We start from the raw sequence: 60,948 nt of genomic DNA on the forward strand, positions 1-60,948 counted from the left end.
TTTTAACACTTTTTATGTGTTCAAACTGGCATTTCAGCGGCAGATATGTTGGTATAAACTGAAGTGCATATGGCAGAGGTTGATTTAACTGGGAAAGTTAAAAAAAAGCCACACACACACACACACACACACACACACACACACACACACACACACAGAAATACACACTTGGACACACAGAGGTGACAGTGGATTTGTTTACAGACTCCCCCACACTGAGCAGGCTCCAGAGGTCTTACAGGAGACTGGGACCCATGACTGACCCGCTAAAGGAACTTAAATTGTGTTTTCTCACAAATCACAGCTCAAGGAAAATGTGGGGTAAAGAAATCACAAAAGGTCTACTGGAAAGTGCCACACAAGTGACCTCAAATTGACATTTTGGACCAGGGCATAAAAGCACACACAGCACATCTTTAGAATATTTAAGGTTTTCTGGAAGTAATCTGACTTTTTTCCCTTATGTGTTCACTGTTCAACTGTGTGATGAGGTAAGTTGACATATTGAAAATATTCAAGACTTTTCACCACATGATGTCTGGAAGATGCTGGGGGTGGGGGGGAGGGGGGAATAGAAGCATACATATAAAGCCTACATTGAAAACACAGAAAGGCCCTGATTAGGAACCAGACCTTTTATACTGCTTGCTAGCAACAAAAAGGCAGTAAAAGCAGGAAAGAAGGGGCAAACAAATACTTCTAGCACATCCCCTCATGCAGCGGTTACGCAGCCCCTCTGTGCCCAGAGTAGGAATGGGAGGAACGCTGTCAAAGTCCTACAAGCCAACCGCCAACAGACTACTGGTGTACATGTTTCTGACAAAAGTGTCAGAAACAGACAGCCTGCAGGCCTAATTGTGCGGGAATTTCGAGTTGCCGCTTTAAATTTCAAAGAATTTGGATTAGCCTGTGCTTTAAATGGTCTTTTCAAGCGATGCTAAATACAGCTCTCACCAATAGTGATTTTGGTGCCAGCAACCTATAGAAAGTCCATCCGATGATATGTGCATTATATGGTTGTGGAGTCGTTGTGTGTAATTGCAGAGCTGGCAGTTTTATGTTTTAAATATTTTGTTGTCGAAGGTCCTTGTCATTGAAGTCTTTCACACTGAATTATGTGCATGACTCCTAGTAATGTCAGGCAGATTTAAGACTTTTTGAAGGATTTTTTAATGTCTTTATCCACCACCTCTGAGAAAACCAAAGGGAAAAACAAATCTAGTGTATAGTGTTTCCCTTCTTGACCATCACAGTGGATGTTCATCATTTTCTGTCTGAATGAGTCAATGTTTTCTAAGAAAGCTGAGGCTTCTCCGGCTGCCTCAGCTGTTTGATAACATCCTTTATGGATCTCTACAGGCCTCTGTAATCTAGACCACCTCCAGCTGAGGGGAGGAATGCTTTAAACCATGATCAGAGCTGCTGCTGGGGGAGGCAGGAAGCAGGTCACTGGGCCAATGGAGCCTCACTACCTGCCGGTGTGGACAAAAGCACAGTGTACTGGCCTGAGTGCAGTCAGGACCAAAAACCAGCCTGTATGATGATCCAAACCCCCTAAAACAGATATTCTAAAAGAAAAAAACAAACAGATCCTGGCATATTTGTGTTGCGGTCAGGGTTTTTCACGATGTGCGTCCATGAATATGAATCTTTTACAGAGTGTGTGAGGGCTGGGCACAGAGCAACGCATATAGAGCTCCATATGAGAGAGAGCAATTCATAGCCACCTAAAAGAAGACTATGTGCACTGTGGCAAACACTGTGGATGTGTGTTTCACATGGGCTACAGGGAACACATAAACCGGACCGATGCTCACTCTATACAGTATGAATGCAGCGTCAGCTTAAGGGGCCCCCTTGTGGAGGAAATGCGTGATGACCTGTTGATCCAAAGGAGCAGCAAACCTGTAAGGTGATTATCCTGCAACATTTAACAGAATGCATCAGGAAATAATCGTGCCTACAAACTCATTGTTATATTGATCTGGAATTATTGTCTTTTCATAATGGGTTTACTGGAGAATAATGGAATTAGCTTCTCAAAGGGGTAATTTAATATTAATGTTTTTCTCCTGATTGAGTTAATTTTCTTGATGGACAAATGTATTTTTCATATATTCTGCTCATTATTCAGGGATAGAGGAAGGACAAATGTAAATGTCAGCATCTCTTCTAGCAGTCGTGCAAACACTGTGTTTGGCTCAGACATTCAGCTTGTTCCTCCTCCCCTTCATGGATTAGCTCAGCAAGCTCTAATCATCCGGTGGCAGAAATCCAGCAAATAACTTCGGAACGGGGTTGAATGGCTTCTCTGTTCACCTGCAGCCAGTCAGACAGCCTCGGTCCAGTAAGTGGCATGAAAAATGTCTCGATGACTAGATGAAAGTGAGAGCTTCTGCAGGATGACCAGGATGGTTTAGCCGGTTCACGGATCAGGAATCTGGGGGCCAAATGGGTGCATTTCATCAAAATTGTTCAGCATCACAAACCTGTGGAAAATAAAACATAATAGCCCAACAGTTGTGGAGTTGTCTACTAGCTGGAGAACAACAATATTATATCACTGATTATATCCATGAACACGAAATGCAAAAATAGAAAGTAAACAAAAACCAAAACAAAATTAAAGCAATGGGAAGCAATGAGGTTAAATGTTTGATCCTGATGCTGGAAATCTTTAAAGCAACTTACTAAATAGTACATCAGTGTTCATGTCAATGAAGTTCTAGAATAAAGGTCATATTGTTACATCCTGCTTCTTTTCTTATTCATTAGCATTGTGTGCATTATGTGGTACAAATATCACATCACTAATTAACTGATTCGAGCTACTGGTGTCGTGTTGGTGTAGCATTAGCACCAGCTACCGGGTGGCCACACACTTCCAGTAGAATAACAGGCGGGTTTGTTGGTGAGGAGATTTGATTATTTAGATTTTCTCCATGCTTTTCTAATACGAATGGTGCTGCAGCCTCGATTCAGTGAGTGAGGCCATTTTCGCGTGTCCTCAGTAGCTGAGCTGATGAGCGACACTAAAATCCTCCTGTTTTGGCTCCAAACAGTAAAAAAGAAGCTGGTAGTGTTTTTTTGTCTTTTTTCTTTTTGTCTGCAGTTTTTGAACTCAGAAGTTCAGACCATCAAATATTTGGCCAAACTGGCAAAGCAAGGCAGACCTGTACAAATAATAAATAATATATGTCAAATAATATTTAAGCACAAGTATTTTTGGTTGTCATTATTGACCAAATTTGTGGATGAATTATTTGAATTATGTCCAACTGAATCTGTGTGACACTGTCTGGGCAGCAATTTAAGAGTGTTTCATTTGGAGAAAAACCTTGTTCCAGATCAACACCCATAGACCACTGGAACATTTCCAAAAATTAATCAAGTGTTTGAAACTCTGCGTCCTCACAGAGGCTCAGCCAAAACAAAACTCCCTTGTTTTATTTGAGTGAGGCAACACACTCGCTTTTCTGCTGCCTCGCTGCTGTTTTTCAAACAAATTCGAACACTGTTCAATGGAAAGGGAACCAGACTTATGACATGAATCACAAAAGTGGGGCTCAGAGCATCGAGTCAATGACTAAGCAGACTGTGTTTCCTGCCCAGCAATAATACAACATCAGTCAATGTGGTTCCACAAATCTTCAGCTCACGTTTGTTCTAATAAGATCAAATATATCATGATATAAGTGCGATACACAAAGAGTTATGCACTGTGTGGCTTAGTGCTGCTGGTCATTATTTGGTCCAAACTGGGCAATTATTTGCTCCTCGAGATTCATTCCCAGTACATAATATATTATTTAACTATTACTGTATTTTTCTGTACAGGTGCAAATAATAATACCCTGCAACAGTCTTTGTGGATGCTGGTGATACATTTAGCATTGGTGGATGTGTTCCTGAAACTAGTAATAGCTGATATTTGGACTTGCTTTTATATTTTTTGAACCAATAAAAGCAGGAGACATGTGTTGCCTGGAATATTTTGATGTTTTGATACAGGGAAATTATGCCCATTTAAATTTGATTTGATATTTCAGTTGTGTGAATGCGGTTGGAGACGTTTATTGCTCTGTTAGAGTTCTAGCATGTTGCAGTTTGTTCTGACACCTGAGTGTTTGTTCTGTAAGAAGCAATATTTAAACCTACAAAATGCTGCAAAAGGTGACGGGTTACAAATGTGAAAAGAAGACAGAACAAAAGTCTGACTACGTGGATCCGTCAGCTTTCACTTTACATCATATCAGCAAATCTTTCACGCTGGGAAAACTGGATGAAACACGGGATGCAAAGCAAACTGAAGCTTGTCTAAATTTGCCTTCTTTGAGGAGTTTGGGGAGACTGAAACACAATAAACAAAAGCCCCCTCTAAAGGTCTACAATGAAAGCAAACAGGGCCGGCCCGGCTATAGATTTATTAGTAGTCAGCTGGTTCCCGTTAGAAAGGCTTTGTGAACTGGTATCGCCTCTCAAGAATCCCAAACAAACTGACCGTCGGCTGTTTGTCTACCTCAAACTTCTTTCTGCATCCATCGTGCTTCTCCAAGTGATGACCCTGGACGACCGGCGGCCATCCCACAAACACAGGTCTGACAACGTGACCTCTGTGACCACGGACGTCATTGCAAAGCATCTTGGGTGTAGCTGGCGCTGAAGGATTGGTGAGACATTTGTTTACATAGGCAAATATGTGTTTGCAGAAAATTTGATTCTTACGGAATGCATGCTTTGTGTTTTTCACACATTTCACACCATTTTGATGCAGCATAGCAAACAGAGTGAATGAACTGTAAGTTTATTATTTGGAAATGTGCAGTGTGGATGCAAACAGCTGAGAAATTGTCCTCTACTCCTCCAACGCACCACAGATCTGTGAACAGTGACTGAATCATGCTCAAAACACACGAACGCAGCGCTGCCGCCTGCCTTGAGTCGTGTTGGTTCCAGTTGATATTGCAAAATCTGGTTACTTTACCTCCGTTTACAAGCTGAAAAAGTGTGAAACAGAACAACAATCAGTACAATGTTAGAAATAATAATCTCAAGGCCTGTTTGTTTCTGGGATTTATTATTTTTAGATTTCGGTGATAAAGTCGGTTTTAGCTTTAAATAAACTTTAGGACTTTAACCTCATACCAGTATTCCCATCCATCCATCCATCCATCCATCCATCCATCCATCCATCCATCCATCCATCCATCCTCCATCCATCCATCCATCCATCCATCCATCCATCCATCCATCCATCCATCCATCCATCCATCCATCCATCCATCCATCCATCCATCCATCCAAAGCTGAAATATGGAAGAACATAGATTCTTTTCCATTTCCTGATTAAATAATTTTGCTCAGGCAGTACTGAGCAGCCTTTGTTGAACGTAGCTCCTGGGTCTCACTAAAAACGTCAGAGGCATCTTAACTTCCTGTGATCAAAACCCACCAGAGATGGAGAGAGAGTGTTGGGTAAGAAGATTTTAATCTGTTTGCAACTATTGTTTTTACCCCTGAAGGAAACTTGGTAGGAGAGCCTATGTAGCGGCTGCTCTGCCACCATGGAGAGAAACCAACAAAGCGGCCATTCACATTCTTTTCCAGTCATGGAAAATGTTTCCCCTGACACTGAAAATGGAGTAAGGGGCCAATCTGCAAAGGCAACAGAGAGGGTGAGGTCCCTGATGCTATGGATTAGGATCTGCTTTCTGCAAGCCACATCAGATCTCCAGTTGGGTCAAAGGAAGCAGGTTTCTGCACCGCCGAGTGCAGAGGGGGGAAATTAAAGGCCCACTCCTATTCCTGCTTCAGGGACACAGAGACCTGGTCTGGATCCTGCAGATGCTTAAACTCCTGCTGGGGTGATCAAGTAGCTGCTTTTCTTCACCATCACCTCCTGATCAATGTTCCATTTCACCCAAATCATCCAGCACCAATCCTGATCTTCAGTGAGGAGGCTGGAAGAGCAACTGTGAATAACTGTCCTTTAATCTGCAAACAGCCATCTTTATTCCTTTTTAGTTTCTCCGAGTTGAAATGTATAGGTTTTTATCCACAGCGTTCTTCATCGCCTTATGTGAAAATATACAACACACTTTGTTTTCCACGCAAAGTCTGATTACAAGATGGAGCGCAGGATGTTTGAATTGCACATCAAAGTGAAGTCCTTCTCTTCCCTTGGTAGAGAGCATGTTTAACTTGGAAGAAACCCCACTTCTGAAACTATATATATGCGGGATGATTAAAAGGTTCAGACAGTTTTGGGTGGCCTCTGAGCTTCCGATTGGCCACATTGTGCTTGGGAGGAAACTTTATTTTGTTTTGGGATTTAAATGTGCCGAGGGTACTGAGTGGAGACATCCTGTTTCCTGAGGGGAAGATGTTTCTCACTTTTCCCATCTGTCCTGGGCTTCTGCCTCCAGCACAGAAGCCACTCAGTGGCCATCGCAGTGGTTGTGTTTGTTCATCTTTTCCTGAGAAACGGTGTGTTTATGATGATTTACTATAACATGAAGTTGCACAGTGTGAAATGGTCTCACCTTCTGAAATCAGAGAGTAAGGTTGCTATGGTAACTGCTTCTATAGATGCTTTACAGTAAAATTAACACTGCAGCTAGTATGGAAGTGTATTTTTATACACCATAGAGGTCTATTCTGAACCTGACCGGTGATTTCCAGGTTGTTTGTGCTGGCTTTGTTGTACGAAATTACAGAAACTGTTTGGGACCAAATGGCCTAAGATGACTCTTTATAGAGTAACTGGAGCTCCCTGGAGTCCCTTGTGATTTGTTTCACTTATTTTCAATTCTGCACATGAATGAAAGATTTAAGAGCTCTACATAAGTTCTATTATTAGTATTTTCCTGCTGGAATGTTCCATTTAAATGCATTTATTATTAAAGAAAGTAATTACAATTATAAAAGTTAATGGTGTGTAAGGGCAACGTGGGTTTAAACTTCATTTCCGTGTTAGAACAGACTCCAGCTCCTGTTCCATACATACCTTTAAAATGCTTCTACACTCAGGGAGCAACCTTTTTCTACAATTTTAGACACCAACATGCAGGTAAAAATGAAAGGAATGTGGTCATTTGGGTTGTCAGCATGTGTGTGTGTGTGTGTGTGTGTGTGTGTGTGTGTGTGTGTGTGTGTGTGTGTGTGTGTGTGTGTGGTGTGTGTGTGTGTGTGTGTGCGTGCAATGGGGACAGAGGGAGAGATGTCTCTGACATCTGATTATCTGGCGCTGACCGACATTTAAGGAATATCCACAATTGTACGTGTGAACTGTCAGTTGTCAATGTCAATACATCAGTAAATGCATGTTAATGTTAAAAAGAAAAGAAAAGAAAATGACCATAAATCCTATTGCATTTATGAGCCCGGGAGCGTGACAGTGGGGCCCTGATATCCAGATTTTAAGCATTTGAAGAAAGATTTGTGCAACATTTTCTCAGAACTGGGCTCATTTGTGTAATTGCCTGAAACTTGTCTGACAGGGGCTGTCTGTCATCACTTCCCTCCCGCAGCAGCTTCATTAGCGCCTGTCATTGTGTGGTTGACAGGTAGAGACACACCCAACCTCTACTCCCACCAAGGGTTGCCTTGGAAACAGGGATGACCATTTCATTTAATATCAGGCTGTCATGTTTGGCAATAAAGATGAGAAGTCCAGTCCTTGGCCCGTTTCTGCTCCAATCACGGTTACAAGTCTGGAAAGAGTAGAAACTGTTTTATGTTTTGTGTTCTTTAATAGCATCTCATCGGCTCTATCCAGCTGTACTTAAACACTGGGTACTTTGTGTCTTTGGACTTAATGTTTCATGTGAGATGCTATCTTTACCTCTTTTATACAATGAACTCTCAGATTGGGGGTGATGTACATTAAGAGGAGAGCGCCACCTAGAGGTGCTGAGAGAGTTTAGCAACCCATCGTAACAGGAGCAGTGGGTGCCTCTAGTTTCCAAACAACAATAAAGATGAACAAGTTCAGGTTTTAAGCTAAATTGTCATGGAATATATAAATCCTCCCTGTATATGAAAGGAAACACAGATTACTTTTATAGATAGACACATCAAGTTTATTTCTGTGACAGGCTGCACTTGAACTGAGAAAGCCAAGCGTTGATAGTTGGCAGAAACATGTAGTGAGGGGGGAGAGAGAGCAAGCTATGTTCCATTTTTAAAGGAATCTGTCAGAAAGGAGGCCGCACATGCCTTGCAGCTCTTTTTGCCACCACTGTTTGACAACCTGCTCCTCTTCCCTGCCTTTCACTTTTCACATTCCACTCTTCTGCCTCCAGTGAGCCCCAGTCACCTTTCTTGATCTCTCGTTCTCCTCTTGGGTCGCTCCATCTCCTGACCGTTACCGCTAATGACGAGCGAGCCCTTCAGTTACTACAGAATACAATCAGAAAAGACTGACCTGTTTCCGGAGACTGGCTGTGAGCAATCTGCATTCTTTTCCCAGAGAGTCTGACAGTTGTTGGGAACATTGTTAATATGATTAAAGAAAATGAGTCAATTAGCAAAACACAAAAGAGACAACGGAGATCTGAAGTTCTGCTTGGGCAGCGTTATCTTAATAATAAATCTCTGAACAGAGACTTAATGAGTGGAAGATCAAATTCAACAAAAACAAGCGTGCCACTGGAAGACATTAGTCCATTTATTTAGGTCTGTCTTATCTTTAAAGGGCAGCGTGAAGTGACACACCCCAGTTAAATGAGGTCTGACCAAGCAAAACATCAGTGTGGGATAGAATAAACCTGAGCTTTAAAAAGTGCTTCATCTTGAATGCCATTTCCGTCCTGTCACATGAGTGGATTTATAAATCTGCCCCCCTGCCGGCACAGCCTGTATCTGCATACTGCTGCTCCAGGTCTTTTATGGTTTGAAGTGTCCCTCCACCCGCTATAGTATGGGGGCAGGTCTGATGTTAACCCACTCCTGTAATTAAGGAAAAAAAAACAGTTTAAGGTCACGGCTCATTTCACTGCTGCTTTTCCTTATGGCTGCAGGGTCTTTGCTTTCTCTTTCTTCTTCAGTCACACCATGCTGGTACGCTGCTTTACACCCATTACTGTTTGATGTGAAACCCCGCAGAGAAAAGTCTACAGACTGATGCTGACTGACTGCTGAAACACTGACACTCAGTGAAAAAGAATTTAAGATAATTTGTTAAAACATTTTGACTTTGATTTTCAGTTTTAATGGCCTTGTTGAGTCCACAGCCTATCTCCTAATAAACATTGAAAGCTGCATTAAAGTTAAATGGCATGCTTACGTTTACGCCCTTTTTTAACGACTCACTTTTTTGCTTGTTGACATCTGTCAATAAAGTGCTTGTTTGTAACAAAAATAGACACACTTGTGTTATAATACTATATTTATATATAATATAATATATAATATTATAATATCATATATGAAATATATAATATTTCATGTATGAGAAACATGACATCACCCTTGATACAGGAAGTGTCATGTGATACATTGTGAATAAGACCGTGAAGTGTGTGACACTAATACACGTGGTGGATGTTATTGGCAGAAACTCAGCAAAGAAGAAAAAAGCCTGTGATGTTCATATATAAACTAGGTGAAATTGGGAAGAAATAATCATTCATGTTTGATTGAACATGTATGCAAGTATCGCCACTCAACCGTGAGGCCTTTTAGCAGCAGACATCAGAGTTACTCAGATAATCTAACAACTACGCTGCCGCCTGCCAGTGATATTTAACTCATCGCTGCTTGGGGCTTTTATATGAGACAATCTTCTGTGCCTCAACATGCCAACCAGGAATGCTGCCTCCAAACCATTTAGATGCTTAATTACACGGTGTGCAGGATGCCAGATAGCTGCAGGGGACACGTTGGGGTTGAGTTCTGTTCTTCAAAGAGATATTTTGATATTTCAAGAGACTGAAGGCTGAAAGTTTGATGCTCTGAAGAAGTTACATACTGTGTAGGTGATAGCATATATCAGCCAGGATCTCTGAGTTACATAAATAATGTAATTTTAAATTATTATCATGTAGCACTATTGATTTGCGACAATAAAAGCTAACATTAGCAGCAAAACATATAAATCTGATATTGATGGCAAATGATCCTGTTTAGTTCGTTTTTCTTCTTGCAAAATGAAATAAAAATCCAAACACAAACACTTGTAATATACTGCAAAAAGTAGTGGGATGTAAATGGTTGAATAAGTGTCATATATATGTAGCTTTGCATTTCGCCAACTCCAGTCTAATGTTCTCCGCATCTACCTCCGGCTGTATGATCCGTAATCTTTAACATGTGTAATTTATCTGATCAACATACATGTAACATCGATAACAGCTGTTAAAGTTTCCTCATCCATCATAAATAGACACTATGTTCTTTATATTTACGCATATTTACTCTCATCTTGTGCCAGGCTCTCAGCAGATTAAGCCATCCCACACTGCACTGCTGGAAGATGAGTGATGGAATAATTACACTATAAATCACATGTACTGAACATCTGCTTTACAACTGTCTCTTCAGATGGAAGCTGAAACCTCAACAAGAACAAGATTCAACAAAATCCAAAATAGAGCCACGTCTAGTGTGTAAATACAACAGTTTGTAAAGGTTTAGTGTTGAAATGGCCTCTACATTGAAATAATGTTAACAATAAAAAGATAACGAAATTGTTCAGTCAAAAGTAATTAAATAACTTATGAAAATGGTCTTGCATAACTGATGTCTTGGTATTGTCCAAGTGTTACCGAGGTTGTCTATCGTGCAGGACAGCAAGTCTTCCAGAATAAGCCAGTGAGCAGACATGCAGCTTCTTTGGGTCGAAGCCCTTTTCAGACGTTGACATCCTGGGTTTTAGTTGATTAGTGCTGCCGCCTTGTGGTGAAGTGTGGGAATTTCCTGTACAGCTTAAAAAAAATCCTGGTGTCAAGTTTGTCCAAGTGTTATTTTTAGATTTTGGAGATTCTCATTACGTCATATTTGTTTTATATGAAATCGTAATTAAATAGCTTTTTATTTTTTTTAAAAAATGGGTGTTTTTGTTTTAGAATATTGGTCTTATCAGGTGTTTTTGTTTAAACACTTTCCTATTATTAATGTGGAGGTTGACTCAGTAGTGCTTTGCCTCATGGCTCCACCTCCACGGCCTCAGTCCCATGTGATCTGCTGTCAGAGTGAGACTCTGGGTGCACTTGTGTCTGACGACTCGACGACTTTGCGACATCCGGAGGCCAGGGCTTGAACGGAGGGAAAGGTTCGGCGTTTCTGCAACCATGGATTACCAGCAGAAGTTGGCCGAGAAGCTGGTCATCCTCAATGAGAGGGGAAAGGGGGTTCTGGTCCGCATGAACTACATTAAGAAGGTGAGAGATAGCGAGTGAGTGAGCGACAGAGACAAGAAAAAGGAACTTCACTTCAGCCACCAAGAAACGAATCAAAATGTATCCTTTATGTAGTAAAAAATACAACCTATTGATATTGTTTGAATACACTTATACACCTGTAGAGGATATGTACTATATAAAATAATACACATTATTTAATGGTACATATTGCATTCAGGCTCTTGAGGATACAAACCACCATTAATAACACCTGAAAAACAATAAAAGCTCAAAGTGTGAGAGTTAGATGATATGATGAGAAATGGGGGAACGTGAAACTGAACCCTGTTTATAAATGTGCACGCTGACACAATCAGCAGCCTTCAAGCTGCAACTCAACTTTTTTTTTTACTGCAAAAAGGAAGTGCAAGCAGGAAGTTGGTCAGAGCTGTCAGAGCAGCCTCCCCAAATTTCAGTTATTTTCTCCTGCAGTGAGACTTCGGGTATCACGATTCAGGTCTGCCAAGTAAGCATCACAGGCCCAAAAATGAGCCCAGCAAACTTTGGTGATTCCCAAAAAATAAAGTTGTTGGATAAGATTCGTTCTTGCACACAGGAATTAATGAATCGCTTCTGGTGAGAAAATAACTGCTGGCCCAGTTTAAATTGCAAACACGCTGAGCCTTTACGTTTCACATTGGCGACCAGCGGTTCTGATGGTTGACCCAAGGTCAACTGGAAGGTCGCCGCAGAAGGCATTAATGAAAGCAACGCTGATCTGAGATAATGCAACGTTCAGTAAAACGCGGTTGTGGCCTCTTCTGTCGCAGACGTGTGCCGACCCAAAGACGCGTCTTCCCCTGCTGACAGAAAAGGGCATGGAGACGGCCATCAAGTACATCAACAAGAAATTCCCCAACATTGACTTCAGAGGGAACATTGTAAGTGGGAATGATTTTGCCTCTTTAGCCTCCTCAACACTTTTCTTTATCCATTTTGCTTTGTGATATAAGCTTTAAAAAATGGTTTTTAATATTGTTAGTGTGAGGTTTTATTGTCACACTGCATTAATATCGTCATGAAATGAGGGAGGTTTAAATCAAACAGAAATGCAGCGGAGTACCTCCCGTGTCAGAGGCCAGAGGAAGAACTGCTTTCAGGAGTATCACAACGTCTCTTTGTTGTTTGTTGCAGCAAAATCTGATCAGCATCCAGCGACAGAAGTCGGAAGTGTTGGCAGCCACAAGCAGCTACTACGACTCTTTCCTGGACGTGATAGAGTTCAGGGTGCCCGTCTCAGACATAATGTTCAAAATCAGTAACAGGCTTCTGGCCTCACGCCTTTCAAACCAACGCGCAGCTCTGCCTGTTGTCATCTCTCTCTCCTTCATGTAGGACCATGTTTACGAGCTGCTCAACACCATCGACGCCTGTCAGTGCTTCTTTAATATCGTAAGCATCAGCAACGCCATCACATTTGACAAATGAAATCGTTTCTGCTGCTCTGGTTCCATAATGGTCGGGACACAAATGGAAGCAGTCTTTGGTCCGCTGAGAGGGGTCGCTCATTTTGATTTCAGGCCGTCAACTTCGACTTCACCAAAAACTACCTGGATCTGATCACCGTCTACGCCTCTGTGATCATTATGCTGTCTCGCATCGATGACAAGAAAGTGTTGGTGGGGATGTTCAACTGCGCCCATGAGATGACCAATGGCGCCAGGTGAGAAGCATTGAATGTTTAAACGCATCCTCCACGCATGAGAGAACTTTTCCAGGATCCAGGGAAGTGTTATCACATTATTACCACGACTTTGTGGCGCTCCTTTAATCACACATGTTGAAATAAATCCTGCAGCGACCCCTCCTACCCACGACTGGGCCAGATGTTTCTGGAATATGAGCATCCCTGGAAAAAGCTGACAGAAGAGTTTGGCCCTCACACAAAGGTTGGTTCAAGCTGTACTTCATAAAGAGAAACTTGAACAATACAACAAATCAATGTCTGGCTTTAAAAGTCCTATGTTACAAGGAAATTTGTTGGAACTGACTAAACTTATGAATCTTATTTGAAAGTGTGGAATAATATTTAAATTAAAAACACTTAAAATGTGTTTTGCAATGTTTCATTCAGTTTTTATTCTCTTGGTTTCATTTTTTCTACCCAAAAACTTGTGGACACATCAACAACTCTTCTCTGTAGTCTGTGACGGCAGCGTTGCTGTCTCTGAGGATGGTCTACCCACGCAGGAACCTACCAGCAGAGCAGTGGCGGAACGCTCAGCTCCTCAGCCTGCTCAGCCTCCCGGCTGCCATGCTGGACCCTGCCCACTGTGATACCGTGAGTCACCTTTGACAGCATTTCTGCTAAAGCAAGCGAAGAGGAGAGGGCCTAACTGAATCTAAAGTTCTTTTTTCTCCTCAAAGACATATTCCGTGTCCTATTCAATCAATCATAAAAAAACGGTTTAATCAGAATCTCTTTTTTTCTATCTTCTGTTCAGTCTGGTGTCTTCAAAAGGACCATTACCCACTTTTGATGAAATAATATGATCCTTCCCCTTCCCAATGAGGTCCTAGCTGAGCTCACCAGCAGCCTTTTGTATGATTAGATCTATATTTAGATATGACAGACAATTACAGTCCTTGTTTTAAAGTCTGTATAGGAGACTCAATGGATCTCTGGAGTATTCAAAACCTTCAAGGAGACTGGTTTTCCGGGAAGGAATATTACTCTTCTGTAAACTGTCTCAGACTGTTCTCAGAGGTCATGAGATCGAGATGTAAGCGTGTGCTCAGTTGGTGATACTTTGCTTGTTGTTTAACACAGATGGCCTGTGAATATCTGTCTATGGAGGTGATGGAACGGTGGATCACCAGTGAGTCCTGAGCATTAACATCAATAAACATCAAATGGGGGTTCCTGAGGAGATTCTGGGGCAGCTTATGCACCAGACGTCCTGCTAATGGATGAACCTTTCAGTGGTGTCTGGTTTTATTTAGATTTCGTTGTTGACTTGAGCAATAATCTTTGGATGTGTTTGAAAAAAAAAGTTGCACCCATTGTGCTCGTTCCAGTTGGCTTCCTGTTGTGCCACACCAGCCTGAATACAAACCAGGCCTCCCAGGAGCTGTGGAAAATGGGTCTACGCAGCGGCTTCTACCTCACCCTCACCAGAGATGAGTTTCTCAACATACACAAAGTCTCCGAGGACCTCTTTGACACCATGAAAGGGTCAGAAATCCGCACGACTCAGCATTTTTGCACACCCAAACAATTTGCAAGATAACTTCTTTCTTTCACTCACCTTTTTGTTGTTCATTAAAAGAATTTAAAGAATCCTATACACAAAGTCCTTCAAGGGGCATTTGTTTAAATATTTAAATATTATTATTAATTTCTGAAATTAGATACAGCAAGCGTGTTGCAGACATCAAGGAGTGCAAAGATTATGCAATCGTCAATAGGTGAGTTGCAGAAATAGGAAATACAATTTTTTTTTAATGAATATTGTTTTTGAAATGAGTTAATTAGCTCTGAGAAGCAAACAAACATCTTCATTTTCTGCATCCACTCCAGCGGAGCTATCCACCGAGAGAGGAGGCACTTTCTCAGAGGGGCGCTGAAGGAACTTCTTAATGTACTGGAAGACGAGCCGGGACTTCTGGGACCGAAGGTAAAAGTTAGGGCTACAACAGTAATGCTGAGAGTTTGGGCCACATAATTAGTAGAATAAGATAAGTAGTAAACAAACAACGAAGTAGGCAAATTCCGGCAAAGTTGGTCCACCCTTCCTTGCATGTTGAAAATCTATGTTTTAGTTCAACTTCTCTCCTTGTTCCCCATTCTCTGACCTGTTTAAGGCCCTGTTCATCTTCATGGCACTCTCCTTCTCCCGTGATGAGGTCCTCTGGCTCGTCAGACACTCAGAAACTATTCCAAAGATCAAGACACCTGAAGATTACATTGACAAGTAGGTTTGGCATTAATATGACACGCTTATTCATTGGTTTCAACACTCTGTAGACTTAGGGAGTTATAAATTGTGTTTGCATTGGTACCCCAGTGAATGCTGGGAAAGACGGTGCACCCTCTGACCCTAATTAGTGTTGAGACATTACCAACGAATGGATGGATGGATGGATGGATGGATGGGTGGGTGGGTGGATGGATGGATGGATGGATGGATGATGGGTGGATGGATGGATGGATGGATGGATGGATGGATGGATGGATGATGGGTGGATGGATGGATGAGTGGGTGGGTGGATAGATGGATGGACGGACGGACGGACGGGCGGACGGATGGGCGGACGGGCGGGCGGGCGGATGGATGGATGAATGATGGATGGATGGAACAACACCATTTTTTTCGTGAGTTCTTGTGTCATGCATATGGTAATTGTGTTATCCATTTCAATATTTGTTTAAGTGAGATGGCAGAGCTGCTGTTCCACATGGAGAAGTTAAAAAGACTGGTGAAGAAGTACAAGTACATAGTTCAGCGCTACCATGTCCAGTATCTGGCCCAGTTTGATGCTCTGGTCCTCAATGACACCATACAAGTATGAAACAGTAATAATGACCATCAGTTGTGATTCATGGACTGAATTAATAAGCTGTCCTTAAGACAGTTTCTATCTCCTTGTTTAGTGGATTTAGGGCCTTTGTTCTTCTCTACAGAACATGTGTGTTTGTCCAGAAGAGGAGTCAGTTCTGATGAGTTCATTTGTCTCTACTCTGTCTGGTCTCTCCATTAAACAAGGTGATTATAAAATGATCACTTATTCCCCCCCCCAGAACTTTAAACTTTATGCAAGACAAAGAATTTGATTTTGATGGTTCCATCTGTAGTGGAAGATAGGGAGGAATTTGACTTCAGAGGACTGAGACTGGACTGGTTAAGACTGCAGGCAAGTGTGGCGCTCTTCCCTTTTATCAAATAAACTCAAAATTCCAGACAAGTTTCATTGTTTATCTTCTATTTTTAGGCCTACACCAGTGTGAACAAAGCCCCGCTCCCAATTAAGGACTATACTGATTTAGCAAAAGTGATGAACATGGTTCAGTTTCACACCAAGATGGTGGACAATGTAGAAGAGCTTCTGCATGAGACATCTGAGGTGTCCATCCTCAGGTCAGTCTCCTCTCCTCTCCTCTCCTCTCCTCTCCTCTTCCTCTCCTCTCCTCTCCTCTCCTCTCCTCTCCTCTCCTCTCCTCTCCTCTCCTCTCCTCTCCTCTCCTCTTCTCTTTCATGATTTTCCCTCCCTCTCCAGCTTCTACCCTCGTGTCTTTGAGAAGATGTTCTCCCAGAGCAGTGAGAAAGTGAGCATGAAGCGGTACCTCATGGCCTTCCCGGCCGTCTGCTGTCACTTCAGCCAGTGTGGTCACCCTCTTTGCCCAGAAGAGGTCAGTGTTCAGTTGTCTGATCACGTTCTTGTCCAGCCACAGATTAAGTCTGCAACACCTGAATGTTTGTGCAGATGGAGACGTTGGAGAAGAAAAGCCTGAATCTGTGTGTCACCTTCCTGGAGCAGATTGCCAAGATGACCAGCAATGTGGTGCTAGAAATATGCGCCGAGCAGTGCAACCTCAATGATAAAGTAAGAAAACGCGAGTTCCTGTTGGGAAACTAAAACTCAAATCGAGGTGAATGGAACTTTTTTCACGCTTCTATTTTTGGATCCCACTTGTGTCTCCTGGATCAGCTGCAGCCCAAACACTGTGCTGACACCATCAGCGCAGCACGACGCAGGAAACTAAAGAAGCAGATGCCGAAGAAAGGAGAAGTCCAGAAAGAGAAACCAGGTGCCGAAAGCCTGAGGAAGGACCGGACTGTTGCCACCACGTCAGTTTTCATTTTTCTCTCACTGATTATTACCATCAGTCTCTTAAAGTCTCATTCAGCCTCATTCTTTTGGACACACACACAAAAAAATCAGCGTGTCATTATGAAGCCACGCATAGAAAGGTCAATATCGTATTAAACCAATGTCATACTATTGCTAACCGTCTCCTCTCTTCCTCTGTGTCTCTCTGCCTAGTGTGGACAAAATGCATCTGATGCTGACAGAGCTCTGCTGCTGCTACGGCCTCTGTGCTGAATTTGTCGTCTTCAATCACGCCATCACCCCCACAGAGTTTCTTCTTTCCCACCTGGAGATCTGCCTCTCTGAGTAGGCTGCGTTGGGGGATGAGGCCATGATCCGATTTGCCTTATTTGTGTAATAAGTCCTGAGGGTGCACTAAAGTGACACAGGTTTTCTTCTCTTAAATAGCTGGTCTCAACATCAGTTCTGTCAAGTGGCCCGAAAGAGACGCCATAAAATATATGTATAAACCGTCATCATCTGGAGAAAAAAGAAAAAAGAAACTTTATTGGCTCTAAATCTTTGAAGCTTGGCCAGAGTGTAATACCTCCTCAATGACTGCCATCAACTTTCCTTTTATATTCAGATTCTTCTGTGTCAGGCTGCGTTGCGTCCACTTAAAAATCAGAGGAGGGAGCCAGCGTGTCACTAACTCGCCCTGCGTCGTTTAACTGCTAACTGTTATTTGGATTTGTGATTGGTACCAGGGCAACATAATGTTTCTGGAAGCTCTGCTTAGTCTCTCAGTCACGACTGATGATTATCTCCTCTGTCACCCAAAAAGGATCCACCACTCAAATGCGCTAAATTGTAAATACTGCTTGGTTAGCGGGGTAGCACAACAGATGCAGGGCCCTCACTAAATAAATAAGTAAATAAATAGACCTGCAATAAATGTGCTGATCACTGTATCGTACGCACCACGCCACCATGGCTCGTTTAGCCAGTTCTTAAGTTCCATATGAGTCCCCTCTGGTTAGGCTTAGTGACGTTGGTTGAATGTTTCTCCAGGGTCATCGTGAGAATGGCCAATTACAACCAGACCACCCAGGAGATTGCCCGTCCCTCGGAGCTGCTGGTGGGAATAACAGCCTATACTACCAGCCTTCAGAGCCTCTCCAGCTACATCAATATAGACGTCACCCGGCTAGTGAGGAGCGTCCGGCTGCAGCAAACACGGCCACAGGATGCGCGTGGAGTGCAGACCATTACGACCCTTTACACAAACTGGTGTGCATGTCATATACTGTACTTCAGATCCTGTTAGCACATATGTCAATTAAGTCAGCTGTCTTTGCACAAGCAAATCAAGTTGTTCATGCAAGCACTGTTTATCTTTTTCTGCTGCCTTCTGTTCTATCTTCGTCAGCCTTTTAGAGTTACTTTTTTGTCTGTAAATCATACTGCACTCACATTGTGTTTGGCTTTTGTCTCTTCAGGTTTCTGGAGAGCCTGTTGCGTCAGGCCAGCAACGCCCTCATCATCCAATGCCCCACTCTGCACTGCTTTGTCAACCAGAGCACAGACACCGAGCCAAGTTTTAGAGCAGACGAGTTTTCAGATGTGGCAGGTCAGACCCAGAGTTCCTTACGTCTCACTTATTCTCACTATTTCTTCCCAGATCAAGAAGTACCTTTAAATATATAAATGGTATAAATCTATAGCCTGTCAGTAAATTCTGGCCTTATTTGAAAGAAGGAGTTATTCACACACGGTAGAAAGGTCAACAGGTTCCAGGGTTCTCTTGTTCTGAAGTTTTAATGACCTCAGTTCTGCAGATAGGAGCATGAAATTCTTTTTAAAGGCACAATTTCCAGCTGCCGCTCACTCCTGTTACCAAACAGAGAGCTGAAACTCACTCCAGATGAGTTGCAGCCTGTGACTGTGTGAGCCTGCAGCATTTTCCTTCACACCGCCTGACGTGCACTTGACACCACCTGGCTAATGTAGCGCATCTCTTGTCACTGCAGCACACAATCATTCTCCGTGACTCCTCATTTACTCGTAGCTCAGTTTCTTTGGGGGTCCCTGAGATTATTTTCACCTGCACCCCTGTAATGAAATTCAAAATCTGCCTGCACACACTCTACCTTCGGAGGCCACTACACATCACAGAACTCCTCCTCAGAACATCATTGTAGTCTATATTTACTCTATAGTGAGGCAGCCTGCCTCGTGATGACTCACTTCCAATCCATTAACCACCTCCAATTTTAACCACACATGTCCTTATCCGTCCACGTTCTGGCGCAGATATTGAGCTGCACTGGAGTCTCTCATCGCTTCACTTGTTTTTCTCCCTCTGATTCAGCCACAATCAAATTTAGGTTTATCACAAGTCTGTTGCATTTGTTCCTGCAGAAGGTTTAACCTTTATGTGAGCACATTTGTGTAATTTGTAATGCGCATTTAGTCGCTTGCCAACATCAGTTAGCCTCTCCTTCCCTCCTCCGTGATCTCAATAATTCATATTGCCTTCTGAGCAGAGATGCGGGCCCTGGCGGAGCTGCTCGGTCCATATGGCCTGAATTTCCTGAACGAGAACCTGATGTGGCACATCACCTCTCAAGTCAGCGAGCTAAAGGTACAAAATTATGCAAGAGTTCTGTGGATTACGTGAGAACATTAGATACCAGCTGGGGGGTCTCTGCAACACCCTGCAGAATCAGAGTGTATTTTATTCTCCAAAAATCACTGATCAATAAGGTTTATCACCTGGTTTAAGGCTGTCTCTCAGGAACCTTTCATTTGCTTTATCTAAATGATCGTATTAACCTGTGAAATCTCTAAAATCATTAGTCATTAAAACCCTATTTTTCGGTCAGAAACTGGTGATAGAAAACATGGACATACTGGTACAGATGAAAAACAACTATGAAAATCCAGAGAAAATGGAGGGCCTTAAAAAGAAGCTTACAGGTGAGGAATGACAGGGGGATGTGTGTAATGTGGGTGTAATTACAACATCAGATGAACTACAAAGTATCAGTAATCTGGCTGTTATTCAGAGAGAATAGACTGCACAAATTGCACTGAGACATTTTACTCTGACATTTTACATTTTTTATTTTATTATAACTAGCAATAATCTTTCCTAAGATAAGAAAATAACAATTAAAAAAACAACAGTTCAGTCACCCACAAAGACTGTGTAATTCCTAGTGCCTTCTGTTGTTTTTAATTGAAACCATACTGAACTGCAGATAAGTGAGACCCTGCAGGGCGGTAATGCCGTTTCCTGGGTCCTGTGAAGGCCCCATCATGGTCATCTGCAGCAGCTGCTTTCATGTCTCTCATTTGCACTTCCAGGAGGAGAGAATGTGCTAAAGAGGATGACCATCGTCGGGGTGATCCTGTCCTTCAAATCGATGGCAAAGGACTGCCTGAAAGACGTAACGTCCATCATGTCAAGTAGAAAAGACCCTAGGGTTTAACATGTTCTGAGTGATGGGCAGGAAACTACGGAGAGTTTTTTCTTGTCCTTAAAAAACTGGTTTAATGGGGATTAAGAAAGCAAAATTGCTGATATGGTGACTTAAGTAACCAAGTAAGGAGCCACAGATCAGGAGAACAAGCATTAGTAGATTCAGTAACAGACCCCAACATTGTGCAAAAACACAAACATCTGAAAAATGTTTATAGCCTCAATAGGTGAAGTAGATTAATATTTAGATGAAAAGCCAGGACATGAAGGAAATATATATACAAAGAAAGCTTAGAATAATAATGGATAGCAGACGATGTAAAACCAGTGCATGATCTGGGAATAAGGTTCTATCAACGTTGTGTAGGTGAAAATTTGATATATTTGTCATATTTCCTATAAAAAATAAAATATACTTTCTCCTTATATCCGGACTTGTAGATCCTGCTGAAACACTGTCCCTACCTGATGGGCCCTATTGAGTGCCTGAAAGATGGCATCCATCCCGAGGATGATATCAAGGTAAACCAGAGCTGGGCACCACCCTCTGGGAACCATATAGGTGGACAAGTTCCGAGGTTGTCTATGTACATCCATCTCATGTTATTTACAATGTTTTTATTCATTGTATGATGGAAAAATGTAGGTTAAAAGTACATCAATTCTGTTTCATTCGTCCACATTTATTTCCATTCAAGCTTTTGGGGAATTGAGGGAGCAAAAGTTAAGACTGGTGTAAATACACTGCAGCACGATGAGTCCTGCATGTCGCTTATTTAGATAGCGTTCAGCAGGAGATCGGAGCAGCTGAGATAAAGACAAACACATTCTTACTCTAGTACCCACCAAATTCCTTATCTCCCTCTAGAGCAATCAGTTTGACTCAAGCTCACCCCCTCCTCCCAACCTCCAGTTATTACGTCTGGCCTTTAAGTGAAGCATGTCCTCCGTGCCACATCCGCAGCCAGGATAACCCCAAAGACGTCAGCAGCCCTCTCCTTACTCGTGAGAGTGACCGCTGTAGGCCCCGCCCTCTCAACCACATCAGTGGAAACATTCTGGCCAGATAGCCCCACAACGCGCGCATTCCAGAAATAGGTTGAGATCCGAAGCTGCACATCAAGACAAAAGAGACCCGCCGCACATTCAGTTTCGCTCCTGCTGCTGATGCGTAACTAAGAGTAGGGTGGAGGTCAGTGGGCCACCACCTTGTATGCCTGTAAAGAACCAAAGCACAATAATCCAACCATGGCAGTGTTACTTCACAACTATTCAATGGCTCCTTTGATGACAGGTGACTCTGAGTGTGTACGAGCTGGCTTCTGCTGCAGGCTGTCAATGCGACATCGACCCGACCCTCATCGCAGCCATTGGCAGCATGCAGACGGGTAAAAAAACTGCACAGATTCTGGACACAAATGCATCCTCACACACATATTCACATACAATTATCATGTTTCCTCTCCAGACAACACCTCCCCTGATGAGGAGTATAAGCTGTTTTGTCTGCTGCTGCTCTACATCGCCGTCTCCCTGCCGACCTTGGCTTCGGACCCCAACTCTCTCTTCAGCCGGGAGCACGGAGGTACGCTTTGGTGTCCAGCTGCTACAAACTGCGTGACAGTAATTTGTCCCCAGTGGGCTCTCCGCTGAATGCTAATGGCCACTTGTCTGTAAATTACCAGCTGCTGATAACAGACACTTTACCCTGTAACACTTAAGTGCCATTAGAATCTCTGCGTATCATATTTTCCAGAACGACTGATCAGGTCTGCAGGAAAGTATGCTGCTTAAGGAGAAACACATTTTTGTTAAGAGCCGCCTGTTTACCGACACAGTTGCTCTTGGCCTGCAGCCCTTTGTGCCAAAATGTTTGTCTTTGAGTCTGGATTGCAAGATTATGAGCAGCTGATGGCCGAGATTTTAATCAAAGGGACCGGCGGCAACTGTCGCTGGTTATTTTACTTTGCTTTATTTTCCATTAACATGCTTCACATAGCTTTAACCTTTGAGCCTTAATGGAGGATGGAGTCAAAGTCTGCCTAATTGCCAGACTCCAAAAACATCTCTGTGGTTGAGGTTAATGGGATAGCTGCTCACCGAGGTGCTTTTGTCACTTTTGTGTTTTTATGTTTCCAGGACACAACAACAACATCCACTGCTTAGCTACAGCTATCAACCATCTAAGTGCGGCCATGTTCACTTTCCTGAACAAAAATATTGAGCAGCACATGAAAGAGTTTCTCCTGGTGAGTATGAGATGTTTTTAATAAAGACTGTGGTGCTCAGGAGTCAAATACTGTCAGGAAAATGCACCTTTATGGTGTGTTTTGGTGGGGACTTTTCATAGTTGATCTAAATGGAAGGGTGGTTCTGAACACTGTAGGGAAAAGTTTGAGTTTGACAGAGCACACAGATGACGGTGGCAGAGATAAACAACTCTGACAACATTTCAGCCCAAGAGTTTTCTCAAGACTCTACCAACCTTTGCCCCAAAGGAGGTCGAGTCCATCAGTGTGAAAATGTTCCATTTCTTTGATCTGCCTTCAGCGAACTGTGTGTCGTTCCATAGATGGCCTCGTCCGCCCTGCTGCAGTTGGGACAAAATGTGGATAGAACGGAATGCAAAAACAGAGATTCTGTCTACCTGCTCTTACACAAGGTGAGCTCGCCTTTGCCAGATCCTTTCTGTGAACATGTTCATACATTTTCTCAGCTGTGCACTGAACTGTTGGTCTTGTGTTCCTATTTGAATGAACAGATTTAGCAATGATTACTTCACTACAGTCCATCTGGCCTGTGTTGGCTCAAAATTACACCAAAAAGTGTTTTTTCAACAGCTTTAGTTGCTTCAGTTCTTCCATTTCAACGGCCCTAAGTCCACTTCTGAAGAGTTTTAATCTGTTTTCATACTTTAATATCTTATGTAATCATCATCCACCCATTTCAGAGGCTGCAGGCAGACTTTAATAAACCGACAGCTCAACAGCGTAACACTAAATGTGCTCGGCGAAACTCCAGCCAAGGAAAAAGCTGAGCTGTAGATAGCTGACTAAAGTGTAATAACAGCAGTCTCATAAGTGTAATGCTAGATACATTTGACAAATTCTGCATAAAATATTACAAAGTTAGTGTTTAGCAGGGTTGGGTTCTGGTTTGGGCCTGGTTTTAATGTTAAACTGGAAAGAATGTCGGATACTTGAACGGTTTTCTCTTTTATTACCTGCTGGCTGATTGACTCAGATTGTGGAAGAATCTCCGTTCTTGAGTCAAGACATGCTGGAGAGCTGCTTCCCATATGTTCTGCTCCGAAACGCCTACAGGGAGGTCTACCGGGCCTTCGTCATCACCACTGGCTGACCACTGTGTTCAACACTTTATGTGTTGTTTGTATTTATGTGTCTCATTCCTCCTGGTTTGCACACTCTAATCACAATAATATATACATCCTGTTCCTTCTTAATGTTGATAATCTCATCTGTGATTCAGCTCTTACTGTAGCAAACAGGCCCAGTTTTAATACTAAATGTTCTAAATCCATTAATCAGTGTAGATTCTTATTAACATCAGCTTATTTTTCACTATTGTATTTTTTATTTTAGTTATTGCCATAATGGGTGCCATGACAACAAGAAAATATGTTTAATCTGATTAAACTTCAAAATCTGTGTAGAGAATTTGAAAGTATTTTGCAATAAAAGTAATCTAAATTATGAATAAAGTTATTAACAACAGTATGTTCTTTTCTTGTTTTTTCTTTTGTCAGCCATCCTTTAATACACCGCCTCTCCACGTTCCCTCACATGACAGCTTCCACTTCATTTTTCATGTAGAGTTAATACGACCCACTCAACTTTTACAGAGCCAAAAGCACTCGTTGCTAATTTTAGATGCTAACTTTGTGATTTATTTATTTTGTAACCAGCACCGTCCCATCCTCTTCCCATTTCCCTTCCACTCAACATTTTCTCGAGCTACAATGTTTGATCTGGTTGCCACGCTAGAGATAAATGTGTGTGCGCATGTGCGTATGTCTTTCACACAAGAGAGCATGAGGTTTAATTCCCAACACAGGTGACATTTGTGCACAGAAAAGCAAGATGAACTTGGAGCAAAAGCAAAATGGAATTGTGGCTGAAAGAGCAAATGTCTCTTTACAATCACAAACACAAAGCTTCAATTTGAAAGTGACAAAAGGTACAATGCTCTTATTTTGTTTCATCATTTTTCCCATTACGCACCAGTCTGATGTGTGAACTATCATTTCCTGTGAGAATGTGACACTTCATCTCTAACCAGCAGCAGGTGGGAGGAGGTTTCCCCTCCTATCTAACATTTAGTTTAGTTTTTTAAGCATTTAAAAACAGTTGTGTTGTACATTATAACATTAGAACACATCTGTGACATTGTGTTTTTGCATTTGATGCATCAAGTTACCGATGGTTGCCATAGCTGCGAATGCTCAAACGTGTTGCCACAGTGGATCTTGTCCCAAGACAGTAAAGACACTTAATGGTGGAAACTGATTGTGCTAGTGTGTCACCCAGCATCTCTCCTGCAGACAGGGAGAAACACACACACACATTCACACAGACTGCAAACGCCCCCAAAAAAAGAGTATACACACACACATCACCAGACGTGTGCGTGAATGTAAACACAGAGCAACATAGATTAATGTAAGCGCTAGTGCTGTACACACATTCAAGCTGAGTACACATTCTGGATTTAGATTGAGCATGTCTTTAGCATGTTCAATCTTGCATGTGGTCCAAAGTGGAGTTCAGAGGTCATGACACCGACTAGCAGGAACCGCACAGCTACTAACAGACAACTCCAACTCAAGACATGGAGGATAACATTGGAAAGGTAAACCTGTTTTTTTGTTCTTCAATCTTTAAAGTGTACCATTTTTACATTACAATTGACATTTTTTTATTTTATAAGGAAATGCTTTACTTTTTTACTTTACGTTAGATTGCCCGGCAGATTTTAGTTCTGTTTTTAGTATTTTAATCATCAGCATACAAAAAATTAAATCGGACATATTAGCTGGGTGCTAGCAAGCAAATGACCATGTTTATAGATTAAACCTAGGAAAAAGAACCCCAGGTATCACCCAAAGTGTCTAATTCCCAAAGCTGTTTGACACCATTTCCATTCAGGTTTTCTGCATGTTGTGTTTGAGGCTCCTCTGTGAAGCGCGCTGCTGATTTGAGCGCGTTTTCTGCTTTTATAATCAGCAACTGAGTCCAACATTCCATGTATGGCATTGTTCTGTGCGAACGTGTGGAGGGATCAGAATGTGCCCTGAGCAGACATTCAGACCTTGGTGTCAATATAAGAATAATATGCAAAGATTATGCAACGATACACAAAGAACAGTAACGATACAGACGATGATGGTACGTTAGTAAGGGCCGAGCTCCAGGAGGGGACTTTGTTGTTGGGTGTGTTGCGTGTTAAGTAATTTCGTAATTAATTGTTGATTGCACTTCAGGGGTCTGTGGTTGTTTCATGTAGCCCTCTTGAGGCTAGATTTAAGTTGTCGTGTTTTCAAATGTTTATAAGATGCAGGTGGTCAGGTCAGAACACATAGTTGGGATTCTAGCTTCCTTTTATTTTGCCTGGCAGAAAATAAAACGTTCTCCTCGAATCTGTGACTTCAACAACAACATTCTCATGAAATTAAGTCAGTAATATAAAACTCTGTCGGGAAGGGGGGGAAGGGGGGGGGCAGGGAGGCCTAATAGTTAACATATGACTTCGATGTGAAGGTGCAGGATTATTTTTATTTAGGAGGAGCTGGACCAGGAAGCACAAGATTTTGGGAGGGGGTGTGTGGGGTGTCACAGGAATATACTCATGTGAAAACCATGATTTCAATTTGGAAAGAAAGAAAGAAATTTGTCTTCTTTGAACCCCAACATGGCGCAGTGGTGTAACCGTTAGAGCTATTGCCTCAGAGCCAGAAGGTTGTGGGTTTTATCCCCAATTACAACATGTGTTTCTGGGTTCGTTAGTGTGTTCTCTCTGTTTGGGGTTCCTCTGGGGGCTACAGTTTTCCCCACCATCAAAAAGCATACATTTAGGTCGTTGCCCCTCCCACATTCGAGTTGCTGCTCTTGCGACCGTCCAGTCGAGGGCTGTAAGCAATTAATTGCCCCAGGGGAACAAATTTTTTTTTTTTTAAATCAAGATGTTTGAAGCATATTTAGAAAGAAATGGGATAAACTACCTTTTTCCAACCATTTACTTGTTGAAAAAAGCATTTAAACTTCAGGAAAATAAAAATGATCATCCTTCCACTTGATGTGGTTCCCGTGAAGACCTGGGCGACTGACTGATTCCTTTATTTTTAAACCTCAAATTAGGATTTCAGCCTCTGAAGCACAGGAGCTGTGAGTAGTTCCTGGTTGAGGAGTCTGGGGGGACAACAGAGGGCGTGTGTCCGTCATCATCACAGAGGGACGGAGATGGATGACAGGAGGGAAAACTGAACAGAAGAAAATGGCTGGCAATAATCCAAGAGGACTCGTTTTTATTTCTTTTTTTGATGATGAGGGAGGATTTCATGTCGCTACGTTACTCATCTTCATGTTTTAAGTCATGTCAAAGAGCATGGGAGCATGAGAGTCAGGCTGACCCAAAGCAGGACAGGACAGGAGGGAGCCGGACGGCAGGCAGGGGTTTTTCCCAAGCTACATTCTCCTGTGACTCTCACCAAGCTATTAAAAAAATACCCTTGGATTAGGAACTGTAAAAGTCTTTGGAGATGGCTTTCATTGTCTTCTCTGGCCTGTTTTTTTTTCTTATTCCGCATTTCATTTGATGTAAAACTGCATTGTAATGGGATGCAGCACAGCACAACCCCCCCCCCCCCCATCCTTTGATACTGATTTTATAAATCTACAAAGAAAACTGACTCCACCATTAAAGTTATTGACATTTAGATCTGAGAGCTGCAACTTCCTCATCAACGTGCAGGCCGAGTCACGCCGTCTGACCCAACAGAACTCTGGTTTTGTCCCGCACATTTAGTATGCGCGTCAGTCTCGGGACTAAAGTTGACCTATGGGGCTGTTGTGGGTGGCTGCGGAGGACAGCTTTGTTTATGTGTTTTGCTTTGGGCGACTCTGGCGGTTTTTCTCTGAAAGACTCTCTCTGTAGTTGCCTAATTTGCGGCTGCGGTGGAAAATTCTCATTTGGGATTTGGGTACACATGGCTTGAAAGCTTCGCAGTCAACACTTCATCAGCGAGTGAGGTCAACACACTCGCGGCTCACACAACAGCTCCACACACAAACACTCACCCTCTCTCTCAACCCTCCACCCCCAACACACACTCACACATACTGACACACTTTAGGACTTCCTGACCAATCAGAAGAAAGTGGAGTAGGTCCCACCAGAAGTGGGTGGGAGGGATGTTGAAACAGAAGTCTGTCTCAGGACACACTAAGTTTTACATGGCTTGGAGAACTTTTCTGTCAACTATTTCTTGGATTTAAAAAAAAAGGGGGGGAAAAAATAAAAACAAACTCTGGAGTCCATTAGCAAGTAGCTTGGATGTGGAATGGCCGAACTGCTAAGAATTCGTAAGAAAAGGCTGCAGATCCCCATCTCTAGGTAAGAAAGAGGGTTGGTGCAAATATCATGTAGTAAATGTGGATTTATATTATATTGAGTTGCCGTTAGTCTCATTCTCATCATAATGTGATAAAAATACTACAGATAACAACAGAGCTGCCCTCAGATTTGATTTTACCAATTTTGTTTTACCGTGATTAATATCCTCAAAAGCAAAATTTTCTGAATGAGAGGCTAACTTAAACATTCTGAAAAACACATCTGAAGCAGGATTATTTCTCAGTGTCACCTGCAGTAGAAGTTTGAATGCATCTCTTTCTCATGCTTCTTGTGTGGGAGGGAAATGCTCTGAGGTAAGCGGTCATGTGGCTTTATTTTGGCTAACGCGCTGATGTGTTGGTGTCTATAAGATTGCAAGATATTTTCTTGATTATATTTTCAAAACTGGCACACTTCTGACAGCATCTTGGTCCTTTTTTATAGGGTTTTGTTTTTTGTTTTAAATTAAATATTGGGCCTATCTGACATAAATGTACTGTTTTCATTTATTCTTTATGTTTTTAACCACAAAATCTGTTTTTTACAGGGTGCGCGGAGCTAACTCTGCCGTGCATCTTCACTATGCACCTAATATGGATAATGTTATGAAGTGTGTAGATTCAACAGAGCCAGACCCAAAAGAACATTTGTCTCTATACACAAAGTTTCTGAAGCGCACTTGATGAGTAATTTCCTTTAAATGTCCTCCCAGAAGTGTTATTTCTCCAAGGAAAGGTCGTCATTATCAGAAAAAGATTGCTTGACATTGAGAAAGCGAGCTCTGGCATTCTGATGCCTGCTATTTTTATGACTCGCAGCCTCGCAGAGCCCTCGCCAGAGTGATAAACACTCCAAAAGCTGTGAGCGCTTCATGCGCGGGAGTTGGCTAGGGTGCAGCGTGTCTGCTCGCAGCACCATATGGGCGGACTGAGAAATGAACGGGTCAAACCGCTGAGGAGAAAACAACGCCTGATTCCTGCTGACAGAGTCCACTGATATCAAAGCATTTTGGGATTTGACAGAGAGGCTAGTTTGCATTAGCGCACGGCAGGGGTTCACACTGAGAGGACCCAGCTCTCCCAGCATTTGCCTTTGCTGCTGGGCAGCAAAACATTTCCCACAGTTCTGTGTCGTAGTTTGATTAAAATACTATAACTATGGTTAACTATGGTTTAGTCATAGAAGCCACTCTGGCTTAGATTTAGATGGATGGATTGTCATCCACAAACCTCCTATGACCTCTCTGCAGGTTTACTTGGATACTTTTTGATTTTCAATTATTGCTGTTTGTCAAAGAAAACTTTTATTTAAAAAAAAAAAAACGTTATTCACAGGCATTATAGATAATATTACAGATAATTTAGGAAAAGAACAATGATTTATTAATCTTACTGTTCAACCCACTAAACCTGGGGTTATATATGTTTTCCTCAAAAGTACAATTTGGCACCAACGACCCCCTTTTTGGCTTTAAGAATCACAGTTTGGCTTTATTAAGAATCACTTCTGTTTCCTCAGGCTCAGGAGCATCCTGAAGCAGCTGGAGGAGAAGAATGTCGACTTTGAGGAAATAAAGAAAAACCTGGATTTTACGGCGTCGTTACTCGAGGCTGTTTATCTCGACGGAACAAGGTAGAACACTGAAGAGGATCTTTCCTGAAGTTTTTGGTTGATGAAAGATTTTCTAGTTTCTCACTTTATGGATCTTTTGTATTTTCATGTGGGGTTTTTTTTTAAGGGAGACCTGGAACTTTTTCCAGGAGACGAATGCGTCACCGGTCTCAGGACATGCACATACGGAGCATTCACACTCACAGTCACACCATTCACACCGACATTCACACCTACAGTCAAACCGGACCTGCACGTCTTCAACTGAAACCACAGATTTGACACAGAGATCACACAAACAAAAAACATGACCATAAAAAAAGGTTTTGACTCATTTAGATTAAAAGTTCTCACACCTCACCTCAGATGTTTTTATTTCAGTTGTATTCTGTTAGTTGTAGTTCCACACTCTTTTCTCAGCCCCAAACAAGAGTTTGGTAGAGACAGGTACATCTGGCTGGTTGCTTCAAGTATCCAGTATCAACTGGTGCTGCTACAGTTCTGACCCTGACTGACTCTAACTGATCTGGGCCTTCAGAAATACCCCTGACACAAGTTATTCTCCCTAGAGGGAACATGGCTAAGTATCTTAGTCGAACCTTTTCCCAAACCCAAATCCATTGAGATACACAAGATAATAAAGCAAATTTGACAAAAACTGATTGTATCAGTTGGATGTGGTTGGTTACAGTTTTCAGACGTTGACCCAGAGCAACAGCGAAAACCAATGAAAACCAAGAAAATTTGGTATCATTTAGTTCAATGCGCGAGGAGGAGGAACTCCTGCCGTTCGTAACATCTTGACTATACGTAGCCTGTTCTGCTTTATCTCCCCACCGTTCTCCTGCTTTGACTCAGACAGTGTCTGGAGACCGAGGATGACCTCCAGCAGCTGCAGTCTGACGGAGTTCCCGCGGAGGTCACAGACTGGCTGGCATCCACCTTCACCAGGAGGGTTCGGCGGCCGGCGCGGCGCTCTGATGAGAAACCCAAGTTCCGCAGCATTGTGCACGCGGTGCAGGCTGGGATATTTGTGGAGAGGTGAAAGGGAGCGTTTATTTCTTCTAGAGCTGTCGGGTTTTTCTCCCCTGCAACGATAACAGCCGCTGCAGAAACGAGCCAATCGGTTCTACTTAGGGCCGATAAATTAATGGAAGGTTTATATTAAAGAATCAAATTGTGAATAAGTGATGCCTGTGTTTTTAGTGTACCTCTAATATAAACTTGCTGTTAGAGAGAAGACAACTGTGAAACATTAGCCTCTTTGGGGTTTTTTTTTTTCTTTAAACATCCTTCCAACAGGGACAGACTGGATTTCTATAAACACCCCGTAAGACAAGACCACTGCTCAGCATCAACATTCAGACTTTAAACCGACTCAACATAAACATTTCATTCCTTCAGGATGTTCAAGAGGGCCTACACGGCGGCCCTGCCAGACCAGCCCGCAGCCGTCGTAAACTGCCTCAGGGTGAGACTCCGCTGACAAACCTCTCTGTGCATCTCGGAAGTCGCGGCAAAGCTCGTGTGCATCAATGCTACGTCCGTCTCCTCTGCAGGATGTTGACCGCTGGAGCTTCGACGTGTTTGCTCTGAACTCAGCCAGCTCCGATCGCGCTCTACAAACCGTCTTCTTTGAGCTGATCGCCAGATATGGGCTCAACAGTCGCTTTAAGGTCTTCATCTATGATTTTTGAGCCTCCTCAATAATATACGGAGTCTACTGTACATACATTCCATTTCAATATGTCATCATTCTATGAAAAAATGCTCCAGTAATTTAACTACAGTCGACTTCTGTGAGAAACCTGGAATCACTGATATAATCTGACGCGCGGGCGTTTGCTAAAAGGTGTTTCTTTCAGGACGCCGTGACCCTTTAAAGTGTAACCTCGATTCCAGTCAATTCAGCCTTCTTTTCTGGGCCTGGCTTTTAAACACAGAATTCCATAATTATGTGCTGCAATTTTGCAGATCCCCATCTCATGCCTGACTGAGTTCCTGTCTGCAGTGGAGAGAGGATACTGCAAACACAACAACCCTTACCACAGCCACGTTCATGCGGCTGATGTGACCCAGACGCTGCACTGCCTGTTGCTGCGCTCTGGCCTTGTGGTAAAAAAATAAATAAATATAATTATTCTGTACTTATTTGAAGGATAAAGGGTATGTTATTATCCTGATAGGCCACAAATCCCTCTAAAAGACCAAAACCAATGGTAAAATTGGTCACCGAAAAGCCTCTAACATCTTTAAAACACATTAAAAACCGCCTTAACACAGAGGAGAACACACAAACCTTCCTATAGTGGCTTTATTGCTTTAATCTCATATAAATGTAAGTGGTCATGTGACCCTGCAACCAGTACTGAGATGATGTTGTATGAAACATGATGACATGAGGCGCCATATTAGCAAAGTTAGCATTTTATTACCAATTCTTGCTGGTGTATTATTCTCCCTAAGAAGTAACGTTCACGCCACAGTGCAGCACATGCGCTAATCATGTCTCATCTCTACTCAGCACTGGCTGACAGAGCTGGAGGTGATGGCGTCGCTGTTCGCTGCAGCCATCCACGACTACGAACACACGGGAACCACAAACAACTTTCACATTCACACAAAGTAAGCCCCCCTTGTTTTACTGAAAGATATTTCCGTTACTCCGACCATAGGGGCTATTAAAAAATAAAAGATAACATTTATGTCAGCCACCAGTAGAATAGTCCAGCAGTTATAGGAGAAGCACTCTGATGTAAGCACATGTTCATGGAAGGACACGGTGTTTTTAGATTTCCTATTTTTTTCACCCACATTGGAGGGTAAAAGAATGCAATCTCTTGTCACCCATCAACATCCTGTGCTTTTTTTGGGTGTAAACATTTGTGTATAATAAAACAACACATGCTGCTGTGTACGTCGTTAGGTTAGACATTAGTGAAACAGGTTCTGATTAAAGCATGCCGAAATAAAGTAGAAAATTGAACAAAGAGAGCTGAAGGCAACTGGATTGATGATTGATCATGCATAGCCACTTCCTCTTTTGTGAACGTGCGAAATCTTGCCATGTGTTTGTCGTTTGTCGTGACCAGAATTGGGCGCCATGGCAACAATTCTAACACATTAACAATCAGGGAAGGAGCTCATCTGTCAATCAGAATGAGCCACGGTTGCTTGTTTTTACATTGCGTGTTTAGCAGTTACACAAATTAGTAGTTAATCAACTTGCTTTAGCGTATTATTAGTACCCACAGGCACAGTTTAATCACATCTCGCTTCTTAAGCATTTCATCCCTTCTTCATGTAGCGCCTCTGCCTCCCCTCACCCAAATGGAGCAGCTTTATTTTGCTAATCTCACGGACTGATGCACAATCTGGCTCTTGTTTCCACCAGGTCAGAGTTTGCTTTGATCTACAACGACCGGTCTGTGCAGGAAAGCCATCACCTGAGCGCAGCGTTCCGCCTGCTGCAGAACGAGCAAATGAACATCTTCGTTAATTTGACAAGAGAAGAATGGATGTAAGACAAGCATGGCTACGCTAACAGTGCAGACATTCCCTGTGCATGACAAAGGCCAACTCCTAATCCAGTATAGAGTTTTGTTCCGTTGTTCATGGATTTCTAATGAGAGAAATGATAATCTAAGTAATCAGCGTTCTAATAAAGGTTGTAATTGGTGTTTATTAACCCCCAGTACAATTAGTGGGTTTTTATTTTATACATGTATTCGTTGGACGAGGACAATATTGTTAAATCCATCAGCTAAATGCTTCAGCTCTGCAGACGCCACCAAACATAAATGCCAGCAGCATACTGAAAATGACTTTTATAGCTCCCAGGGTTGCCATGGGAATGAAAGAATGCAATAGGGCATCTATAAATGGTCCAACCTCATGTAGTCCTCCTGTTCATGCCGCACAGGGCATTTCCTTAATCCAAGGTCAACAATTTAACCACCCATTTTTGTGCACAGGGAGCTGCGCTCGCTGGTCATCGAGATGGTGCTGTCCACAGACATGTCCTCCCATTTGTCCCAAGTAAAAGCCATAAAGGCCTGTCTACAGCAGCAAGAGCGGTAATTTTGCTGTTGGTCAAAAGGTCGCTGAATGATGGAGCTGAGGAAGAGAGGGAGATGCTAGCGTGGCTCAGGTCTGCGTTATAAAGGTGCTGTGAAACTGAAGACCAACAGGTCTCGTGCTTTCTCCAACAGGATCGACAAGCCCAAAGCGCTGTCTCTGTTACTCCACACGGCCGACATCAGCCACCCATCAAAGCCCTGGCCGCTGCACTCTCGCTGGACCAAAGCACTGATGGAGGAGTTCTTCCGGCAGGTAGGAAATCTGACGTGTGACTGTTGGTGTTTGAAGGATGAGGAGATTGATTTATGCTTCTCATTAGCCAATAGATGAATATGAGGGTGGCTAAGATCAATTTCCATCCAAGTAGCTTAGCAACACTACCAGAAACAACCATATAGAACAACAGCGCCACTGTGTTTGGGTTGTGCTAAACCAGGTGTGCAGGACGGCTGGGAGACAAAAGAAGACATGACCTTATGTTTATATTTAATACAGAGAAGTGGATTTTTTTTTATTTTAAAAAAGGCACAATATGATTTTCAAAAACAATGTTCTGTTTGTGTGCATGATTAGGATTTCTTTTTATTTAGGATGCTGCTGTTCATGTGGTTGTCATTGATTTCTTTAGTTGAGACACCGTTTTATGTCCTAAAGTTGTTATCTAAGATGAAGTGGCACAGATTTCCAACAAAGAAAAGAAAAACATTTGTAATCTTTGCTCCACAGACGTGTTCTCCTTCAGTTCTTACATTTACAAGATGCATTTGTGTTCTAAACAGCTGAGACTGTTCTGCTCTCTTCTGCTGAGTTACTATAAAGAGTTTTACTCCGATCTTCAGCTCTTCTGCTGCTCCTTCATATCCTGGCTGTCTCTGTCAGCCTCTTATCCTCACCTGAATAATGACTCAAGAGGCTGAAATACCTCGCAATATTGTTGATGACTCAGTCTCTCGCGAAAGCGCCCTGGTCTCGTTGAAACGGTGCATCTTTTGAAACCTTCATGGAAACATGAGCCCACACGTGACATTTGGTCAGATTCCCATCGCTCCGTCCAAAAAGAACGGCTAAAAAAGCAAGCGTTTTTAGAACCTCCGTTGCCTGCTGAGCTGTAAAGAAAGACTAATATGGTTCCCTCTATTTGCTCCCTGGAGTGGAAGAAGAAATAGAATAGAGGAGGTGTGGGCTGTTCACTCTGCAAAACAACACATGAGAAGTCTCTTCCTGCTAAGTCTTTAAAGTTTGCCCTAAAACATTGAAGTGATTCTCGTATGGTATTATTTGAACATGACAGCAGGTCTGAGGCGGTGAGTGTTGGAATCAAATAACCTTTCGAAAGCTATTTTCAGGGCTGTGTGGGATGCCCTTTAAAATATCTCCTCTCTCCTTGTCTGTCTTTGTGAGGGCGATAGCGAGGCGGAGCTCGGCCTGCCTTTCTCGCCTCTGTGTGATCGCAACAGCACGCTGGTAGCCGAGTCCCAGATCGGTATGCAAACCCTTCTCTCACCAAACTTTCTGCTAAAAGATCTACTTCCTGTTCGTGTTTGCGTCCTGCATCATGTCAGCTGAAATGCACAAGTTATTATTTCTTGTTCTACTCCCGCAGGGTTCATAGACTTCATCGTATACCCCACATTCTCACTGCTGACAGACATGGCTGAAAAGATCGTTATACCTCTGGTGGAGGAGAATCCAGAGCCACCAGACCCTTGCAACAGACACAGGTGACACACATAATAGGCTTGCACCTTGCTGGGGCAGCCCACCTCAACCATATAGAAAAAAAGGCAAAGTTGGAAGGTTATTACCAGTCTATTTTCCCCAGTAATCTTTGGAGGGAGAGCTCCAGAGGGCTGCAGTGGAGTCTCGCCCACATCACGGCCGAGCTGGTCAGCTTTCGCTCCACGTGGACACGACACACCGAGGACAACAAGTTCAAATGGAAGGAGAGTGGCTGCAATGGTAGCTTCCAAATTCTTGTCTGCTCTGTAACAAATCTGACCGTCACGCTTGATTGATGACGACGGAAGCTTAGCTAAAAAGACCAAATCCCAGCCATATAAAGCATCGTGTTCATTTCCTAGACTTTTCCATGGAATGATAAATTTACTTCCCTCTTGATATAAAGGGCACATTTAGAAATTTACCTCAGTTGTTTCACTGCATGAGCAAATATACCGTTGGTTAAAGGGATTCTCTTCCTCACACAATGTTTGATCGCGTCTTTACGTTGTTGAGGATGAACATGGTTTTAATAAGTAGCAACGTGCAGCTTTTCTGAATTAGCACAAGTGCTTGTCATCAGTTTTACCCAATAAAATTATTGTCCATCAAGTCCCTCAACCAAGGTTATGGTTAGGGGACAAATTCCATTCCATTTCTGGACTTTTTAGATATATGAAAGTTCACAGAGAGTTGATAAGAAGCCATTAGACCATTAGATAGCGTTCGAACTGGAACCGCAGGACAAACGACACATGTGCGTGTAACAAAAATTGGCTCTATGTTAAGTCCTCAGGGCCCCCTGGTAGTCTGCAGCCCCTGGCACTGGCCTGTTTTTGTTATTGGTCATGTTTTCCTCTGTTGCTCCTCAGAGATTATTTATTTTATAAATTTATTCCACCAAAGGAAGCTTGTGAACTTCAGTGAATCGGCTCTAAAGATGCGAGTGATGTATGTTGTTTTGACAGAATAATCCCTCTGCTCCACCATCTTTCTAATTAGATTTGGGACCGGCGGTTGTTTTGCGGTGATGTCACAAGGAGATTAGCAGATACCGATACTGCTCCCCTCGGCGATTAACAACATTTTCCAATGCCTCTTCCAATCTCCTGCCTCCTGCAGGCTTCTCAGACCCCAGCGCGACGAAGGACGAGAGATCCAGGAAAGAAGACCAGTTCTCGCAAGGCCGCACCACCGACACAGAACCATAGACGCCATGCGTTCTAGAAGGAGGTTCGCTGAGGCTCATGCTGAATCACAAAGAGAACATGGCTATAATGACATGTCCTGTTAATGACTGAGGGGGTTGGACGGGCGGTTTTAGGATTTAAGGTTAGCAGCACATTGATGTCCTAAGGTCTTATGTCTCATGCTGTAACAGAAAGCCTACATGCTGGTCATGTTCAACAGCCGTGTGCATGGGATTAATTTAAATTTGCCACCTCTCACTCATATCTTTGTAGTTTGGCCTGTACACAGCTCAGTTTTAACCAAGCAGTTAATATCGACATTGTGGTCTCCTCGTCGTTCCTTAAGGGGTTGGTTTTCTTGATGCTGTGTTTTGATTAAAAACATTTTCAAAGCGTTCAAATGCAGCGTGAAATGAATGTGTGTTGTGACCTGATCTCTACACTGTTGAAACTCACACTCATACCTGCCGATCTCCCTTCAGACAAATTTAAAATTGTCCATTTTCATTAAAATGTTTTTCACATCTTATACTAGAAATGTCCAGATTAAGTCTACAATAACTCCATTGTAAATAGTAAACCTATGAAAAGCCATTGGATGTTGCTCTGACAGCTGCAATTCATCATTTGACTTCATTTATCCTAAGTTAACCTTTATTTCATTATTTAACATGGGTGTTAGTTCTCTGCTCTCCCAGCTGGAGGAGCTGTGGTGCAAACTGGGAGCTGTGGCTCCAGGATTCCAGGCCAGATGGGGAGGCCTCCTGCACCATTATTCCAGCAGCTCACAATCATCTTAGCTAGCTTTCTTTACCTCATTTTTAGCTTTTCTCTGCAGTACTTATTTTCACAGGAGTTTGTCTTCAAGCCATAAATCTGTGCTGAAATCAAGTTAAATTTCTGCAGTGTCATGAAGTAGACAGCAAATGCAGTTCTGCATATGAAAAATGTATGTTTTTATGCCCCTAACTCTGAATACAGTGAATTATTTATTGTAAGAGTTTCTATTTTTAGAATGCAGTCAGCAACTGCTAAGTGCAACACCAGTGACGTAATGTCATTGGGGGCTTTTTCAGAATATTTTGATCTTAGAGGAAGACGATAAAGATTATACTGATGATCAGGGACTATACGATATCAGTTCAAAAAATGACTTGGCTGAGGTCAAAAATGGCAAAACACCAATGTAACAATTTATATATTTTTATTGTAACAAACAAATTTAGTTTACATACATCATCAACAGTCAATTCAAGTAAAACTGAACAAAATTCACCGTCGCTTTAACCCAGTTACTGTTGCCGTTTTTTGAAAAATGAGAAGAAAAAAGCAAACATCACACTACCCATGAATATGCTGAAAATGATGCGTGTGGGGACGTTTTCGCCTCTGTTGTTCTTTGTGGATATTGTGGTTAGTGTTCGCGCTGCAGTTGAGCTGTTCCAGTGACATCAGAACTAACGTGGTTCTAGTTTCCTATTGTGTTAATGTGAACGTTATGGAACGATTGTCATTATATACATAATAAATCTGCTGATGCAAATGAGGGGACATCACACACTGTTGACTTTTTAACATCCTCTCATGCACGGGAGCTTTAAAATCCTCGATTAATTTACAAGTCAATGTTTTGCTGCACTTCCACTTGCAGGCTGGAAGGTGGACATTCTTAGACTGCGTTCAAGTATCAATTTTTTCCCAGTGTTTACGTGATGTTTAAAGCACTGTAGCGAACAGGCTAAAAATAGGCATTTATGGTTTGACGTCATGTGGTCACTTTTCTCCACTAATGTCATTGAGCAAATAAGGTGCAGGTATTGACTTTTGTTTAGTGGACGGAGTCTTCAGCAAAACGCTTCAGATTGTGGAAAAACTTCACCCCCTGGCAACCGCGTCTGTTGGGATAGAAACTGCTTTGAGCTAGCACCGAAATAACACCTGTGTTAGCATGGTCAGCTAAAAGTTTAACTTCTTTTAGATTTAAAAAAAATGAAATGAGGGTCAATTGCTAAAGTTTGATGACTTGAGCATGAAAATGCAAATGTCTGGTTGTATTCAAGTGGCTTTTTTGTGAGAAAGGTGAGGTTTAGGATGATATTTAAACGACACAACTGTGTGAATAAAAAGTAAAAAAAAAAAAGAGTCTTGACTTGATGATCTGGTCCTTTTGTGTCAGGCTGAAGTGAAAACATTGGACCTCCTCTGGGCTGACTGTAGGGTCGCACTGACGATGACCTGGGGTATCTAATAACGGCGAATCTTTCGTCCCTGCGCTGGGCTGGTTGAGCACAGCAGGGCAGCGCTGCTGTGTCCCACAGAAGACTCCCCCGCTCCATCTACTTCTTTGTCTTCTCTGAAGTTGGACTCACGCTGGACGCCACATCTTCCATATCTGTCAAATAGAGATGGAATGGTAGAAAGAGTGAAGGAGGGCAAACATCTGGGCTTCCCACCGAATTTCTGTTCGTGCTGCCTCTAAAATAAATGTTTTAACAGTCTGAACCTTCAACCGAGATGAGAAATAGAACACTTCGTGCTGAGCCCCGAAAGTCTTCCTAATTGTTGGCAGGACCTTTTGTTTTTCTAAACTGAATATATTTCACAATGTCTGAGGTCATTTGGTGCCAATGGAGCCCCCAATTTTCCAATCATTGAAGCATTAAATGGTTTATTAAAACAGAACATCTCTGAACACAAGAGGTCACAAATCAGAGCTAAATTACTGATGTCTCCTTAATTAACTGCAGTCTGCGGCTCAGAGAACGCAGCGGTCACGCGGGGCGCCGCTGCAGTCATGGTGGCTGATGGTTCTGCTTCGTTCTGCTCAAACTTGACGAGGTTCAAGCGCAGGACTCAACGCTGCTTAATGGTAGCACGTCTAGCTTGTTGTAAGCTGTAGAAATGAACTCATCATTGTCTCTCAGGGCATTTTAGCTATGAATAATGGATCAAAGTATCTCCACACATGTTTGTTGATTAAGAGGCCAGAGCTGTTTAACATAAATAAATAAGCAAACCACATCTAAGTGTGTTGATGATGCAGCGTCTTATAAGGATTTAAAATCTTCCCCAGGGAGCTCGTCTGACTCCTGCAGTGTACCTGCTTGTGTGGCGCTCTGTCGAGAGGTTGGATCTGCCACATCAGTGCTGTTGGAACAGTCCATTTTGTCCTTGGAGAGGGGACACTTGAGTCCACCAGCGTCAAGTAGACTTTCCCTGGAGAATTCTGCGGGGGAACACACAGAACCAGGACACCATATGAGCAGCAGAATAGTGACACATAGCAGAGAGTGGAGTTATAAAGTAAAATGAGAAAAACTTCTTTTAAAAAATATAGCTAATGGTTTTGTCTTGTAAAAATGTTCTGACTTGTTTTGCAGCTTTTTTGATGACCCACCAAAGTTATTTGCAGCATTACTGCTTTTAAATTATTTTATTTTGTAAACCCTCACCCTCAGATTCCCTTCTAATGCAGCTGTCTGCGTGTCGAAGATTCCCTCTCTGACAGGCAGACGAGGAAGACGAGGATCCTTTGTGCTGGAAGCATCTCTCTCAGCATCAGCTATTCAAGCGTAATATTTGGCCTGAGCTGAAATGCTGGCTGCTGTTTTTGTCCTCAGCTTTAAAAAAAAGGGCACTGTGCCATCTTATCATCAAAATGATTGTTCACTTTGATGAAGATTTACAACAGAAGACAAGGTCAAACCACCCGGTCTGTACTTTCATATGAGGCCAGCTTAGTTAGCTTAGCATATCCTTCTTAGTTCTATCGTGATAACAGGGTTTTCGTGACATATGTCATTGCACATCGCGATTAAACCACTGAGTTGTAATCAAAAGCATGGCATGTGTGTGCATGTGCATGTGCAGAAATAGTTGGTGAGAAAGCTCCTCTGAGAGAAGCAAACCCTGCTTGGATGTTTCCATAAAACACCAAATGTGTTTGTGACCTTGCCAAAGTAAGCTAAGCTAGGCTAAGCAGAGTGTTGGTGTGTATTATGTGTTAACACAAACTACTCCAAGAATGCCAAATTTCACCTTCCTATGTCATCCTAGCAAAACAGCCAAAAAGCTTGTTTCCCAAAATATGAAACTAAATCATTCCTCTCTCTCCCCCCTCCCCCTGTTCTTTTTGTCCCACTGCTTGTTATTCTAGGCTCTCTTCTGAACCCTACCGTGCATTTACATACATCCCTCCAGCCCTTTTTATGCAGTCTACCTCAGCCTCCGCTTACTTTTTAGCTCTCTTCAAATGCTAATAGGCTCGCCTAAACGTCCTCCCATTCCTCTGCGTCTCCGTCCTGGTGGTGTTGATGCACTGTCAATATTTGACCTCATCACTGGTCTGATACCCTTCACACCATCTGGGCTCATAAATATGAGTGTTCTTCATGCTTATTACTGGCTCACTGTGACTGAAAGGTTCAGTCTTCATCACATACCCTCCATTTGGCAGCGCAGCTTCTCAATAGCCTCTGCGGTGGCTTCGTCGTCATGTGGGAGCTCCTCCCCGGCGGGAACCGAGTCGGGACTGGGGCGGTCTGACAGGCAGCTCTCTGAGGAGCACTCATCCGCCGCTCCCTGTTGCTGCCTGTACAGATGGTGTTCCACCAGGAACTGCAGCTCTGGAGCAGCGGCAAGAAGTGGAGATGAAAGGTGAGCGATAAAAGCAAAGTTGGAAGGATGGGAGGAGCAGTTCCTGCGGGGAAATGTTGGGAGAACTAGGACGAGTGTGGTAGGAAAGTGGTGCGAGATGAAGCCAGCCAATGGGAGAGCAGCGCTTGTCAAAGGTGAAGCAATCCAGCACTTATATAAAATAAGCTGGAATAAGCTTGTGAAGATTTAATTAGCACACAGCAGTTTTTTTTTTTTGGAGCGGGGGAGCGGAGGGTGCAGGTATCGAAGTTTGGAGATGATTAGGCTAATCTCCTCCCTCAGCCTCCTTCATGCAAGCTTTAGAACCGGTAATCTGCTTGTAGTGGGGAACTAAAGCGTACTCGTGCCGAAGCGGTTTATTACACAGAGCTGTGGAACTAATTGAAGTCTAAACATCCCGCAGCAACAATTCTCAGCTTATTTATCGTTATTATTATTTCCTTGCTCTCTTGGATAAGGCTTCTGTTTTCTCAGTATTAAACATTTGCATTTTGGTGCCTGCAGTTACAGCCCGATTTGCATAACAAAAAGAGAGATATAGGAAATAATCACCTCAGCATTTTTTACAATTGTGTTTCCAGACTGGATCCTGAGTGGGACACTTTATTTATGGGGATGGGATATAGATGGGGTAAAGATTTGGCTTTCTAAATCCAAAGATGGTGATGAAGCAGAATCAAATGATAGATTCCATATCGGTGGACATGCAGGAAGAGCATCAACAATATCTTTTGCCATATTTTCAACTAGCAGACAAAGATGTAATGTGGTTAATAGTCTCACGTTTAACCCGTAATAACCCACATGGATGTCCTAAATTGGACTGAATCTAGTTGGATGTTTGACCTTAACTCATTAAGTCCCTGAGAAACATGTATTAAACATCCTGGTGACTGACAGGAGGTAACTTAAAAATGAAAAGCTTGTTTTCCCCATCTAACAGCAATAACATGTAATAAGGGAAAAATAGCATTGTAATCATTGTAACTCAAAGTATGTGTAGGTCATATTCAGAGGTTTATTAACCTACCTTTCATTGTAGGAGTCCCTTTTTGTCCTTTTCGTCGTTGTCGGGGAGAGTTCAGCAACGCTGCCTGTAAAACATTTAATGTCAGTAAGAAAGGCAGAAAGAAAAAGAGGGAATTAAGTGGAAGAGACTCCCAAGGTTACCTTGTACAGCTGGTTGGGTAGACGGTCCTCATCTATTTCTGTCAGGAAGAGGAAAGAAGAAAAAATCTGTTTTAAAGATCCAAATTCAATTTACAGAGCCAAATAGTGAATTAAAGCTATCAGGGAAGGGTATCCATGGCTGTGCTATTCCTTGAAGGGACATTTTGTTAATCAGTTTAACTAAGTGCTTTTTTCTTCTTTTTTTTTTAGGTTTGTATGAAATATATTGTGGCACAATATTACAAAAACTGCCTTATTTTCTTGTTGAAAGTAACCCTTTTCCTTGAAAAGCATTACAGATACTACATGGGATGCTCACTTTTGTACTGGATTATTTATAGCTTCCATAGATAAAACATGATTTGGTCAGTTTGTCATCATAGCGTCCACGGAGTGACGTTAGTCTCCAGAGCGCAGAGCGAGGCGGACTTAAGCTTCTGCTTCCTTTTACAATCATGCTGGACATAGATAATGTTAATTTGATCCTTTCTTATATGTGAAAGAGGCTTTTTATACACATTCATTGTCTTTTTTTAAAACAAAAGAGGGGACCGTCCACTTAGGTAAGAGTAAAAAACAAAAGGCCTCAGCGAAAACCTCTCAGGAGAAGAAGAGAAGTAATTTATACTCATGTGGAATTTCATTAGAATGCAAATGAATACATGAGTGTGGCAACATGTTTTCTTTAGAGGAATATTAAAGTGTCAGATTGTAAAAATGTGATGGAGATGTTTATTTACCAGGCTGATTTGATGAACGCGAAGCTCAAGGAAAACCATATTATTTATTACACTAGTAGAACACTAGTTAAATAAACAACATTCATCAGCAATTAGCAGGCTGATCCAAATCTGAGGGTTTCCATCATTAGAACTTTTTTTTCTACACCATCTTGTTGCTTGGCAACTCATGCTGTACATCTCCAGGCAGTGGAAAGTCGTACGCCTAGAAGATGTTATTGAGATATAGATGCTTATGTGAGGCTTTCTGAATCAGCTTATCATAAGCTTGCTTCTAAAATTGTATTTGAACATGGATGATTACAGTCGGGCTCCGAACTAATCTTATTTTAGGAATCTCTCTGGAGTTTATAGGCCAGTTATGGATTTAGCGTCAAATCACTCCCTGGAAATTGGATAGTCACTGGTTGTCCCTCAAATGACACTTCATAAGCTGTTATACATCAGTCTGAAAAGAGGAGGATCATCAAAACAATCAAAGAAAACAGAAATGTTTAAAAGCAAAGCCAAAAAGTAGGAGCTGTCAATGGAAAAACTTCACATCCCTGATGCGAGATGGTTTTCAGCCCTGAGCCCATCTGCGCTGCGGAACCAGAGATAAATGGCCAATAAAACAGAGCACAGATGAATTTATCAGTGCAACTCCCAGCTGAACGGCGGTCTGACACCACGCCAGACGAGAACAGAGATGAGCCTCCCGCCCTTTTCAGCCAGGCCGCTCTCATTTCGCTGCCTGTTGCAGTTTCTGCCAATGAAAAAGATTCTGAAATATATTTGATTGTGGGCGGAGTCAGTTAGGAAGCAGTTGATAAGAAACTGGATGAAGAAAAAAAAATCTTGAGCTAGGTTACAGTTGCTGTTACTTATTGTTGCTAGGACAACTCCAAAGAGAGCAGGAACACTTGTCATGATCGTCTAGAATATCAGGAAATAGGATGATTCTTCTGGTGTCAGTTATCAGGACTGCTCCCTTTATCAGTAGTTCTAATCAATAATGACTAATCTAGCAAAGCGTTTCTGCCACCGAAGTCTGATCTCAGTAGCAAAATGAAAATCAAATGTGGATTATTTACTAATATTCAATTAGCAGGCACAGAAACAGAAGGTGACGAGCTGCTGTCCCCTTTATTGCTGCAACATTTTGAGCATCAGGACTCAATGATCGCCATTCTCTTTATTTGGTTGTTCAAACGTCTTGATGAAAACGTCTGTCAGACTTTCACCTCGTCACAAATGCAAACTGATCTGATGTAATAGAACTTTCTAATAGAAGCAGTTAAAGGGTCGCACTTAAAATAGCAGCCAGCGCTGGAACATACAAGAGTCGGACTGAAAAGAACCTTTTTTTATCTACGCTGTAACGGAAACATCATGTTTTCTGAATACCTGAATGTTCACTGTTTTCTTTCTAGTAAGAACAGTCCTTTAGAACATCTTTGTCATCGTGAGCTCTCCTTCAGCCTTTAGTCGATTCTGTTCATCTTTACAGCTTTGGCTGCAGCTACTGGAGGTCACAGAGGTCAGGACGACCAGCTGACAGAGCAACAGGACACCCTTCTGGATGTTCAGCACATCAAGTCTACACCAGCACAGCTCTGCTTTTCCTCCTTATCCTTATTATCATATTTATTCCATTCCCATTCCTCTCCCCTTATCACAAATTTATGAGAGCACACAAACACACACACGCACAAATAAAAAATACACCAATATTAGACTAGTAGTATAATAGTATAGGTTATTCCGTATATATAGTCCCTCTCTAATCACACTGTCAAAAAATCGAGCTTAAAATGTATTAACTCCAAATATGATTGCAGTATATATACTAATCACATAAAAATGATTCACAATGAGTTATCTGTTGTATGGCTCCATATGTAGTGAAAATGCATATTGCCAATGTTAAAATTGCATGAACAGAAAGTGGAATGGGCCTCATAAATATAACTCCAGGTTATCAGGTATTTGTTGATGGAATCCTCTCCAATATCCACCTCATGATGATGATGATGATGATGATGATGATGATGATGATGATGATGATGATGATGATGATGATAGTCCGAGCACACGCACCAAATGGGACCAACTGTACAGTATTTCTGATAGAAAAGTTGTGCCTGTTTATACATCAAAGTCATGTGTCGGGATTTATCTTGGAAAAGTCCCAGGCAATTATATTTCAACTCTGGGCCAAAGAAAACCAGTTGGACCAACATTTATTGTGTCCTTTTTCAGACAAATGGGGAGGAAAAATAGCATCATTTTAATGAGCAGCTGAACAGACAGAGCCCACTCTTTCATCAGAGAAGAACATGGAATATTACACCAGCCGAGAAATGCGGGCTGAATCTCCTGCTCTTGTAACGGTTGTGTTAACGTCAGAGATTCTCTCTCCAGATTAGACTGAGGTGCATTTCTCTCCTTTGCCTTTTCTGTTTCTCATCTCCAAAGATCGAGGATTGCTGAAAGGATGCTGATTGGCAGATCAAGGCTGATTCTCTCTGACGCTCTGCCCATTCAGCATCCGCAGCTGAAATACGCGCAGATGCAGAAAATCACTCACATGGAGGATTTTTAGCAGCTTTGTGGGATCTTCACATTGACTTCCCTTCATTTTCTACCCGTTTAAGTGCCACCCAAACCCATTCAACTTAAATCTTCTACCATTCGAACTCAGAAAACACATCAAATCTTGATTTAAAAAACATCCGCCAGCCCCACACATTTCCAGTTGATTATTTTTTAATCCAGTGCTGGGTCACATTAGAGCCTCCACACACCGAAGCAGAGGCAGAGGCGGAGGGAAGCTTGGAGTAAATAGATGAGTCATGGGTAAGAAAAATAATCACCAAGATCACTGCTGTGCTTGATCATTAAGATCCAATCAGGATCCACAGCTGTTTTCACTGCTGAATTTGATGCGAGCTATCAGCAAAACAACTGAAAATTACAAAGTCAGCGCCTGGAAATTTGAGGCTCTGGTGACTGATTTTATGCGTTATTATCTCCTGTGAGCGCTCCTCTGTAACAACTGGACAGAACATGGACCTCATTTAGTTGAACAATTAAAGGGTTCAAAAATTTGTGGGTCAGTTTTATTCTGTCTTTGCTTGTTTTCTTTCCCCAGTGGCAGCGCTGGCACAAATATATAACCTAAACTTTATGATAAACAAATAGTTAGAGAGACAGTATCATATTAATCACCTGTAAATAAATGAAATTGTCTTACCGGGTGATGACTGATCACTGGATGCAACTAAAGTGGCGGGAGTGGGTCTACGTCTCCTGATCTGAAAAAGAGGGGACAATATGCTGAATTATTATTAGTTAAACAGTATATAATATGTATGTATTATATACAATATAACATTAATGACTGGGTTGTTGATCAGAACCTGCAGAGGTTGGGGATGCACGAGGTGGATTTGTTCTCACCCCTAGTTGTCAATTAATTATCCAACACCCAAATATGCTTGGGATTAGAACATTTAACCCTGATCAACAGCCATTAAGCGTTGAAAACTTTGGGGTTAGCGGTGGAGGATTGGGGTCATGAGTTAAGGTTACCGTCCAAACATTATGAACCAGGATGGCATCAAAAACTTTTCATTATACTTTAAAATAGGATTGTGATCCAAGCCCATAACAGATATTACTTCATCTTTGCCATTTTTTGACCTTAAAATCTGTGAAGATACGCAGATGTGTATCAAAAAGCATCTGCTGGGTGTTGCCAGATGCTGCAGAGATTCCGTGTCCGAGCAGCAGCTCAGCTCTGGCAGCCATGAAGCTCAGCCCATACTGTAGGCACCTGGGGTCTTTCAGACGCAACCAAAAAGATTATTTTTAAGATATAAAACAGGTCTGTTCCGACGGTGGAGGGATGCATCCCACTGCACTGCAGATAACAGCAAACCTTTTCGCTCAGGTTTGTCTTTGAGGCCGGATGTGCAGAACAAAGCATGAATGAAAATGAGTAAAGTCTGGGGAAAGTGGTCCTTCATCAGGACCGGGACTCCTGCTACTTCATATGTGCCACTCCCACACACACACACAGGAGCTCTATTTTTAGATCAAAGCAGAAATAATATAGTGTAATGAAAAATGGGCTCTGTTAGTTTAATTGGGAATTCAGATCTGAAAAGAAGCAAATGTGGAAAAAGAAATGCAGGGTGTTTCTCTATTTATTCACCAGCCACACCTTATAAAAAGTACCATTCTGAGGTTAATCAGCAGGACATTCTGAGTATCATCAGGGCTCTTTATTGGAGATCTAAATTCAGCATTCTGCCTGTGCCCTTCAAGGATGAGTTTTGTCTGGTAAATACCCCACACACACCACCACCACCGCAGATTATGTCCCAAGTCATTATTATTCTTCACACCCTCCTTGAATCCTCGCTCACAGAAATACCACTGCTAACCAGGCAGATTCAGATCCCCTAATATCCACGTCTGCCTTTCAGTCCACAGGCCACAGCTACACCCACAGCAACAAACAGCTTTTCAGAAAACAACAGCCAGGCAGGAATATTCTCGGGTTGTGGGGTAATGGATAAATGTGGCTTAAAGGTTGGGGCTGAGATAATCATTGTTGTGTTTTGTTGACATTTAATGTAGTTTTTGTCCCACCCAATTGCTTACGCAGTGGCTCTGTGTGAAACTGTGACTCATGGAGCCCGTGTCCTTGATCTGCCTTTGAGAGAATCCGAGATGGTTCCTACCTTCATCCAATATGTGAGGTCAGTGTGTTTGCACACTCAGCAGCCTGAACAAGAAAACTGTGTTCATGCTCAGTAAATTGCTGCAGATTATGAGACAAAGGTCCTGTGGGTTGGGATTTAGTGAACGCATTTCTACAGCAGCCTGGAATGAGGGACATAGGAACACTGACGGCCATTAAAATTGCTCATCAAAAAATAAAATACAGCCATCACATCAAAAGGTTTGGAGGAGAAAACTTTTCATGAATAATCCAGAATCAGTCCGGATAATGTGCGTCGTTGTTATGACGGTTTGATGCCAGTGAGATTGTTCCAGCCAATCTGTGGTTGCCCACAGATGCTGTTTTATTAAACTGGTGTCAGAGATTAATGAAGCACTGGAAAACCACCCTCCCCTCAGCCTGACATTCATGAGACCCACTGAGAAGCGTATCAGTATGTATGATGCATTTCTCTTTGTGTTCTAATTGTGTTTTACAGTGACATGTCTGTCATTCATTTTTTTAATCACAGTGTAAAATCACAGCGGGCATGCAGGCTCAGCGACACTGACGGGGATTTGTGGGCGAAGAAGAAGTCATTAAAGGTCTGTTTCCAATGGGAATGAGGGCTGAAAACTCCCATGGGTTTATGCAGATGATGTTGAGGGCAGGAGACACACATGATTGTGTACTGCAGCCAGGATATTTAAATAAAGACAGCAGGCATCAATTTTCTGAGTCAAACTGAGGCGAAGGGAACATCTGAGCGACTACAATTGCATTCACCAATAACAGTCTTCAACACTTTGTTTCCATTCTTGACTCTTGCCTTCCTGTGTTTGATGCAAATGATTTTCCTCATTAATCATTACAGAAAAGTCTACTTTTAGAAACACGAAAATCCAAAACACCCGGTTACCTTATGGCACTATGAGAGGCTGAAGGGGCAGCCTCATGAGGAGATCTGTGGATCTATTGAGCAACTCCAGAATAATGTGAACATTAAGGTATTTCCAGGCATCCAAAAGCACTCAGCAGCTGCTGCTGGGATTTAAATTGTTGTGCAGACCATTGAGGTCTCTTACACGCACCATCGCTGGGGACATAAAAGGGAAGAATTGAACATGTTTGTGAAGACTCCTCAGAGCTCAAGCATTCATCTGAGGCGCCGCAGGGAGGTGATCCTGAGAGGGAAGTGAATGGCTGAGGTGGACTTCGTTCAAAGTAAAAGGTAAAGCTGCTGCATTCAGTCAAAGCCACAGGAGGAAATTTCTACAGCTGGAGGAAATGCAAAAACTGGATCCCCAATGAACAGAACTATGAGGAAAATCCTGCAGCTGGAAGGTGGAAATATCTGAATGGATATGGAATCCTGATACTTGAAAAAAACAGCCAGAGAACAACAGAAACAACTGGTATAAATGGCTGAAGCAAAAACCTAAAGGGAAAAAGAAGTATTAAAAAATGATGAGTGAATAGTTCACCCTTTCTAACCCTTCCAGCTAACCCCTTTTATTGCCATAGAAAGACGTTGAACAAGGAGTTATAAGAAATGGCTGGAAAGGAATGATAAGAACTACAAGCCCAATTCTAAACAGCTCACGCAACTGAGAACTGAATGATCAGGTTACAAGACTAGAGGTAACCAGCTGGAGGATGTGTGGTCATGAAGGAAAGTGGATGAAGTGCCAAAAAGAAATAAATTAACAGCTAAACAATGGGAATGCAAGAAATTCTTGAAAGAGCATTGTGCCATCCTATAGTTTCTCCCCATTAGGAGCATCTAAACTGGTCAGATTTGGGGTGTATAGTAGCTGCCTACCTATGTTAGTCAAGTTTTTGCCCTTTCCCCCTTGAATTAGCATTGACAGTAATGTAATAATTGTGCAATCATCACTGAAGTACACCGAAGTGAAGGCTTTTTTTTACTCCTTTTTGTGCCTACATTGTTAAAATACATGATTATCCAGAACCTTTGATTACACCTGATTTCTGCCTTGACCCTGTGTAGAAACACCAACTCAAACATCACACACCTCAATCAAACATATGAGGAAAGAGTTGAAAAGGTATTAAAGAGATTTGTCGATCTCGACTGGTTTTACTCTAGGTTCATCCATTATGAATGGCCTGTCCTGTTCATCTTATATTTATGACGACGGGAAAGTGGGACACATCATATCGCCACATGCAAAGTCACTCAAACCGCTCTCAGCCTTTAACTCCTGCATCGTTCCTTTGCTTCATCTTTATGCCCTGTAGTTATCATGCTGCGGTGCCATTGACAATGACCATGCCAAGAAATCTGTAACGTATGGCACTTTTTATAGGTATATCCCAGCTGTATAAAGACAGCAGGCAGTCGTTAAAACCCCAAACAACATCAAAGTACTGCAGCCATGGTAGGCTGCAACACTGCTCAGCACTCCCCAGACTCTACTGTGTATCTAGGAGCCTCCTCCACTGTGGCTGGAGGTGGAGAAATCCATCCTCACCGTGATCACTTCAAGTGCTGCTCAGCAGAAACGCCGTGGTCATTAAGTGTTGGGGTCTGATGTATTTCTGAAAATGTACTTTTACCAGTTCACCAGCCAGTCTGCTCTAACTTTATTGAAATCTATGCATGTGCTGAAACTAAGATAAGGAATCCTCCTTATTCCCAAATTTGCCTCCCACCCTTTAATTTCGTCCTCCTGCTCACCTGTTCGGCTGCTTCTGGGTCCAGATGGGTATCCAGCAGGGGAACAGTGAACTGAATCTTCCTGGGGCTCCCCGTTTCCATGGTGGCTCTGTCTGTCAAAAAGGGTGACGGGACAAAAGGGAGGAGGAGAAGGAGGACGGAGTGATCCGAGCAAAGACAATCCGTACGAGAAAAAGAGGGTAAGAAGCTCAACGAGTGAGACTGTGAGGAACAAAAAATGGGCTCCAGTTTAGAAGTGAGATTATTTTTCTACTTTTTTCTCTCTTACTTGTGTTTTAACACATTTTTTTAGATTGAGAAGCTCTTCAATTGATTCTACTCTCTTTTTTCTCTCCCGTCAGCACCTGCTCGTGTCTCTACTATCTCTCCACTCTCCTTCCTCTCTCTGACTCCCAGCTCTCACAGAGGCAAGGGCATTCTAGGCGAGGAACACCTCTCCTTCACTCTCATTTGCTGTGCCTCTCTCCCTCTCACACAAGTCCCTCCCTCTTGTCACATTTCTTCCTGTCTGTATTGGATGATGAGGATTGTTCTGCAGCAGCCCTTGCACAAATGAGAGAGGATAAAATAAAACTCCCCTTCCCCCGTCTCTCTGTTTTGTTGTAAATCGTTCATGGTCACGTGTGCTTTCATTTTTCAATTTTTAATTTGTTCATGAAAAACTGATTTTCCTGACAGCAGATCTGATGCCAGCTATTTATAGTTAACACAATTTTGAGTGTGCAGCCTTTCTTTAATCACCAAAGCAAATGTTTCAGAGCTGTTTTAAGTTAAATTTGTTCCCAGCTCAGCTCATTTGTGACCACCATTGTCCTCACATTTGTCTTGCGAGCACAACTTCATTGATTTATTCTTACATCGCATGTCTGCTGGGTCCCGATACCTGACACTTTGTGTGTGTGTGTGTGTGTGTGTGTGTGTGTGTGTGTGTGTGTGTGTGTGTGCTTGAGAGAGAGAAAAAACATTATTAAAAATTAATCAGCTTATTCTTGGCCCATTATCGACAAATCCTAAAAATTTCATTTAATACCGTTTTTGTTCTTTTTGAGTTATTTATACTTTAACAGACAGGCAGAAAAGCAGATGTTGGTGATGCAACAAGGAAACATGCTAAAAGGTCAATTTCATGACGGTAAATGTGAAGCCACAAAAACCAGCAAGTTTTAACTTCTTTTTTTTCTTATTATTTTTCAGTTTAAAACCAGCAGATATGTTCCAATCAGTCTGTTAGTTGGATTACAATTTCAAATGTGGTGGACTGCTGTAAGTGTTAAATTCCCCCTCCACCAGTAGGGGGGTTGCAAAAGATCCGGTTTGGAAAACAGAGGTTCACTAAAACATTTGATCTGTAAAAGCTGTTGCAGGATTCTACTGACTGAATGAGGAAAATATAAGGTAAAAAAATAAAAAAGGTGAGCAGCCCCTGTAAGGACTAATGCTCTCCAAAATTAGCCCAGTTCAGGGTTGCTATAGCAACAAAGTAGAAACATACATGAAAGCAGAAATTAATTGAAAAAACTAATGATAAAGATTAAAGAGAGATTTCACCAAAGTAAATCAGCGCTTGGTATAAAAGCCTGAAACTGAACTATGGCATTGAAATATTATAGTATTGTAGCAGAGGAAATTATAGTAGCTGAGGTTGTAGCAAACGATTCAACAGCTGAGCAAACTAAAACATTAAAATGGAGATCAACAGGATGTCAAACAATATGGATGACCCCTATGCATTTTTAGAGGAGCCCGACCTCAGTGTAGGAACTTTCCTTTCAGAGTCCCTCCAGGTGATGGACTTGCTGGGGGAGGGTGCATTTGGTCATGTGACCAAATGCTTCAGTACTAAAACTGGTGAGATGGAGGCTGTGAAGATTATTAAGAAGTTTCCTGGTCTTCCTGTAGAGAAAAATGAGGTGGTCATCCTCGAACAGCTGCGGAGTTTGGATCCGGACACCTCCAATATCATAAAGTGGAAGGAGAGCTTCACATACCAGGATCACATGTGCATGAGTTATGAGCTTCTGGATCAGGACCTGCAAAACTATGTAAAGGCCAGAGGAGAAGGCCTCCTCATTCCGGAGTTGAAATCGGTCATTCGACAGGTGGCAACGGCCCTGCAGCATCTGCGCTCGTTCAAGATTGTTCATGCTGACATCAGGCCTGAAAATATTATGATTGTGGACCGGAGACAACAGCCAATCAGAGTTCGTCTCGTTGACTTTGGCCTGTCATTTCAAATTGGAGACCGTCCTTTTTTCCAAGCTACAGGATACAGAGCTCCAGAAGTGCTGCTGGGCATCCACCCCCTCACAGAAGCAATAGATATATGGTCTACTGGTGCAACACTTGTGAAAGTCGCTACAGCGTCGACCATTTTTGAAAATGAAGAGGAATACGATGAGCTCAGCCAAATCATCCAGTCTCACGGCCAGCCATCAGATGAGATTCTGGACCGGGGGAAGGACACTGCATCTTACTTCTGCGAGCAAGTTGATGGTGAACATCACTGGAGGTTCAAGTCACCAAGCGAATATGAGGAAGAAACAGGTCTCCAGGCCCAGACGTTCACGAGCATCAGGCTGGATGATGTACCAATGATCATGGCTCATGGAGACCCAGAGGACAAAAACCTGTTTGCGGACCTGCTTAAAAGGATGATGCAGCTTGACCAAGATGAACGCATCACACCGCTGGAGGTCCTGCAGCATCCTTTTCTCAATGAGAGCTCTCCTCAGGGTCTACTGGAGAACAATGCTGTCAGCCTGCCAGGCCTTGATGAGGACTGTAGGGATGTAAGTTTGGAGTCTTCTTCAAGGCAGCCAGGAGCACAGGAGGGGGACTCCTGTGTAATTGAAATTCCCAGTGACTTAGATATCAATATCCAGTTGGAAACCAGCTCCACACACAGTGTAATTGAAATTCCCAATGACTTAGATATCGATGTCCAGTTGAAAACCAGCTCCACACACAGTGCAATTGAAATTCCTAATGACTTAGATATCGATGTTCCGTTGGAAACCAGCTCCACACACCGTGTAATTGAAATTCCCAATGACTTAGATATCAATGTCCAGTTGGAAACCAGCTCCACACACAGTGCAATTGAAATTCCTAATGACTTAGATATCGATGTTCCGTTGGAAACCAGCTCCACACACCGTGTAATTGAAATTCCCAATGACTTAGATATCAATGTCCAGTTGGAAACCAGCTCCACACACAGTGCAATTGAAATTCCCAGTGACTTAGATAACGATGTCCAGTTGAAAACCAGCTCCACACACATTGTAATTGAAATTCCAAGTGACTTAGATTCCGATGTTCAATTGGAAACCACCTCCACACACAGTGGTTACGGCTACTGTGAGGGAAACATGAACTCAATTTCCCATATCAGCAGTCAGGGTTCCTCCTCAGATCAAGGAGCCCATGCCCGAACTGTTTGTTTGGATATAGAATCAGAGGGGAGCACTGAAAACAACCAGCCTGACCTTCGCTCAGAGAAGTGTGGCCTTTTTGCCCGACTGGTCAGACTGCTGAGGAACATCTTCCATTGCTTCTTCTGAAATACATCGATGTGTATATGTCTGATTGTGTTTCTACTGTGGTGGGAAAAAAATGAAATAAAATCTGATATGATTGTCAGGTATTGTCCTAAATTTTTGAAAAAAGATATTCATGAAGCACCCACACACACACGTTTCTATGTGTAGGAGTTCATAGACATAATACATTAGCCAGCTACCCTACTATAACCCTAATGTTGAAACAACAGGGGTTAATGAGTGTCCATATAGGGGCAGGAAATAATGTACAAGCATACGTGGGCTGGACATCTGTTTTTTCTTACAAGTGTGTTCAGTGCATTGTGTATTTAGAGTGTATTTACAGCCATTTTATTCAACTGTCAACAACAGGAGGAGAAATATGAGCGCCCTAAGGAGCCGCAGAGCCAAAAGGCAGCTAATAGAAAGAAAAAAATAACACACAAACCTCAGACTCGCAGACTCAGACTAAGCTTGGGAAATTTACTCTAGCTTTCATTTCCTGCAGGTACTGCAAATGCAGCAGACATATGTTCAGACATATGTTTGAACATTTGCTTTACAGTTCTCTTGTGTGACATATTACACACCATGCAATTGTAACCCTGGTTACTATGTAACAACAGAGCACAGGCAAGTAACAAACTATAATAATGAATAGACCAGTACAGAAGACCTTAAATTTGTAAGAGCGCTTAATATTTAGTACCCAAAAAACACAGCCAACAATGGTTAAAGGTTTTTTGTGTGTAACTTGGTATTATATATTAATAACACAGTGAAAGTACAACCATTTGTTGTGAAACACTCACTCACTCAATCATTTTCTATCGCTTGTTCCTCCACTGAGGGTCGTTGGGGGACTGGAGCCTATCCCAGCACAATGGGCGGAGGCAGGGTACACCCTAGACTGGACGCCAGTCAATCGCAGGGCTAACACGTATAGACAAACAACCATTCTCTTTCAGACTCACACCTACGGGTTTGTGGACTGTTGGAGGAAGTCGGAGTACCCGGAGAGAACCCACGCAGGCACAGGGAGAACATGCAAACTCCACACAGAAAGTCCCCAGCCTCAATTCCAACCGGGGATCGAACCCGGGGCCTTCTTGCTGTGAGGCAACAGTGCTAACCACCACTAAAAGGGCGCTGTTTGACAGGCTCACTTGTTATGGCTGCAGGCAAAAAGCCGCAAGGAAGGAGCAGGTCACGATGTAAGGTGCGCACTGGCCCACTCTTGCACTCAGGCTTGACGGTGTAAGCAGGCATGTCACCAGCCTTCTTGAGGACAACGTAAACATCATACTCCCACTTATTCGCTAGTTTATGCTTCTCACGCAGCTTGACATTGTGAACAAGGATCCTATCACCCATTTCCAAAGTTGATTCCACCACACGTTTGTCAAATCAAGTCTTGTTGCGATCAGCATTCTTTTGTGCAGTGGAGGCTGCAAATACAAACGAGCTTGAGAGGCCGACAAGTCTTTATGTGAACCAGCGGGGCAGCTCTCTCTGGAAGACTTTTACGCCGGACACACCTCTCGCAAGTCTTGATCAGTTTCTGAACGACCATATACATTCTTGGCCAGTAGAATCTGGCTCTTATCAGATCAATTGTCCGTTCGACACCTATGTGGCCCATGTCATTATGGAGACTGTGCAAGGCTATTTCTCTCAACTCCTCTGGGAGCACTAGCTGAGCGGTGGCATTGGGCCCATCTTGCCGCTGTCGATAGAGTACTCCGTTTCGTAGCTCCAGCCGGTTGAGCTCTCGCAGTTTCAGTTTAAAACCAGCAGATATGTTCCAATCAGTTTGTTACTCGGATTACACTTTCAAATGTGGTGGACTGCTGTAAGTGTTAAATTCCCCCTCCACCAGTGGGGGGTTAATGGGTGCTGAAATCTTCATGTCTCGGTCACTTAACATTCCAATCCTGCAAAAGATCCGGTTTGAAAAACAGAGGTTCACTAAAACATTTGATCTGTAAAAGATGTTGCAGGATTCTACTGACTGAATGAGGAAAATATAAGGTAAAAAAATTAAAAAGGTGAGCAGCCCCTGTAAGGACTAATGCTCTCCAAAATTAGCCCAGGTTCAGGGTTGCTATAGCAACAAGGTAGAAACATACATGAAAGCAAAAATTAATTGAAAAAACTAATGATAAAGATTAAAGAGAGATTTCACCAAAGTAAATCAGCGCTTGGTATAAAAGCCTGAAACTGAACTATGGCATTGAAATATTATAGTATTGTAGCAGAGGTTATAGTAGCTGAGGTTGTAGCAAACGATTCAACAGCTGAGCAAACTGAAACATTAAAATGGAGATCAACAGGATGTCAAACAATATGGATGACCCCTATGCATTTTTAGAGGAGCCCGACCTCAGTGTAGGAACTTTCCTTTCAGAGTCCCTCCAGGTGATGGACTTGCTGGGGGAGGGTGCATTTGGTCATGTGACCAAATGCTTCAGTACTAAAACTGGTGAGATGGAGGCTGTGAAGATTATTAAGAAGTTTCCTGGTCTTCCTGTAGAGAAAAATGAGGTGGTCATCCTCGAACAGCTGCGGAGTTTGGATCCGGACACCTCCAATATCATAAAGTGGAAGGAGAGCTTCACATACCAGGATCACATGTGCATGAGTTATGAGCTTCTGGATCAGGACCTGCAAAACTATGTAAAGGCCAGAGGAGAAGGCCTCCTCATTCCGGAGTTGAAATCGGTCATTCGACAGGTGGCAACGGCCCTGCAGCATCTGCGCTCGTTCAAGATTGTTCATGCTGACATCAGGCCTGAAAATATTATGATTGTGGACCGGAGACAACAGCCAATCAGAGTTCGTCTCGTTGACTTTGGCCTGTCATTTCAAATTGGAGACCGTCCTTTTTTCCAAGCTACAGGATACAGAGCTCCAGAAGTGCTGCTGGGCATCCACCCCCTCACAGAAGCAATAGATATATGGTCTACTGGTGCAACACTTGTGGAAGTCGCTACAGCGTCGACCATTTTTGAAAATGAAGAGGAATACGATGAGCTCAGCCAAATCATCCAGTCTCACGGCCAGCCATCAGATGAGATTCTGGACCGGGGGAAGGACACTGCATCTTACTTCTGCGAGCAAGTTGATGGTGAACATCACTGGAGGTTCAAGTCACCAAGCGAATATGAGGAAGAAACAGGTCTCCAGGCCCAGACGTTCACGAGCATCAGGCTGGATGATGTACCAATGATCATGGCTCATGGAGACCCGGAGGACAAAAACCTGTTTGCGGACCTGCTTAAAAGGATGATGCAGCTTGACCAAGATGAACGCATCACACCGCTGGAGGTCCTGCAGCATCCTTTTCTCAATGAGAGCTCTCCTCAGGGTCTACTGGAGAACAATGCTGTCAGCCTGCCAGGCCCTGATGAGGACTGTAGGGATGTAAGTTTGGAGTCTTCTTCAAGGCAGGCAGGAGCACAGGAGGGGGACTCCTGTGTAATTGAAATTCCCAGTGACTTAGATATCGATGTCCAGTTGAAAACCAGCTCCACACACAGTGTAATTGAAATTCCCAATGACTTAGATAACGATGTCCAGTTGAAACCCAGCTCCACACACATTGTAATTGAAATTCCAGTGACTTAGATATCGATGTTCAGTTGGAAACCAGCTCCAAACACAGTGTAATTGAAATTCCCGATGACTTAGATATCGATGTTCAGTTGGAAACCAGCTCCACACACAGTGCAAATGAAATTCCCAATGACTTAGATATCAATGTCCAGTTGGAAACCAGCTCCACACACAGTGCAATTGAAATTCCCAGTGACTTAGATATCGATGTCCAGTTGAAAACCAGCTCCACACACATTGTAATTGAAATTCCAAGTGACTTAGATTCCGATGTTCAATTGGAAACCACCTCCACACACAGTGGTTACGGCTACTGTGAGGGAAACATGAACTCAATTTCCCATATCAGCAGTCAGGGTTCCTCCTCAGATCAAGGAGCCCATGCCCGAACTGTTTGTTTGGATATAGAATCAGAGGGGAGCACTGAAAACAACCAGCCTGACCTTCACTCAGAGAAGTGTGGCCTTTTTGCCCGACTGGTCAGACTGCTGAGGAACATCTTCCATTGCTTCTTCTGAAATACATCGATGTGTATATGTCTGATTGTGTTTCTACTGTGGTGAAAAAAAATGAAATAAAATCTCATATGATTGTCAGGTATTGTCCTAAATTTTTGAAAAAGATATTCATGAAGCACCCACACACACACGTTTCTATGTGTAGGAGTTCATAGACATAATACATTAGCCAGCTACCCTACTATAACCCTAATGTTGAAACAACAGGGGTTAATGAGTGTCCATATAGGGGCAGGAAATAATGTACAAGCATACGTGGGCTGGACATCTGTTTTTTCTTACAAGTGTGTTCAGTGCATTGTGTATTTAGACTGTATTTACAGCCATTTTATTCAACTGTCAACAACAGGAGGAGAAATATGAGCGCCCTAAGGAGCCGCAGAGCCAAAAGGCAGCTAATAGAAAGAAAAAAATAACACACAAACCTCAGACTCGCAGACTCAGACTAAGCTTGGGAAATTTACTCTAGCTTTCATTTCCTGCAGGTACTGCGAATGCAGCAGACATATGTTCAGACATATGTTTGAACATTTGCTTTACAGTTCTCTTGTGTGACATATTACACACCATGCAATTGTAACCCTGGTTACTATGTAACAACAGAGCACAGGCAAGTAACAAACTATAATAATGAATAGACCAGTACAGAAGACCTTAAATTTGTAAGAGCCCTTACTATTGAGTACCCAAAAAACACAGCCAACAATGGTTAAAGGTTTTTTGTGTGTAACTTGGTATTATATATTAATAACACAGTGAAAGTACAACCATTTGTTGTGAAACACTCACTCACTCAATCATTTTCTATCGCTTGTTCCTCCACTGAGGGTCGTTGGGGGACTGGAGCCTATCCCAGCACAATGGGCGGAGGCAGGGTACACCCTAGACTGGACGCCAGTCAATCGCAGGGCTAACACGTATAGACAAACAACCATTCTCTTTCAGACTCACACCTACGGGTTTTTGGACTGTTGGAGGAAGCCGGAGTACCCGGAGAGAACCCACGCAGGCACAGGGAGAACATGCAAACTCCACACAGAAAGTCCCCAGCCTCAATTCCAACCGGGGATCGAACCCAGGGCCTTCTTGCTGTGAGGCAACAGTGCTAACCACTACTAAAAGGGCGCTGTTTGATAGGCTCACTTGTTATGGCTGCAGGCAAAAAGCCGCAAGGAAGGAGCAGGTCACGATGTAAGGTGCGCACTGGCCCACTCTTGCACTCAGGCTTGACGGTGTAAGCAGGCATGTCACCAGCCTTCTTGAGGACAACGTAAACATCATACTCCCACTTATTCGCTAGTTTATGCTTCCCACGCAGCTTGACATTGTGAACAAGGATCCTATCACCCATTTCCAAAGTTGATTCCACCACACGTTTGTCAAATCGAGTCTTGTTGCGATCAGCATTCTTTTGTGCAGTGGAGGTCACAATCCTGTAACTCTGTTCCAGGCGACGCTTTAAGCTGCTAACATACTGGGAGTGAGACAGCTTGTTGGTGATGGTGGGCAGCCCAAAGGCTAGGTCGATGGGAAGCCTGGGTTGTCTCCCAAACATCAATTCATAGGGGGAGAATCCAGTAGTTTCATTTTTGGTGGTTATAAGCGTGCACAAGGGGTTTAAGAAAGTCCTTCTATTCTGTCCTGGATAACACGTCAGGTGTATTGTAGACAGATAGCGAACAACAAAAGACCTCGTAGACTTGATTCCAGGTTGAGAGTTTACTGAAATCTTCTAAGAACTTACATTTATTTTGTTTGTCTTGTTTTGTTGTAAAACTGCAACACAATAAATACAGAGAATGTTACAATTAAATCAAATTAAATATATGCAACAGCACTGGTTACACTTTCTTTTGTCCCTCTTTCCAGGTTACATATCAGGTAAGTAACAGCATAAACACAGTAAACAGCAATAATAGTTTTCACATAACCATAAACATAAACAACGTGAATCAGGCTTAGCAAGCAGTTAAATCTGCTGTACTACTAGCTACTGTAGCCCGCTATCATTAGCATTAGCATGAACCCGCAAGCATTGTTTACCAGACAGAAAACATATAAACCAATTGTTCTTAACTTAAATGCGCCTTTAACAGCCTTAAACTTAACTTAAATGAGTTCACGATCAGCTGTATTTACTGATGGATCTAATCCAAGGTTCAGACAACAACACTGCAGTGGAGCACAGCCTGCATGTGACACTTACTGTAGGTGGCTTCTCAAAAATGAACTCGTGGTAGGAGTAATGCCCTAAGACGCCAGTGGGGGGTGCTAAACATAACACAAATACTGACAGGAGTCAGAACACCTTCCAATGCAGTTTTTCCGGCTGACTCAGTGTCCCAAGCATTTGGAGGAGAGTACGATTGAACCTCTCAACCGGATTCCCTCGGGGATGGTATGGGGTTGTGTGCACCTTAATGCCAGCC

The 60,948-nt window shown here is 42.6% G+C and overlaps 4 protein-coding genes across 4 annotated transcripts; 3 read left to right on the forward strand and 1 right to left on the reverse strand.

Moving 5' to 3' along the window:
• Window positions 1–11,185: 11,185 nt before the first annotated feature.
• nckap1l (NCK associated protein 1 like) lies at window positions 11,186–24,374 on the forward strand. The gene is made up of 31 exons (XM_057029727.1): window positions 11,186–11,381; window positions 12,173–12,283; window positions 12,537–12,629; window positions 12,738–12,794; window positions 12,923–13,065; window positions 13,201–13,291; window positions 13,546–13,683; window positions 14,173–14,221; window positions 14,421–14,577; window positions 14,754–14,810; window positions 14,923–15,019; window positions 15,207–15,316; window positions 15,776–15,908; window positions 16,027–16,108; window positions 16,198–16,256; window positions 16,335–16,480; window positions 16,620–16,752; window positions 16,827–16,946; window positions 17,052–17,191; window positions 17,388–17,519; window positions 18,225–18,443; window positions 18,653–18,783; window positions 19,700–19,797; window positions 20,039–20,132; window positions 20,523–20,605; window positions 21,079–21,159; window positions 21,932–22,025; window positions 22,106–22,222; window positions 22,777–22,886; window positions 23,210–23,299; window positions 23,881–24,374. Exons 1-31 carry the CDS (start codon window positions 11,292–11,294, stop codon window positions 23,995–23,997), a joined length of 3,372 nt encoding a protein of 1,123 aa, XP_056885707.1. The 5' UTR covers window positions 11,186–11,291; the 3' UTR covers window positions 23,998–24,374.
• A 3,668-nt stretch (window positions 24,375–28,042) lies between these two features.
• LOC130524032 (dual specificity calcium/calmodulin-dependent 3',5'-cyclic nucleotide phosphodiesterase 1B-like) lies at window positions 28,043–37,267 on the forward strand. The gene is made up of 14 exons (XM_057029728.1): window positions 28,043–28,266; window positions 29,785–29,898; window positions 30,736–30,918; window positions 31,282–31,348; window positions 31,437–31,553; window positions 31,852–31,992; window positions 32,402–32,502; window positions 33,272–33,397; window positions 33,852–33,953; window positions 34,089–34,209; window positions 35,359–35,440; window positions 35,561–35,678; window positions 35,780–35,916; window positions 36,799–37,267. Exons 1-14 carry the CDS (start codon window positions 28,214–28,216, stop codon window positions 36,885–36,887), a joined length of 1,551 nt encoding a protein of 516 aa, XP_056885708.1. The 5' UTR covers window positions 28,043–28,213; the 3' UTR covers window positions 36,888–37,267.
• A 786-nt stretch (window positions 37,268–38,053) lies between these two features.
• Window positions 38,054–51,225, reverse strand: LOC130524033 (protein phosphatase 1 regulatory subunit 1A-like). Its single transcript, XM_057029729.1, has 7 exons — window positions 50,845–51,225; window positions 46,668–46,728; window positions 42,693–42,730; window positions 42,553–42,616; window positions 41,309–41,491; window positions 39,967–40,092; window positions 38,054–39,258 (listed from the first exon to the last, which is right to left on the reverse strand). Exons 1-7 carry the CDS (start codon window positions 50,923–50,925, stop codon window positions 39,203–39,205), a joined length of 609 nt encoding a protein of 202 aa, XP_056885709.1. The 5' UTR covers window positions 50,926–51,225; the 3' UTR covers window positions 38,054–39,202.
• Window positions 51,226–52,556: 1,331 nt separating this feature from the next.
• LOC130523940 (homeodomain-interacting protein kinase 3-like) lies at window positions 52,557–54,407 on the forward strand. Its single transcript, XM_057029575.1, has one exon. It carries the CDS (start codon window positions 52,557–52,559, stop codon window positions 54,405–54,407), a length of 1,851 nt encoding a protein of 616 aa, XP_056885555.1.
• The last annotated feature ends 6,541 nt before the right edge of the window (window positions 54,408–60,948 follow it).

The sequence above is a fragment of the Takifugu flavidus genome, chromosome 4 (assembly GCF_003711565.1).
Source record: "Takifugu flavidus isolate HTHZ2018 chromosome 4, ASM371156v2, whole genome shotgun sequence".
In the NCBI taxonomy this organism is placed as follows: Eukaryota; Metazoa; Chordata; class Actinopteri; order Tetraodontiformes; family Tetraodontidae; genus Takifugu; species Takifugu flavidus.

Coding starts and splice junctions, on each gene's coding strand:
- nckap1l (XM_057029727.1), top strand. CDS start 11,292: ATGGATTACCAGCAGAAGTTGGCCGAGAAGCTGGTCATCCTCAATGAG. Junction 14,578..14,753: donor CTCTTTGACACCATGAAAGG/GTCAGAAATCCG, acceptor TTCTGAAATTAG/ATACAGCAAGCGTGTTGCAG. Junction 19,798..20,038: donor CTCAAGTCAGCGAGCTAAAG/GTACAAAATTAT, acceptor TTTTTCGGTCAG/AAACTGGTGATAGAAAACAT.
- LOC130523940 (XM_057029575.1), top strand. CDS start 52,557: ATGGATGACCCCTATGCATTTTTAGAGGAGCCCGACCTCAGTGTAGGA.
- LOC130524032 (XM_057029728.1), top strand. CDS start 28,214: ATGGCCGAACTGCTAAGAATTCGTAAGAAAAGGCTGCAGATCCCCATC. Junction 29,899..30,735: donor GTTTATCTCGACGGAACAAG/GTAGAACACTGA, acceptor GCTTTGACTCAG/ACAGTGTCTGGAGACCGAGG. Junction 31,349..31,436: donor CCGTCGTAAACTGCCTCAGG/GTGAGACTCCGC, acceptor TCTCCTCTGCAG/GATGTTGACCGCTGGAGCTT.
- LOC130524033 (XM_057029729.1), bottom strand. CDS start 50,925: ATGGAAACGGGGAGCCCCAGGAAGATTCAGTTCACTGTTCCCCTGCTG. Junction 42,617..42,692: donor TACCCAACCAGCTGTACAAG/GTAACCTTGGGA, acceptor AATGTTTTACAG/GCAGCGTTGCTGAACTCTCC. Junction 40,093..41,308: donor GCTGCGCTGCCAAATGGAGG/GTATGTGATGAA, acceptor GTTCCCCCGCAG/AATTCTCCAGGGAAAGTCTA.